General features: G+C 39.5%; 2 protein-coding genes across 3 annotated transcripts; one reads left to right on the forward strand and one right to left on the reverse strand.

Annotated features, from left to right (window-relative positions):
• Window positions 1–32572: 32572 nt before the first annotated feature.
• NPY1R (neuropeptide Y receptor Y1) lies at window positions 32573–33839 on the reverse strand (the record flags this gene model as incomplete). The annotated part of the gene is made up of 2 exons (XM_079772446.1): window positions 32573–33031; window positions 33141–33839. The coding sequence occupies 2 exons, from the start codon at window positions 33837–33839 to the stop codon at window positions 32573–32575; spliced, it is 1158 nt and encodes a 385-aa protein (XP_079628572.1).
• An 18630-nt stretch (window positions 33840–52469) lies between these two features.
• NPY5R (neuropeptide Y receptor Y5) lies at window positions 52470–59636 on the forward strand (the record flags this gene model as incomplete). Of its 2 annotated transcripts, none has more annotated exons than XM_079772684.1 (2): window positions 52470–52484; window positions 58287–59636. In XM_079772684.1, the coding sequence occupies exon 2, from the start codon at window positions 58296–58298 to the stop codon at window positions 59634–59636; it is 1341 nt and encodes a 446-aa protein (XP_079628810.1). In that variant the 5' UTR covers window positions 52470–52484; window positions 58287–58295. The 2 variants fall into 2 exon arrangements, with proteins under 2 accessions (XP_079628810.1, XP_079628809.1); XM_079772683.1 differs by lacking the exon at window positions 52470–52484 and adding an exon at window positions 54196–54225.
• Window positions 59637–66390: the final 6754 nt, after the last annotated feature.

Consider the following 66390-nt stretch of genomic DNA (forward strand, 5'->3'; position numbering starts at 1 on the left):
CTGCATGGCAGCTTTCAAGGAAATGTGGCCGTGGGCTGAGAGGCAACCTCCAAAATTACCTATTACAGGTTCTAACCAGGGTTCATTCACCAATGGGATTAAAAAGAATCAGGGAAGCCTTAGACAGTTTTGCTCAGTGGGTGGATCATCAGCCTGCAGACTGAAGGGTCCCGGGTTCAATTCCAGTCAAGGGCACGTACCTCGTACCTCGTTTGCAGGGACCAGGCGGGAGACAACCAATCGATGTGTCTCTCTCTCACTTTGGTGTTTCTCTCTGTCTCGCCCTCTCCCTTCCACTCTCTAAAAATCAATGGAAAACATCCTCGAGTGAGGACTAAAGAGAAAAAAAAAGAATCAGGGAAATAAATTGTTTGGGAGAGATATACTTGGGATGTGGTTTAAAAAAAAAAAGAGTTGTTGAATTGCTTTCCAAGCTGGAAGACACAGTATTGTGGCAATGACAAAACAGAAAACCCAGAGGTATCTTATTCTTCATCCAAGGTCAAGGAAAGGCAGGATATCTTAACTGACATCATTCCCCTCACAAGACCAATGAAATAGAACAATGAAAGTTTCAAATAACAATGTTCTTCTATTGAGTTTCACTTTACTTTTCTAAGCATGATGCACATGTGGTTACAAGATACTATGGTAGGTCTTTTCTAATTCCAATCATTCTCAACCAAGTGGCACTGTGTATAAGATGCTACCAAAATTTTACATGGTCCCAAATACTCTATTCTTAATGGCAGATTTGTAGTAATAATAGCACATATTTTATTTTTAATAAAGGTGTTGCTATATTGTTAGCTGCAATATTATCTTCTATTTAGTGATAGTAACTATAAAAAAGGAACATTTTATGCTTAACCATTAACTTTTAAATAAAAGTTCTCAGCATGCAAAAATCTGTACTAATATAGACAAACTTATTCTAAAATTTATATTGGAAGGTACAGGCCTAGCATAGCTAATTCATTCTTTTTTATTTTTATTTTTTTCCATCACCATTTATCCTCTCTATGTCTTCTTCCACTTCCACCCATCCCTCTACCCCTACTAATTCATTCTTGAAAAAGAAGAATAAAATTGGAGACATATCTCTACCTTATATCTAAGGCTTACAATATAGATATATTAATCAAGACAGTATGATATTGGTGAAGGGGTAGACATCTAGATCAATGAAATAGGATAGAAAACACATAAATGGGCTCACACAGATATGGCCAACTTATCTTTGCAAAAGCTAATTCAGTGGACATCAACTGAAACCTCACACTTTATACAAAAACTAACTCAAAATATATCATAGACATTAAATATAAAACATAAAGCTAGTCCTAACCAGTGTGGCTCAGTGGATAGAGCATTGGCCTGCGGACTGAAGGGTCCCAGGTTCGATTCCAGTTAAGGGCATGTACCTCAGTTGCAGGCACATCCCCGGTAGAGGGTGTGCAGGAGGCAGCTGATCGATGTTTCTCTCTCATTGATGTTTCTAACTATCCCTATTCCTTCCTCTCTGTAAAAAAATCAATAAAACATATTGAAAATAAATGAAACATAAAGCTATAAATTATTTAGGAAAAACATAAGAGAAAATCTTCAAATTCTAGGCAAAGAAATTCTTAGACTTGACACTAAAAGCACAATTTATAGAAGGAAAATCTGATATTTTGGACCTCATCAAAATTAAATACTTTTACTCTGCACAAGTTCTTCCTAAGAGGATGAAAAAGATAAATTATAGACTGGGAAAAATATTTGCAGACCACATATCTGACAAAGAACTAATATCTGGAATAATATATAAAGAACTCTAAACAATCAACAGTGAAAAAATAAATAATCCAATTAGAAATGGGCAAAAAACATGAACAGACATTTTACTGAAGAAAATATACAGATGGCAAATAAGCAGTTGAAAAGATGTCCAACTTCATTAGCTATTAGGGAATGCAAATTAAAACCATGATGAGATAATTACTATATTCATATCAGAATGGCTAAAATAAAAATAGTGATAACACCAACTGTTGATGAGGATGTGAAACTGCATCGTTCATACAATGCTGGTGTAAATGTAATATGGTGCAGCCAATCTGGAAGACAGTTTGGCAGTTTCTTATGAAACTAAGCATGTACACCAGTTTATTTTGTTCATTAGATTCCACATGTGAGATCATATGGTATTTGTCTTTCTTCTGACTGGCTTATTTCACTTAGCATTATAATGTCCAGGTCTATTCCTGCTGTTGCAAAAGGTAAGAGTTCCTTTTATTTTATAGCCACGTAGTATTCCATTGTGTAAATATACAGACTGACAGATGTCAGAGGGGAGGTGGGTGGGGCAGACGGGATGCAAAAAGAGAAGAGAAAAGCCAAATAACATATATGCATAGCCAAATAACACAGACAACAATGGGGTGAGGGCCAGAAGGAGGGGGTGGCCGGGTCTGGGTGCAGGGGAGTAAAGGGGGTGAAAATGGGGAGCATCTGTAATAATGTCAACAATCAAAATAAAATATAATTTTAAAAAACTAAACATGTAATTATTATGTGATCTATCATTTGCACTCTTAGGCATTTGCTCCAGAAAAATGGAAATTTATGTTCACATGAAAACCCATACACAAATGTTTACAGCAACTTTATTAATAATGACGCAAAAAAGGAAGCAACTCATATCCTAAAATGATTAAACAAACTCTACTAGTAATGCCTCATACTGGAAAATACTACTCTGTACTAAAAATGAACTATTAATACTTACAACTTCCTGGATTAATCTCTGGGAAGTTATACTAAGTAAAACAAACAAACAAATACAAAAACCTCTTCTATCAAATTTACAGAAACATGGAATAATTGTCATAATTATACTACTTCCTACTAAGGAAGTGAGATTTGGTCTGTTTGGGCAGGGATTTCAAGGCCCTGAGTAGCCATGGAGTAGTACGGAAGGAGGGGCATGCACTCCATATGAGCATGTCCTCTTGGCTTGTGGACTTCTTGTACTATGGGTGAAGCATGGCTGGAGGAATTCTCATTGTCTAGGGAAAGACCTGAAATCAACCAGCTACCAACAGCTAAGGGAATGAATGCTTGAGTCCTGTAAGAGAGATTGCCTGACTGGGGTGCCAGAGCCTGCACTGCAAGAACAGATCAATACCAACATTTCTAAATTATGCTTTCAGTGACTGAGAAAACAGGCTTCATGGCTAATATTCACACCTAGGAAAACTATGGCAAGAAACCATTACCAATTGAAATCCCCTTAGTAGAAAATAAACAATTCCTGAAAATCTATAAGAGTTAAATAAACTTCAGAATAGAAATCTGAGGTACTTTGATTTTTTGTTTAGAAACCTGCTTTTAGGATTCATTAAGCTATGTGTTAAAAAATGGTTATATTTTATGGATATATGGTTAGAGTATTTGCACATGCCCTTTAAGAAGTAATTTGTATTAGAGGTATGGAACAAAATTTATAAATCTCATAATAAGGTCAAGAGGAGGTTAGTTTTAAAAAGGCTAGTGGATATATTTAATCCACTGAATATGAATTTCTAGCCTTGGATTCAAAAGCTAAGATCAGTGAGAAGAAAAAAAATACTCTCTTCTGGATGGAAACAAATAAGTATGAATGATATATATACGTTATAGTTGTATTTAATGAGTGTTCTTTTGTAGCTGTAACTAACTTAGGTAGAGTGCCTTACTCTACAAAATGATTCAGACAAAGCAGGAAAGACCAAGACCATGGATAAGCACCAAGTATCCCCAGAAGAGAAAACTAGATACAAGTAAGCCAGCCTCCTTTACATTGTGAGATTAGAGACTCAATTGAGATTTATGAAAAAGCTATGCACTCTCTCTCTTGAAAATCTTCTTACACTAAAATACTTACATAAACATGCAGGAGGACTTCTGTATCCCTGGAGAAATTTCGATGGATTCTACCATTTCAAGAAGGCCAGGTTGGAACCTCTGGTCATCTATTATTTTATCCCCAGTGTCACCCTTCTGGTCTGTATTATCCTCTCTCAATTTCTCTTGTTGAGTTTACACTTCCTGTTGAATATGTCACTATCCAGCTTAAAATTTGAAATAATTTTTTCTTTACTACCGAACAAAGTGCAAAACCCTCAAATTCAGATCTCCCTCTGATTTGATCACAGTTTATCTTATCTTTCTATAAATTCTACTGTCCTAACCTGCTTTATATCTTGGTTATACCTAATAGAACTTTTCAATTTCCATGCATTTACTTGTACAGTTGTTTTTGCTTGTAATGTCTTCTTTTCCATCACTGCCTATCAAGTTTAAGGCTCAATATAAACATCAAATACTCTTTTTTTTTGAGGGGGTGCGGGGGGGACCTGGCCCTGAGCTGGTCTGCCTAGAGCAGGCGGGTAGTGTGTGGGGTTGTTTTTTTTAAATTTATTTTTTTAAATAAATCTTTATTGTTCAGATTATTACAGTTGTTCCTCTTTTTTCCCCCCATAGCTTCCCTCCACCCGGTTCCTACTCAACCCCCTGCCGTTACCCAACCCCCACTGTCCTCATCCATAAGTGTACGATTTTGTCCAGTCTATTCCCACACCCCCCACGCCCCCTTCTCCCCGAGAATTGTCAGTCCACTCCCTTTCTATGCCCCTGATTCTATTATATTCACCAGTTTATTCTGTTCGTCAGATTTTTTATTCACTTGTTTTTTAGATTCACTTGTTGATAGATATGTATTTGTTGTCACTTTGTTGTTCATAATTCTTATCTTTACCTTTTTCTTCTTCTTCCTCTTCTTAAAGAATACCCTACAGCATTTCATATAATACTGGTTTGGCGGTGATGAACTCCTTTAGCTTTTTCTTGTCTGTGAAGCTCTTTATCTGACCTTCAATTCTAAATGATAGCTTTGCTGGGTAGAGTAATCTAGGTTGTAGATTCTTGCTGTTCATCACTTTGAATATTTCTTGCCACTCCCTTCTGGCCTACATAGTTTCTGTTGAGAAATCAGCTGACAGTCGTATGGGTACTCCCTTGTAGGTAACTAACTGTTTTTCTCTTGCTACTTTCAAGATTCTCTCTTTGTCTTTTACCCTTGGCGTTTTAATTATGATGTGTCTTGGTGTGGTCCTCTTTGGATTCTTTTTGTTTGGGGTTCTCTGTGCTTCCTGGACTTGTAACTCTATTTCTTTCACCAGGTAGGGAAAGTTTTCTGTCACTATTTCTTCAAATAGGTTTTCAATATCTTGTTCTTTCTCTACTTCTGGCACCCCTATAATTCAGATGTTGATACGCTTGAAATTGTCCCAGAGGCTCCTTGCACTATCTTCATATTTTTGGATTCTTTTTTCTTTTTGCTTTCCCGGTTGTGTGTTTTTTCTTTCTTTGTATTTCAAATCTTTGACTTGGTTCTTGGGATCCTCTAGTCTGCTGTTGGATCTCTGTATAATATTCTTTATTTCAGTCAGTGTATGCTTAATTTCTAATTGGTCCTTTTTCATATCCTTTAGGGTCTCACTATATTTCTCAGAGGTTTCTAGAAGATTCTTGAGTAACCTTATAACTGTGGTTTTGAACTCTATATCCAGTAGTTTGCTTTCCTCCATTTCTTTCATTTGTGACCTGTTTCTTTGTCTTTGTATTTTGGCTGCTTCCCTGTGTTGATAGAGTAGTCTTGTGTGCTATGTGTCCTATAGGGCCCAGTGGCTCAGCCTCCCTGATTAGCTGAGGTGGATACACTTGGTGCACCCTTTTGTGGGCTGTGTGCACAGTCTTGTTATAGTTAAGTCTTGATTGCTGTTGGTATCACTGGGAGAAATTGACCTCCAGGCCCATTGGCTGTGCGGACCAGTTGTGTCTACAATGGGAGAACTGCTGTGCTGGAGACACCCTTATGGGGCAGGACTTGCTTCAGTGGGGCTTTGGTGCTCACTGAGTCTGCCCCCTGAGTGTGTCTCTTATGGATGTGAAGAGTTGTAATCTGGATGGTCTCACTCTGACCACTGGGTACACTGGCTCTTGGATCTCCAAGGAGGTGCAAAGTCAGCCACTGCCTGAGGCCACCCAGCAGGAGCTACAGAGAGATCTGCAGATTCCTCCTCTTTGCTTGGGGTTTGGAGGTGCCCAGATGAGGCCCAGCTGTGAAGCAATGCAAGCTGCTGTGGAGCCTTGGGCCTTTTTTTTGGAATCTCTGGGGCTCTCTGACCCAGCTACAGTTTGTTAGGTCATTTTAGATTGCAAAAGGCCAGTCCATTCATATGCAAAAGCCTCTGCACACAGCTTGGGTGGGGTTGTAAATTGGGTAGGGTGGGGTCTCAGGGAATTACCAGGGTGGAGCAAACAGCAATGGCTGCCTGTCAGCCTCCATACCTCCACACCTCCACACCTCCTACTGGACTCAATGCGCTTTTCTCTTCCCTTCTAGTTGTAGAATTTCCACTCAGCCAGCCTTCCCGTGGTTCTGGATGGTATTTGTTTTGTCTTTTAGTTGTAGTTTTGATATGGTTGTGCGCGGCAGCAAATTCAGGTGTTTACCTATGTCGCCATCTTGGTTGTAGTTCCCATCAAATACTCTTTAATGTTGCCCTCACATATTTCTACACTATATGTTCCCAGGAAAATTAGCTTGTCCTTTATATGGCATTTGGTATATATTTACTTATATTGCAATCATTTATATTCATGAATTATCGCCTTTTAAGATGGTCAATGCCTTGGGCTTTTTAATCCACATTTATTCACTTAATTAAATTTTATTTATACTAATCATGCGCTTGGTACCCAGTATAAAGTTTTTAGCAAAACATATATGATCCTTGGTATCACAGAAAATACAAATGTACAAATACAGACAATAAAGAAATAAATAATTAGAATATGTAAAATTCTATAAAAGGTATAAAAAGAGAACTTAGTAAAAGATGAACAGAAAAGGAACCTGCTGAGAATGACAATAAAAGGCCTCCCTAAGTGGGAGATACTGAACTGAGACCTGCAGGATGAGAGGAAAGATATTATAAGGAGAGCTTGGAAGAACATTTCTGATCAAATGAACAACATGAGCAAAACCCCTAAGATGGAAAAAAGAAAGCCCCTGGAATGTTCTAGAAACTAAAGGTAGTTGTAGAGATAAGCAGGGGCTAGATTATTTATGAAAAGATTGTTTCTGAGAGGACTTGTGCATCTACCTGACCTTAGCAGAAAGTAGCAAAATGTTGGCAAGAGGCCTCTTTATCTCCAAATCTGGATGAAGAAGAGTGGATGTTAGACACAGAAATTGCAGTGTCTTCATTAGCAATACACATTTTCAATTTTGAAATAAGAATGTGTCATATGATAATGGTTCTTAAAATAGAAAAGACACATATGGCGAATACTGATAAAATTAAGTATACAGATGCAAAAATCCTAAACAAAATGCTAGTAAATTGAATACAAAAACAATACATTAAAAAAAAACAACACAAATACATCACGACCAAGTAGGGTTCATTCCAGGGGCACAGGATGGCTCAACATGTGCCCATTGATCAATGTGATATACCACATTGACAAAATAAAGGCTAAAAATCCCATGATCTTATCAATAGATGCAGAAAAAGCATTTGATAAGATACTGCGGGGGCCTGATGCGGCGGGGATCTCCCTTTTCCGTGGCCAGCACGGAGAGAGATGAAACTGGTTCTTGATAGAGGCGTCCAGGGATTGAGAAATAAAGAAATAAAGAGACACAGAAGTAGATGCAAGCTGGGTGCCGGGTGGGTCGCTGACCTCTTCTGCTGGAGAGACAGACGACTCCCTGAGCCACGCAGCACATTTATTTATACTCCCATATACAAGGGGGGTTCACCGGAAAACTTAAGATTAAAGGAGCTTGGGAGGGCCCAGGTCTATTTCATTTCCTCTTTTCCGGTGCTAGACTGGTTCCACATCTCAAAGCCCTCTTCCGGAACCTAGACAAAGGTAAGCCAGGAAATGACAACACCTCTGCACTCCTGGGCCGGGGTGCAACTGACATGACTCTGTCAAATATCTTGGGCTTAGTCAACAGCAATCTAAAGAATATCCATGTGTCTTCCCAGGGGGCCCTCTACATCTCCCCCATTTTTAATTTTTTTTTTATTTTAAATCTTGCATTTACAGACCAGAAATAAACATATAAGAATGAAAAAATGTTTGATTCCCAATTTCAATGTCCAATAATTCCTCATGTGTACATGTCAGCAATGATATCTGGATGGTGGACAAATGGTGGCGATGCAGGCCCGACCATCTCTGGTTTGGTCTTGGGCATCCTGCAGTGATGCACAGCTGCTGACTGCTAGCATGGCAAGGCGTCATCAGCGTCTTCCATCCCTGGACTGTTTCTCCTCTTGTCTTCATGGCTGGAGCATTCCTGTCAATTCCTCTCCTGCAGGAATCCACAAGGTCTTGGAGTTGTTTTCTGAAAATATACAAACATATTCTCGACCAAAAGTTAGTAAAGCAATCCTTTCTATAAATTTGACTTGGGATTTTTTTCATTTTTGCCCAAAATGATTTTCCTTTGGCTTATTCTGATACCAAGTGTGTTTTTTCATAGGTGTCCTGCTCTTAGTATTATAAATGAAAATTAGTTTTCAAAGTAAAAATTTTTCTGGATATTTTTCCTTACATAATATTTTTCCACTACCCCCCCTTTTTTTTATTTAATTATTAGGAGGCTTTTGCAAAATTTTTATAATGCAGTCTTGATCACTTTAAGTTTTAATTTTTTGCACAAAAATATGACTGCTTTTAGGTTCATTACATGTTAAGTAATTTTACCATGAAATGAACTACCAATAGAAATTTTAGTTAATACTTTAGGAAACAGCCTTTTGCACAATTAAATTTTCTTGAATATTCAATTATTTCATTTAGCCAATTTAAATTAACCTGAAAATTTGACTATTTTACTGTCAAAATTTTAATACTCTTAACAACAATCTTAGTTTATCCTGTAAATGTTAATGGAAAGGTTTATTTGCATCCTTGAGAAAGCCCTGAGCACTCCTGGATTTAGGCTGGATTTAGACATAGGGCAGCTGCCATGGGCCAACTCTCTGTTGCCTGGGTCCCAATCCAAGCTGGGCCATGTCTCTCTGTTATATGGGTCTCTTTCCGATTTGAGCTGGGCCAAGTCTCTGTATGTTGCCTGGGTCCCGATCTGAGCTGGGCATGGGAAGCACGAAGCAGCCATGGGGCAGGAGACCTCCCTCAGAAGGGGCGAGTGTTCAAGCCCCTGCAATGTTGGGGGGGTGAGGTTCTGTGCCCCACCTCTGTTGACCCCCAAATTCTCTCCTGATGGCCCCTTGCGACTGTGCCTGTCTTAGGTTGTTCCTCCCTTGAGGAATCTTACCCGTCTTTGACTAACCAGCCATCCTCCGGGGCCAAGCAGGGTGATGTGAGGTTCAGTTTTGTCTCCTTGGTAGCCTATGCCCCTATGGCCTCCATGCCCAGCACCTGCCTTGGGATCCCCTCGCCCGCTGGCGGGGCCCTGGCATTGATCACATATCTTGGGGAACCCAGGTTTCTTCTCCATGGAGGGCCCAGCTCATGCCATTGTGCGAGAGACAGATCCGTGGTACCAGCCATCACGAGGCTTCAACCTCAGCATGAACTGAAAACTCAGGCAACAGCTGTGGGAGGGTCCCTCTTGGCAAAAAGGACCAATATAGAATGCTCAATTGCCTTCCCAAGGGGCCTTCCACACAGTGGAAGGGATTAAATCCTTTCATGTCCTTTTTAAATTGCTGCCAATCATTCAAAGAATTAGTTTGTAAGTTTGTTTGGTATATGCTGTTGTAAAATATCAAAAACTATAATGACATTGTAGAATAATATCATGTAAGGATGTCCTTTGCTCTAGGCCATGGCAATCCAATTTCAAACTGGCTGTCAATTATTTAGTTACTCTGTTTTGCCATTTTTGGGGCCAAAACCTTCATAACATTTAAAGTATATTTATTAATTTTTATTTGATAAGGCTTTCCATGCAATTTCAAGTATATTAGATCTTTTTCTAAAAAGATTTCCTTTAAGAAGAGAGGATAAATTTCTTGTATTACTCCGGGCCCTTGGAGCTTTCCAACAATCATCTCTGTTAAGACCTTGAAATTTTAACATGGTAAAAAAACCATCAAATATATATATATATCCGTATATGATTTAAAGATTATAATACTTTTTTATAATTATCTTAATATATCAAATTTAAACTTTTAGAGTTGGCCAGTCAAATATTTTTAGCATGTCCTAGATTAATAACACAATAACACTTTATATTTCTAAGAATAAATACAAGACATAATCAATTAAGAGCTTCAATTCTGACCTCTAGGTTTCATGCAATGCATACTCAGATCAACATTTCAGTATTATAACAATTCAATACATTTAGATCATTTAAATTTATCATTTAATTTAGTAAACTTCCAAGTTCTTTTGAATTTCCAGCCGATAGGCCTGGACCAGCCTCTAAATTTCAAAATGGTCACAATTTTCCTGCTGGGGAAGGCAAGAAGCAAACTCTCAGCCATTCATATGTAAACTTGACTATTTTCTTCCTGCTATTTACTTGCCTCTGGTGGGAAATTTCAAGAGTTAGTTTAGATGTCTTGGGAAACTGGCCTGTATTTCTTTCTCTGGTTCATCTTTGCCATTTTTAAGGCCAAAACAGTCTCGGGTTTTTATTCCGTACACAGCAAAAAGTCAAGTTCAGCTCAAAACTATGCGCACTCGTTTTTAAACTGGCCTTTTCCCTTTACATGTGCACAGAAATCCCGGATGCATTTATGAATTTGTAAAAGCTTTAAGTCATTAGCTGGAAAATAAGATAAAGATGGCGAAGATGAGGCCTCTCAAAGTGGCCTTTCCCCCACCTCCTTGTTTCTTCAGGGGAAGTTTCAGTAATGGTCTGGCATCTACTGTTTTTATTTTATTTACTTTTTCAATTTTTATATATTTTTTATTTTTTAAGGAAAGAAAAAGAGTTTTAAGATAAAAGAATTATTGGCAGTTGCTGAGAAATTCCTTTTATCCTTTTCTACCTGGTTATAAGTAGTTTACACATGGAGGCAGAGGAGGTGCAGATGGTATTCTTAGAGACTTGCACCCTTCCACTGCACCCCACATAGACATTATTAAGCTCTCCTGTGCTGAATCAAGGCCATCACCAATTAAAATAGGAATTTTTTCTGGACTTTTGCTGAGTATTGGTCACACAACTACTTTCTAACCTTTTCCCAGGTTTCATCAACAAAACTTAAGAAAGAAATCAAGAATCTGACTATGCTTAACAGCATCTTTGAGCTATGAGCATAGTTTAAAGCATTTTTAAGGATTACCCACATTTTACACCCGGCTAATTCAAATTTTACACAATCCACTCCTTACCTTAAGTCTGTGGTGCGCGCACACTTCTAGGAGCGATCCCTTGCCTCTTGCCTCTCGTTGGGCACCAATATGCGGGGGCCTGATGCGGCGGGGATCTCCCTTTTCCGTGGCCAGCACGGAGAGAGATGAAACTGGTTCTTGATAGAGGCGTCCAGGGATTGAGAAATAAAGAAATAAAGAGACACAGAAGTAGATGCAAGCTGGGTGCCGGGTGGGTCGCTGACCTCTTCTGCTGGAGAGACAGACGACTCCCTGAGCCACGCAGCACATTTATTTATACTCCCATATACAAGGGGGGTTCACCGGAAAACTTAAGATTAAAGGAGCTTGGGAGGGCCCAGGTCTATTTCATTTCCTCTTTTCCGGTGCTAGACTGGTTCCACATCTCAAAGCCCTCTTCCGGAACCTAGACAAAGGTAAGCCAGGAAATGACAACACCTCTGCACTCCTGGGCCGGGGTGCAACTGACATGACTGGTTACCCCTAAATACCCTCTCCTGCAGGGTTGATCACCTCCAACTGCCCTCCCTTGCAGGCCTGGTCCTTCTCAACTGCCCTCCCTTGCAGGCCGGGTGCCTCCCAACTGCCCTCTCCTGCTGGCCATCTTGTGGTGGCCATCTTGTGTCCACATGGGGGCAGGATCTTTGACCACATGGGGGCAGCTATATTGTGTGTTGCAGTGATGATCAATCTGCATGGTACTCTTTTATTAGATAGGATAGAGGCCTGGTACAGGGGTGGGGGCCACCCACCCCTGCTTTGCCCTGAAGGGTGTCCCTGATCAGGGTGGGGTTCCCTTGGGGCGTGGGGCAGCCTGAGAGAGGGGCCTGTGGTGGTTTGCAGGCGGGCCACGCCCCCTGGCAACGCAAGCAGAGGCCCTGGTATCTGGAATTTATTTTCCTTCTACAATTGAAACTTTGTAGCCTGGAGCAGAGCCAAGCCTGGGGCTCCCTCCGAGGCCCGCAGCCATTTGTGTTGGGGTTATAATTGAAACTTTGTTGCCTTAAGCGGGTGGGCCCAGCCAGGGTGTGTGGAAAGCTTTGCTTCCCCTGTTGCCGGCGGCAACCCTGGCCTGCTCTCTCATCTCCATTCTGCCGCCATTTGTTTGAATTTGTTTACCTTCTATAATTGAAACTTTGTAGCTTGAGTGGAGGCTTAGGCCTGGCAAGGGCAGGCGGAAAGCTTGGCTTCCTCTGTTACCTAGGAAACCTTGCTCTCTGTGGCTGTAGCCATCTTGGTTTGGGTTAATTTGCATACTCGCTCTGATTGGATGGTGGGCGTGGCTTGTGGGCGTGTCGGAGGTATGGTCAATTTGCATATTTGTCTATTATTAGATAGGATATGTACAATAAGTCACCATTTTACTATACATTTCATTCCCTTTTTGCTAAGTTATCATTTACATTTCATGTCCTTTTTGTTTTTAAAGTTTTATTTATAGATTCAACAGTACAATAGACATGTACTGTATATAAGAAAGATTAAAACGGAATCATTTGGGGGTCTGGAAAGGATTAATTTAATTTACATTATTTCTAATGGGAAAAAATGGTTCGGTTTTTTAACAAATCACTTCTTGAACAGCCTTCCAGAATGAATTAAGTTCCAAAACTGAGATTCCACTGTATAAGATCTGAAATAATAAATTACTTAGAGGAAAACAGAGGTACTAAACTTATGGACCTGGTCTTAGAGATTTTATGAATTTGACCCCAAGGAAGGGAAGTAAATGCAAAAACAAATAAATGGGACTACACCCTGGTAGGAGCATGTGCTGGAGGCAGCCAACCAATGTATATCTCACATCAATGTTTCTCTCCCCTCTCTCTCTCCCTTCCCCCACTCTGTCTAAAAATCAATAGAAAAAAATATCTTCAGGTGAGGATTAGTGGAAAAAAGAAAAAAAGGAAGGAAGAAGGAAGGAAGGAAGGAAGGAAGGAAGGAAGGAAGGAAGGAAGGAAGGAAGGAAGAAAGGAAGGAAGGGAAAGAAAGAAAGAAAGAAAGAAAGAGAGAGAGAGAGAGAGAGAGAGAGAGAGAGAGAGAGAAAGAAAGAAAGAAAGAAAGAAAGAAAGAAAGAAAGAAAGAAAGAAAGATTTACTTCTTCTTTTTCAATTGGATGCCTTTTATTTCTTCTTCTTGTCTGATCACAATGGCTAGTACTTCCAGCACTATGTTGAACAGGAGTGGTGAGAGTGGGCATCCCTGTCTTGTTCCTATTCTTAGGGGAAATGGTTTTAGTTTTTGCCCATTGAGTATGATATTGGCTGTAGGTTTGTCATATATGGCTTTTATTATGTTGAGGTATGATCCTTCTATTCCCACCTTGCTGAGAGTTTTTATCAAGAAAGGGTGCTGGATTTTGTCAAATGCTTTTTCTGCATCAATTGATATGACTATATGATTTTTATCTCTCAATTTGTTTATGTGATATATCACGTTTTTTGATTTGCGAATATTGTACCATCCTTGCATCCCCGGGATAAATCCTACTTGGTCATGGTGTATGATCTTTCTGATGTACTGCTGGATTCAATTTGCTAGAATTTTGTTGAGAATTTTGGCATCTATGTTCATGAGGGATATTGGCCTGTAATTCTCTTTCATTGTGTTATCTTTATCTGGTTTTGGTATTAGGGTGATGCTGGCTTCATAGAAGGAGCTTTGAAGTGTTCCTTCCTCTTGAATTTTCTGTAATAGTCTGAGGAGGATAGCTTTTAGTTCTTCCTTGAATGTTTGGTAAAACTCCCCTGTGAAGCCGTCTGGCCCCAGGCTTTTGTTTGCTGGAAGCTTTTTGATGACTGCTTCAATTTCTTCCATAGTTATCAGCCTATTGAGATTTTTAGAATCTTTCTGAGTAAGTTTTGGAAGGTTGTATTTTTCTAGGAATGTGTCCATTTCCTCCAGGTTGTCTAGTTTGTTATAATAGAGTTGTTCATAGTATTTTTTAACAATCCTTTTTATTTCTGTGGGGTCTGTTGTTATTTCACCTTTTTAATTTCTGATTTTGTTTATTTGGGTCCTCTCTCTTTGCTTCTTGGTGAGCCTGGCTAGAGGTTCATCAATCTTGTTTATCCTTTCGAAGAACCAGCTCTTGGTTTTGTTGATCTTTTGTATTGTTTTTTTTTTTTTTTTTTTTTTTTTGGTCTCTATGTCATTCATTTCTGCTCTGATCTTTATTATTTCCTTCCTTCTTCTCACTGTGGGCTTTTCTTGTTGCTCTCTTTCTAATTCTTTGAGTTGTTGAGTTAGATGATTTATTACCATTTTTTCTTGTTTTTTGAGGTAGGCCTGTAGAGCTATAAACTTCCCTCTCAGAACTGCTTTCATTGTGTCCCATAGGATTTGCAATGTTGTGTTTTTATTGTCATTAGTCTCCAGGATGTTTTTAATTTCTTCTTTGATATCATTTATAACCCAATCATTGTTTAGTAGCATGCTATTCAGCTTCCAAGTGTTTGAATTTTTTGGAATGTTTTTATTGTAGTTTATTTCTAATATTATGCCATTGTGGTCTGAGAAAATGCTTGATATGATTTCAATATTTTTGAATTTGGAGAGAATTTGCTTGTGACCCAATAGTGGTCTATTTTTGAAAATGTCCCATGTGCACTTGTGAAGAACATATATTCCGTGGCTTTGGGGTGAAATGCTCTGAAGATGTCAATTAGGTCCATCTGATCTAGTCTGTCATTTAGAATTGCTGTTTCTTTGCTGATTTTTTGACTAGGGGATTTATCCAGTGATGTCAGTGGTGTATCAAAGTCCCCTACTATGATTGTATTGTTGTTGATCTCTCCCTTGATATCTTCCAGGAGATTTTTTATGTATTTGGGTGCTCCTGCATTGGGTGCATATATGTTTACCAGAGTTATATCTTCTTGTTGAATTGCTCCTTTTAATATTATGTAGTGGCCTTCCTTATCTCTTATTATGGCCTTTACTTTGAGGTCTATTTTATCAGATATAAGTATTGCAACCCCAGCTTTTTTCTCATTTCCATTTGCCTGAAAAATGTTTTTCCATCCCTTCGCTCTCAGTCTGTGTGAATCCTTTGCTCTGAGGTGGGTCTCTTGTAGACAGCAAATATATGGGTCATGTTTTCTTATCCATTCAGCTACCCTGGCTAATTGAAATAAGCGAATATTCTAGAAAAATTAATTGTACTGGACAAAAAGCTGTTCCTAAAGTGATAACTAAAATTTTTATTGGTTGTTCATCTCATGGTAAAATTGCATAACATGTAATGAACCTAAAACAGTCATATTTTGGTGCAAAAAATTAAAATTTAAAAGCTATCAAGACTACGTGATAAAATTTCCAAAAGTCTCCTAATATTTAAATCAAAAATGGGGGGATAGTAGAAGAATATCATGTAAGGAAAAATATCCTGTAAGTAAATTACATCTAGAAAATTTTTACTTTAGAAAATTAACTTTCATTTGTAATGCTAACAACAAGACACCCATGAAAAACACACATGGTGTCAAAACAAGCCAAAGGAAAATAGTTTGGGCAAAAAATGAAAAAGGACCCCAAGTCAAATTTATAGAAAAGATTCCTTTATTAACTTTTGGTCGAGAATATGTTAGTATATTTTCAGAAAACAACTCCAAGACCATGTGGATTCCTGAAACAGAGAGGAATTGACAGGAGTGCTCCAGCCATGAAGACAGAAGAGAAACAGTCCAGAGATGGAAGACGCTGATGACGCCTTGCCATACAAGCAGTCAGCAGCTGTGCGTCACTGCAGGTTGCCCAGGACCAAACCGGAGAGGGTCGGACCTGCATTACCACCATTTCTCCACCATCCAGAACTGTAATGTCAGTGCTGACATGTACACATAAGGAACTGTTTGACATTGAAATTGGGACTCAAAAGAACTGTTGGCCCAGAAATAAACTCACTACAGACTGATTCATTTGCCTCTCAGCATAACCATTATTGCTTGTCTCATTTTCGGTTCTTATAAGTGTATTTCTAGTATCACATGATCTCACTCATCTAGGGGAAATAATGAACAACATAAACTGATGAACAAAAACAGATCCGGAGACAGGGAAGCATCGATCAGACTGTCAAACCTCAGAGGGAAGGTAGGGGAGGGTGGGGGTAAGGGGGAGAGATCAACCAAAGGACTTAAATGCAGGCATATAAGCCTAACCAGTGGTCACGGACATCAGGGGGGGTGGGGGCATGCGTGGGGAGGGGTTTGGGATGGGAATGGGGGGATGAGAACAAATATGTGATACCTTAATCAATAAAGAAATTAAAGAAAGAAAGAAAGAAAGAAAGAAAGAAAGAAAGAAAGAAAGAAAGAAAGAAAGGAAGGAAGGAAGGAAGGAAGGAAGGAAGGAAGGAAGGAAGGAAGGAAGGAAGGAAGAAAGGAAGAAAGGAAGAAAGAAAAGGAAAAGTTGCCTTTTTGTTTTGCCAATAAAACAAAAAGGCAACCAACCAAATAGGAGAAAATATTTGTAAACAACAGCTCCAACAAGGGGTTACTATCCAAAATATATAAAGAGCCCATACAACTCATCTCCAAACAAACAAACAATCCAAATACAAAATGGGCAGAATACCTGAACAGACACTTCTCCCAAGAAGTCATACAAATGTCCAACAGATGTATGAAAAGATGTTCAACTTCACTAGCTATTAGGGAAATACAAATCAAAAGTGCAATAAGATACTACTTCACACCTGTTAGAATGGCCATTATCAACAAGACGTGTAATAACAAGTGTTGGAGAGGTTGTAGAGAAAAAGGAACCCTCATTTATTGCTGGTGAAAATGTAAACTGGTACTGTCACTGTGGAAAACAGTGTGACAGTTCCTCAAAATATTAAGAATATTTTTACCATATCACCCAGCAATCCCTCCTCTGGGTATCTACCCAAAAAAAAAACGTGAAAACATTTACTCACAAAGATATATGTACTCCTATATTCATTGCAGCAGTATTCATGGTGGCCAAGACATGGAAACAACCCAAGTGTCCTTCAATAGAGGACTGGATAAAGAGGATGTGGTACATAAATGGTATACAATGGAATATTCTTCAGCCATAAGGGAAGATGAAATACTGCCATTTGCAGAAACATGGATGGACCTTGAGAATACCATGCTAAACAAAATAATCAGAGAGAATAAGTTAAAAACCATATTATTTCAGTCATATGTGGGATATAAAACTAAAAGCAACAAATGAACAAGTAAGAAAAACAAACAAACAAAAACTCATAGACACAGACAACAGTATGGTGGTTACCAGAGGGAAGGGTGGTAGGAGATAGTAAAGGGTAAAGGGGATCAAATTTTTGGTTACAGAAGATGATTTTACTTTGGATGGTGTACACACAATACAACATCCAGATGATGTGTAATAGAAATGTGCACTTGAAACCTATATAATCTTATTAACCAATGCTACCCCAATACATTTAATTTAAAAAAGAATATCTAGAATTTCTATAAAATCACATCAGCTAAAATCTAGCATATCTAGAATTAAAAGTATCAAACCACTTCAGAAAAACTTCAACTGCACTATCAATATCCTCATGTTATAGGTATAGAGACTGAGGCACAGATAAAGTACATCACTTGCTGCCAGGTGGGGTAGGTGATTTTTTTCTTAAAACTCGGGCAAACGAAATTTAGCTTCAAATTGTTTATAATGATTAAGATGTGCCAGGTTTGCCAGTTATAACGTGTAGCTTTAGCAAGTAAGTCATCTGATCTTACTAAGCCTGAGGTTTATCATCTATAAAGCGTGGTGTGTGGGTTATATGACTTGGTCTTTTCCAACTCCAACATTCTGTTAGAAGCACATATTAATGTCCTTAACTAACTGAACATTATGGATGTGACATAGGAATCATAATTCATTTATACTATATTTATAAAATTAAAAATGTCTAAAATCAGGTCTTTTGCCATTTCAACTAAGAACAGAATTTAGTCACAATATATAACATAAAAAAAGATTCTATCAACATTGGCAATCTTTAAATGAACCAATGCAGAGGACTGTCTTCTGTGCTTTGAGATTAATTTTCTGAATGAACATTAGGCAAAGTAAACTATGAACCAATGTGAAGGTTCAGATATCTAAATTGTATAAATAACAGCCTGAATTGATGGAAAAATATATTTGACATTTAGTGATTTGCTTTTGATGCTGATATTGGGAATGAGTCTACCTTGTATTCCTGATAGTGCTTAACTTGGGCTAAAAAAATAACAATGTAACAGCAGAAGCAAGAGACCAACTACACACTAAAGTAATCACAATTGATCATAATATGAATATTAATAGGTCATGAAATGATGTACAATAACTATGTGTTATTTTTATTAGTTAACTTCCTCAAAAGTTAGTATTTTTTTACTTTTTATTTGGAAATAATTACAGATTCATGGGATGTTGCCTTTCACCAAGTTCTCTCCAACAGTTACATCTTACATAATTACTAGAGGGACCAGGGGAGATTGGCCGGCCATGGAAGGTTGGCTGTGGGAGTACACTGACCACCAGGGAGCAGCTCCTTGCATTGAGCATCTCCCACTTGGTGGTCAGTGCTTGTCAGAATGATGGATCGTTCTGGTGTTCCAGTTGCTTAGGCTTTTATATATATAGATTATATCATATCAAAAGTAAAAATTTTACATTGGTACAATGTGTATATAGTTTTACTAGAGGCTCAGTGCACGACTTTCGTGCATTTGCGGGGGGATTGGCGAGGTTCCCTCAGCCCAGCCTGCGCCCTCTCGCAGTCCAGGACCTCTCGGGGGATGTCCTACTGCCAGCTTAGGCCCGATGGAGAGCGGACCTAGGCCAGCAGTCGGACATTCCCCAGGGGTCCTTAGCACTGCTGTGGAGGCGGGAGAGGCTTCTGGATGAGCCCAGCTTCTGGCTGAGCGGTGCTCCCCCCGTGGGAGCGCACTGACCACCAGGGGGCAGCTCCTGCATTGTGCGTCTGCCCTCTGGTGGTCAGTGCACGTCATAGCAACCAGTTATTCTGCCGTTTGGTTGATTTGCATATTAGCCTTTTATTATATAGGATGTCATAAGAGTTTGTTTTAAACCTTAGGGGGGGGGAAATGCCTTCATTGTTATGATACCTTTTCACCTATACTGTTGGCTGAAATTTTCATTTGGGGCTGAAATTTTCACAGGGTAAAGCCTGTTTTTTGAATAATGGACTTACATCATGCTCTTGTTGCCATATTTAGCACTGCTTAAAATATTTTTAGCGTTAGCTAACTTACATCCTCATTCTTCCTACAGCCAGATTTTATCCGATATTTATAGGTAAATTTGCTGCAAAGAAGAAAAGTATTTGAGACGTTCTTTAAAATATTTTTCAGCCCTGGCTGGTTTGGCTCAGTAGATAGAGCATTGGGCCTGCAAACTGAAGGGTCCCAGGTTTGATTCCTGTCAAGGGCTCATGCCCAGGTTGCAGGTTCAATCCCCAGTAGGGGGCGTGTAGGAGGCAGCTGATCAATGATTCTTATCATTGATATTTCTATCTTTCCCTCTCCTTTCCTCTCTGAAATCAATAATAAATATCTTACATAATAAAAAGGTAATATTTAAATTACCATCACTCCGCTACGGCCCATGATTGGGCCAGCAGGAGACACAGGGGGCGGGACTCGGGGTGGCTGGGGTGGTGATTGGGCCGGCAGGACGCTGAGCTCGCATTGCCAGCGGCGACGCGAGCTCAGCGTCTGCGCCATGGCTGTGCTGCAGCACAGACAGGCCTCTGGGGCAGCGAGCCGAGCCGGCGTTTTGGAGGTTTGGAGGCGGGGGGGGGGGGGGGGGGGGGGGGGAGGCGGGGCGGGGGAGGCGGTGGGGGGGGGGAGGCGGGCGGTGGGCGGGCGGCGCAGCTCCCCAGGAAGTTGGGCCGCAGGAGCACGTGGCGGCGGCCCCAGCCTTCCTGGGCAGGAGGCAAAGGCAAGACCCTGGCCTGGGCTCCAGCTGCAGGAGGACCACGCCCCCGCCCCGCCTCGCCCTAGGGGCCCAGGGGCTTCGGAGCTGCCGACCAGTGGACAGACAGCTTACACGTGCATGATTAAATCATGCACTGGGCTTCTAGTATGTGTATATATATATATATATATATATATATATATATATATATACTTAAAAAACACACAACAAAAAAATTTATCAGTCTGGCCAGCATGGCTCAGTGGTTGAGTGTCGACCTATGAACCAGGTTACGGTTCAATTCCCAGTCAGGGCACATGTCTGGGTTGCAGGCTCCATCCGCAGTGGGTGGTGTGCAGGAGGCAGCTGATCAATGATTCTCTCTCATATTGATGTTTCTATTTTTCTGTCCCTTTCCCTTACTCTCTGAAATCAATAAAAATATATTTTTAAAAAACATTTAATACTTGAGAATGTGCCTACTGAAGTCAGATCAGGTGTTTCAAATTCTATATACTGGTGACCCTTGAACAGTGCAAGGGTTATGAGTGCTCATCTCTACCAACACAGTTATCTGTTTATAACTTTTGATTCCCCCAGAACTTAACAACTAATAGCCTGCTGTTGACCAGAAGCCTTACTGATAGCATGTACAGTTGATCGGCACATATTTTGTATGTCATATGTATTATATACTGTATTCTTACAATAAAGTAAGCCAGAGAAAAGAGCTATTAAAATAATGAGGAAGAGAAAATACATTTATAGTACTGTACATATATATTGAAGTTTCTGTATATAAGTGGACCTGCACAGTTCAAACCTAAGCTGTTTTATCGTCAACTACTTTAAATTTACAACTTTCTTTTCCTCTAGCAGCTCTTTGATCTTATCTGCTTTCGCATTGTTTTGAGCACTTTTCTTTGAATAGCTTTCCTTGTGAGAAGTGTATTAATAGCTTATTCTATTCTTATTGTTGGTCTTGAACTTTGGTGGAAAAGTCAGTGCCTGCTTCCCCTCTGACACACTCAGAGGGTTACTCACCCACAGTTGCCTCCATAGTGAGTGTGGAAGGACCATGTTGTAGGAAGGACAGACTGGAGCCCTGGTCCCAGCAGTAGCATCAGCTAGATTGTGCTACTTGGACTCTGCTGAGCCTTCATTTATCCATCTCTAAAAAGTAAATTATAAACTAAAAAACTTCCAAGATACTTTCTAAGTTTAATTCAGTGGCTCTGTGATTTCTCCAATCCAGTGGGGGCACACGCATTTACTTGTTAAATCTTGGCCTAATGGTTAGACAGTGTCATAATTTCATTTCACTTGATTCCTGTGTGTGGGATGTTATCAACAGGAACATAGTCCCACGTCTTTGAAAGGACACAGCTAATACCCTGAAGACATTAGTGATAGCCTGGATGATGGGCCAGAGAATCTTTTCAGCTGTGAAAACCAGGCTTGGCCGTGACCCTGACCTATGCACGCTCTAGGCGAGGCAACTTTGCCAGGCTGCGAGACGAACCACAGCCTAAGCAGCAGCAAATTGAAATTCCACTGCCCAGTTGCCAACCATCTAGGACAATGGGTGCTATATGGTGCAATAGGAACATGGGATTTGGAGCCAGACCTTGGTTTGATTCCCAATCCTCCTCTCACTAGCTATGTTTATACAGTAGATAGATAAGTGGATCGGGACTGAAGGAGGACCAGGGCAGGTAATCTCTGGATAGAATTCTAAGAGCAAGCACAGTGGTAGTTTTGCTCTCCATCCCATTTTAAACTACCATCTGGACAGAGGTGCTCATGGGCCCAGAGGTATGGTTTCCGGCCAGGCAGGAGTCAAAGGCTGACAGTGAACCCTGTTCTTAAAAAGTGAAACCATGTAACTAATGAACAAAAATAGACCCAGAAGCATAGAAGCATCCAACAGAGTGTCAAACCTCAGAGGGAATGTAGGGGAGGGTGGGTGGGAAGAGATCAACCAATGAACTTGTATGCATATATGCATAACCCATGGACATAGACAATAGGGTGGTGAAGGCCTGGGATGGGGGGTGGGGTGGTGGGGGCAGGCTGGGAGAGGTCAGTGGTGGAAAATGGGGGACATATGTAATACTTTCAACAATATATTTTTTTAAAAGTAAAACGAAGAGAGGGTAGAATGACCTCACAGCAGGGAAGTACAAGCCATGAGCACAAATGAGCATTAGAATCGCAGATCTTTGGATTTGGAAAAAGACTTTAATTATGACTTAGTCCTCAATATTCCACTATATTCTGAACGGAGGTTGTCGACTCTCTGCTTTTATAGCCCCAATCATGGGTAATTCATTATCTCCCAGAATAAATGGTTTATTTTTTCTGCCTCCCTAATTGCCTTCCTAACTCTGTCCTTCCTAATTAAGGCCTCTACTTAATTTTCTTAAACTTTCGTGTGTAATGGTTTGAGCAGGAAGTAAATGAGATAATAGAAAAAGAACCCATTAACAGCTCTTGCTAAATCTTGGCCTAATGGTTAGACAGTGTCATAATTTCATTGGCTTTATTTACAGAAAGAATTTAACCTTGAAACCCATGAATTGCTATGGGTAAGCAATTCTTGGTAAGCATTTTCTTTGAATTTATTTTGAATTTTATCACCTTAGAGAGAACTGTTTTATAGTTCTCAAAAGTTCACATTATTGTGACTGAGTTTTGGAAAAAATCCAGAATGAGTGGGGTGTTTTATTTCAAATACATAGTTGGATGTTTTCCCCAAGCTCTTACTTGAAGTGTGAAACTGTTCCCACAGCTCTGGTAATGTTCCTTTAACTTCTCATTAAAAATAAAATACAGAAGCAAACTGTATAGAAAAAAAAATTTTAATAAAAACAGCTAATCCTAGATGCAACCACACCTACAAAGTCTGTCACTATCTTTATAGCCTTCCAAAATGATGAACGGGTTTCATTTTCTACTTGCCTCAAACTGTTGTGTTCTTTTGCATCAATCTATCTGTTTCCTTAAATAGCTAGGGATTATATTGGAATTATTAAAAATGAAGTGACTATAATTCAGAAGAATAATTTGTGTTTTCTGTAACTCCACTGCCATTATATTTTACTATCTAACACACAATCAGCAGGCACTTGCTTTCACTACTCAGTTCTTCAGTCTTTGCAATCCAGAAAGAACAAGCATTCTTCATTTCTCTGCATATGCGGACACGGAAGAGGGTTACAATGGGGCTAAGAGGTCTAACTCTTAAGGAATTATCCATGTAGAAAATTAAAGCTATTTCAAAAGGAATATTAATACATGCTAGCGAAAACAGTGAAAATGATCATAAAGCTATATAAAAAGAGAGTCTACTAGTTAAATATGATCAACTTTTCCTAATAAAAGTTACTAATTGTAAGGCATGAGAACAGGGCAGTACAGAATTTGAGAAGGGAAATCTCCAGAATCAGACAGTGTTGAATTCAAATTCTGACTTCACCATTAATACCTCCATGGCCCTGAGCAAATTATCTGCAGTTAAACATGAGCCTGTAATTATATGCTTAAACATAAGGCTAATGTTTAAGTATTTCACTTCGTTAAATTCTTGGGAGGAATAAATGTGATAACATAAAAAAATTATCTCCTATAGCACCTAACACGTTATATTAGTGCTTAATCCTGGATTCTAGAAATATTGATCATGTCTGCGATATTCCAGATTCTGTACTGGAAATATAAGAATTTGAAGTTCCTTGCTTTATTGGTTTTCAAAATCTAGTAGAGAGGAGAGAAACCTAAGCAAATGGCATCTAATGTGAAAAGTGCAGTGATGAGGGACGTGGGAATATAGCCTCGGGGGGGTGAAGGCCGAGTCGCAGATGAGACAAAGTAAGCGTTTCGATGCTTTTATAATGGAAAATCTTGCCATTGCTGCAGATCTCTAGAAATGTTTCTGATTCTTTATCTGCTGTAATAGATTGCCTGGATAAGATTTCTGGGAATGAATTCTGTGCTTCTAAAATCTGCCATAATTTCTTCCAGATGTGAAGGATGCTGCCCAGGCACTATTCTACGGATTGTCATTAAAGCAGCACATTTGATGCATTTTCAGAAGTGCCAGGAAGCTCTGTGGGGTCCCTTGAGACTTTTTGATGATGGGAGGGCATTTGTCATCTCATATGATGTAGCGGTTTAACTGTGGCCTTTGGAATCAGGCTCCTGGGACTGCCCTCTGACTCTGGTTTGCTGTGTGCAAATACTCAGGTTCTCTGAGTTTCTTCCTAAGAATGGGGAGCATAATCTTGCCTATGATATGAAATTCTATGAGGATTAAAGGAAATCATATATGTAAGGCACTTGACAGGTATTAAGTGATAAATAGGTGTTGGCTATTGCACTGTGTTGAAGAGCTAAAATCTGCTCTTATTTCAGAAAAGTCATTTTTTGTTTGAACCATGGCCCAATAAAATAAAGATTAAAAGGAAAAATCTAGAGGTGCTGAAAAGAACACCTCTATTTGTCATTTAGTTCTTTTTCTATTTCCCTGGATGATGAGGGTGAAGGATTCTCTAAGTGTCAAATTAGATAAGGGCTGGTTTTCATTTATATTATTGTTGACAGCTCTATTTTCTGTGTACTTGTTCACAATGTTTTCATTTAATGTGTAAATATGTTTTATTCCTGACATGGTAAGCTCCTGGATTTATGACCAAATCTGTTGCCATGCTGCCCATGCTTTTATTTTTTATATTTTAATAGAAATCCTTTTTTAGTTTATCCTTTTTTATTAGATTCTTCTTGCTGAAAGTTCATGTGAGAATCAGCCAGAGCTAAATAAAAACCCTTTCCTAAACACTCAAGACAACAAATAAAGAAAGGAGCGAGGTCTTGGAAGATATGTCACCCATAGAGATATCAATAATAGACTCTGGACACAGGAAGTGGTGGGAGTGTCCTTTATCCTAAAATAAACATGCTGATTAATTAAAACCTCCCTCACCATGCCTTGCCCGCAGGCTCGTCATTGTTCGTTTCACCAGCAGCAAAAATGTATTGTCATTCCCTAATTTCTAGTGATTATTGTCTGAAATGTTTTATTGTAACTGAAAAAGCAGCCTCAAAATCACCAACCACTCCCCACCACTTGACAATAAAAAAATCTCACACATAAATATCACACATTAGTAGTCATATATATATATATATATATATATATATATATATATATAAAATTTCATTACTAAGCCAAACCTATGTGATTTAGTCTTTTCAGTTATTTCCCCCAAATTCTTATGCTATTCAAGTTCAATGGTATTTGTACAAGATTTTCTGCTTCAGCAGGCTTTTTAAAAATTCCTTTTCTTTTCAATTATAGTCTACATTTAAGACCATTCTGCATTAGTTTTAGATGTAAAGCACAGTGGCCAGAAAATAAGTTCTTTACAGAGTGGTCCCTCCAATGCTTTAAGCACCTACCTGGCCCCATACACAGCTATTTCTTAGCCTTTTCAAAATTGTGAAACATTACACCCATATCAAAAAAGGCATAAGGTATCATTGAAGAACATGATGAATAATTAAGAAGAGAATACCCAGTATGAGAAATAAAATATGTTACAGTCTGAGACATCCTCTACCTCACTGTTTCCTCCAGATCCCACTCCTTTCCGTCTTGAGGTAACTATTGCTGTGACTTTTACAGTAATCACTTTCTTGTCTGTGCATCTTTAAAAATGTAGTTTAAGTTTTGTGGTTTGTTTGAAAAGCATACGAGTAGAATCATACAAAATGTATTATCATTTGTGTATTTTCATTTGTTCAATATTAGCTATGGAAGATTTGGAATAGAGTTAGAATTTATTTTGCTTTATCGCTATAAAATATTCCAACCTATGAATATACTATTATTATTTATCCATCCTACCATCTGTGGATATTTGGATTGTTTCTAGTTTGGGATAATTGAGAACAATGATGCTATAGACATTCTTTTACCCTTAATGTATTCGGATCCAAATGGGCAATAGCTTTTGTCAATTCTGTTCCTGGGGATGAAATTGTAGGATAATAAGATATGCGCATCTTCAACCTTACCAGCTAATTCCAAACTGTTTTCCAAAGTAGCTATACCCATTTACAGTCCTACCAGCAACTCACATTATTGCCATTTTAGCCAATCTTATAGGTGTATAATGGTATTTCATTATAGTTTTAATTTGCCTTTTCCTGATTACTAATGACACTGAACAACTCATATGTTGAGTGACAATTTCTATTTCCTTTTTTGTGAAATTCAAATATTTGGTCCATTTTTCGATTTAAGTTTTCTTCCTTTTTCTTAACAGTATTCTAAATAAAGTTGATACCAGTACTTGGGTTTATTTTTTCCAGCTTTATTGAGGTATAAATAAAATTGTAAGATATTTAAAGTGTACAATGTGATGATTTGATATATGTAAACATTGTAAAATGATCCCCCCATTGAATTAACATATCTATCACTTTATCTATTTCCCTTTCTTTTTTTTTGTCAGAATATTGAGGATCTCCTTTCTTAGCAAAATTTTTATATATAATTTTTAAATGTATTGATTTGAGAGAGTTTTTGTTCCACTTATTTATGTATTCATTGGTTGCTTCTTATATGTGCCAGGGATTGAACCTGCAACCTTGGTGTATCGGGACAACACTCTAACCAACTGAGCTACCCGGCCAGTGCTTCTTAACAAATTTTAATTGTATAATACAGTGTTATCAGCTATAGTCACCATGTTATACTAAGACTTCATTCATCTTAAACTGAAAATTTATGTACTCTTTAACTTCTTCCTGAATTTCCCTCACCCCACAGCTCCTGGCAATCACTTTTCTTCTCTCCATTTGTCTGAATTCATTTAAAAAAAAAATTCCACAGATAAGTGGTACCATGAAGAATTTGCCTATCTTATTTCACTTAGTATATAATGTTCTCCAGGTTCAATCTTCAACCATGTTGTCACAAATGATAGGATTTCCTCGTACTTAAGGCTGAATAATATCCCATTTATATGTCACATCTTTATCCATTTATCCATTGATGGATGCTTAGGTTGTTTCCATACCTTGATTATTGTAAATAATGCTGCAGTGAACATTGGAGTGCAGATATCTCTTTGAGATACTGATTTCATTTCCTTTGGATATGTGCCCGGAAGTGGGATTGCTGGATCATATGTGTCATGCAAAGTGCTGCGGTCCCAGAAAACCTCAGCATATCGTTCCTGGATTCCCAAAGAAATAACCAGAGGACTGGCTATGAAAGACATGCATTTATTTGGACTTACGAGCACACAGGTGGTGGCCAACCAGTGACGTTTACCACCACACCGGCTGCCACTGGTGAAGTTGAACGGCTAAGTCCCATCTGGCTTGTGGAAGGGCTGCACCTGGGGTGGCTGGCCAGTGCTATTGTTTTGCAGCCACCCAGACTTTCCCAACACCAGGTTTTACAGAATGCAGAAAACAGAGGAAAACGGGGCATGCAGATGGAGGGGACAGGCCTGTGTAAGATCAAAACATTCGCTGTTTACAATGCATGCTCCCATCTAGAAGCAGTTTCTCTTTGGCCTTCCTTCTGGCCAGGTTCCCAAGATCTCACAGTCCGATTACTGATGGCCTTCACTGTATTTCCCACAGGGTGGGAGGGGGAGCTGGAGCATGGGAAGGGGCCCATGTTCCCATTTACCATACAATATGGTAGTTCCATTTTTAATTTCTTGAGAAAAGAAATACTCCATACTATTTTCCAGATGGCGGTTCCTCAGCCAGTGGCTAGAGTAAGAGACCGTGTAGGGTAATACTCCTGGCTCCAAAAAGGAAGGTTGGTAAGAACCTACTGAGTTTTCAAACCCTACCCACTTATTGAGAAAATAATCCTAGATGACTCAGGCATTGGCTGGGAAACCAGAAAAACTAGAGATTGAATAAACCAGGAAGGCAGAGGAGACAGAGAACTGGAGAAAAGGAATACAGGTGTGCACTGATAATCCTTGGGTGGCAGAGATCTGTGTCTCAGTACTGTAACTGTGCCTAAGTTACCACAATTAGGAATTTGTGTTAGAACTCTGAGGACAGCTCTGAAAAATATCTACTTTTCACCTTTCTGAGATTGATGAGAATTGGGGCAGCCTGGACTGCATATTGAGTAAGGTTCTGAGTAGATCCAATAATGGAAAGATTGGAGGGGGAGGGTTTGTAAATTCAGGCAGTGTGGCATGTGGGGAAGGTTTTCAGTGTAGGTTAAAGAATCCTGTTAAAGAAACCAAATGGCCTGGATTTAAATCCTCGGTGTCATCTAGGAGCTCAGTGACATTGGACAATTTACATAACCTCTCTATGCCTCACTTTCCTTCTCTGTGAAATGAGGAAAACAATAGTAGTTCTTTATAGGGCAGTTGTTGTAGTGCTATACAGGTGATAGTTTTTATAAGAAATCAGGAAATGAATAGCAATAAACCATTGCCGAATTATACATTTCTATGTATGTATTCATACCCATGCAATGTGTTGCACACACTTACACACAAATCCTATATAATAAAGTGGTAATATGCAAATTGACCCTCATGCCCTCGCACAAGATGGCCGCCCCCATATGGTCAAAGATGGCTGCCACAAGATGGCCGGCATGGGAGGGTAGTTGAGGGCAATCAGGCCAGCAGGGGATGGCAGTTGGGGGAGACCAGGCCTGCAGGGGAGGGAGGGCAGTTGGGGGCAACCAGGCCAGCAGGGGAGGGCAGTTGGGGGCAATTGTGCCAGCAGGGGAGCAGTTAGGCATCGATCAGGCTGGCAGGGGAGTGGTTAGGGGCAATCAGGCAGGCAGGCAGGAGAGTGGTTGGGAGCCAGCAGTCCCAGATTGTGAGAGGGATGTCCGACTGCTGGTTTAGGCCCGACCCCACAGGCAGTCGGACATCCCCCAAAGGGTCCCAGATTGGAGAGGGTGCAGGCTGGGCTGAGAGACACCACCACCCCCCAGTGCACAAATTTTGTGCACCAGGCCTCTAGTATATTAATAAAGGTATCATTAAATGAAAGAAATCTAGGCAATCTTATTAATTTGCTCTAGAAAGCTAGAAGGCTTCAGACTCTTAAGTCTAATGTAGTGTTTGATGGACCAGAGGGATAAGTAGATGAAGAAAATTTGGAACCTATGAAAGAATTATGTCTCACTGAGCAATACATTCTCCAGTAGAATCCTAAACTGCTGAGAAAAGCAGGTCTGGCTGTGATGAAGGACTTAGCAGTGCCCATAAACTCACTGAATTGCAGTGAAGGAACAAGGCCCAAGTTATCCTTATAACCCCAGTTTAAATCTACCACTTTCTACCACTTTTGCTGTGTGTCTGGAGAAACAATTTCATTGGGAAAATATCTATGCATTTGGCTGTCAAATTTTGAAAGTATAGTATAATATGCATTTATGTATATTTCCTTGGAAGGTTGTGCAATAAAAAAGGAGATGAGACTACCCAGTTAACAATAAATAAAGCTAATATGAATAGTCAACTTCTGTTTTTAAGCAGAATCCTCCAATTCAAAATGGAATTGTGGAAACAAATAATCATAATGGCCAGTTTCTCTCAATTCTTCCACTTCACTCCATTTCCAATGGCAGCTAAAATCAGAAAGAAGGTGGGTGGTATTGTTATGCTCTAATAATGTAACTTGTAAAGACATAAAATAAATTATTTTCTAAAACTATCTTAGGTTCAGCTCATTGATTCATTTACTCACACTAGACAGACCTGCATTTGATTTCTGCTCCACTTGTTGCTCAGTGTGTAGCTCAAATTTTTCAACTTGAGCTTCAGTTTCCTCTTATGTGAAGTGGCCAAATATTAGTCACACATCCTCAGAGGTACTTAAGGACTTGACATAGTACTTAGCACATACTAAGTGTTTAAAAATTCTAGCTATGATCATTTTATTCTCAATTTATATGTTACCTTATAACTATGCTCTTGTATTAAGCCAATAACTTACATTTGTTATTGGATTTAAGAAAATCCAGTGGTTCTGTAGCTTGTATTTAACATGGGCATTTATTTCTTCATGAATTACAATGGATCTGTTATGGACCTTGAACTTTACTATTAGTTCATCGACAGGTTTGGATAAAAGAGAAGAATTTGTTATTCAGCTCATTAATTGTGTAAAGCTAAGGAATCAGCAGCCTACACAGCTGAATGAAAATCCTATAAATGGCCATTTTAGCAAATGTGCTTACAAAACGGCACCTATGTATTAAGGCTTTTCTCAAGTAGCACCTAAGTAGAGAAAGACAACATTTCCTGTTAGACTCTCAAAGCAGTAAAACATCACATAGTTTAAATTCCAGGTTTTGGTAAGAAAAAAGAATTGATATTTTCCATTATATATTCAAAGTTCGTTTTAGAATTTTTTTCTTGTACAGTTAACTAAAAGTCATTCTTAGGCATAATTTGAATTCAGGTTACATTCACTATTAAAAGTTTGCTATTGGCTTGACTTACAAGACAAATTATGCAAATTTCTAAAATCTACACTGTTGTCCTTTTTGCTTAGTTTAAGTGGGAAAATAACTAATAAAAGAGAAAACACCTCCTTGGTAAAGAAGAACTGAGGAGGATGAGTCCAAGCAAATGTCAGGATATAAAGTCAATATGCTCATAAATGAGAAGGAAGGGAATTTGGTCATTACTTATTCATGTGTTAGTTTTAGAAATAAATATTTAAAAACTTCTAAGTAACTAGCACTGTGCTAAATGCATTGGGGACATAGACTCATGTAAAACTGTCCTCTGTCTTCAAGAAGCAAAGGAAGACTGGGCCATCAAGTGTAGAAAATGTTTCATTCTCAAGCAGATATAGGATGCTATTAGAATACCATGGGAGGGACGAAGAAAACCACAAAAAGAAGAAGAAAATAAGCTGCAGAGAGAAGACACAAAAGAGACTCAGAAAAAGCAAAAGCAATTTTAATAAAGAAAATGTCTACCCTTCTAAAATAAACACATTTAATACTTTATGTGTGTACTACATCAAAGCTATGTCTTGTTCTTTAAAATATCTTTTCTCCAAATGATTCTGAGGCTCAATCATGATTATAGGATACATGAAATTAAGTGTATTAACATGACACAACTACTCAAGATTCTATATAGTGCATTATTTAAAAGACTCCACATAGTTTATATAGATCAACATGGGCTATATGAAGTGTTTTCAGCTTTCAGGTATTTATCCCTGCTAGCCAGGGTGAATATTCTTTTAGCATTGTATCTTGGTGTTCTTTTTGAAGATGGACACTGAAAAGTAAAAATGAAATGCTATATGGGGTCTGATGTATGGAAAATACACTTACTGTTTTTATACATTGTGAGCTGTAAATGCTTTTTGAATTGCAGGTATATTTATGCTAGAAAGCTTGAGAATTTGACAAATACTGAACAGTTTATGAAGAATGGAAAACCCCTTGACCATCAATTCAAATAAACATAATTCAAACTAATTACTTTGAAATCCTTTGATTGTTGGGTACCAAAATAGTTTTAAAGTTAGGGAACTGCTTTCCCACTTAACTCTTGTGGGTGGCCCAATCCCCCATTGTATTCACAGAGAAGTATACTTGTATGCCTTTTTATCATAAGTGATAATTAGAAGCAAATTAAATCCTGCTTAAAATTAAAAAAAAAAATACAAATAGCTCCTGAATGACTTTAGACAGTAGGTATGCAAGATATAGACTCTTTTTTACCTCCACATCCTGGATGCTATTTGCATGCTGTCACCTCTGTAACAGCCTGAAACAATGCCTATCATTACATCAGGATCATCCAATCTAGTGACAATGTAATCAGGATGGCTTAATGTAATGAGAATATCAGATGCAGTGCTTCTAAAGTTGTTAACAGTAATACTTTAAAGAAAGTTCATTCCAACAAATACAATATAAAAAGTTTTTGTAGTATATGCATAAATTTACAAAAAGCACTTCAAGGATGTCTGGTCAAAACTATTGTCAGAAGATTACAAAGCCCATATGGTGTTTTTTTCCAAATGTAATTGTGACAACTTCAAGAAAAGCAGTGAAAATCAAGACAGGGAGACCTTGGTCTTTCCTCAATGAGTTCAACCCCATTCCTTGGTTGAACAGGCAATAAAATATGTTGCCGGTTGTGCTTGTTTCGAAACAGATGTTAGCTGGGACCGTAGGCTACAGCAGTTTCAGATCATTATCATTGTTGTTGATTTTTTTAAATGTGACTGGGCTTGCTTGCTTCAAAGAAGTCTTGGAAACATCTGTGTGCACGGTAGACATGGCTATTGTCTCATAGTCATCATCCCGAGACCGGAAATCACAAAAGTTAAAGAAGAACTGCAAGTCCCTCTGAAAATTTTTGTTCAGGAATCCATAAAAGATGGGGTTGACACAGGTGGATATCATTGCAGTGAGGTGGCAGAGCAGGAAGAAGAGATTATGGTTGCATACAGCAATAACCTGATGGTGCCAATCAAATACAATGTTAAAGATGGTCAGAGGCAGCCAGCAGACTGCAAATGCTACTACAATGGACAACAGCATGATGTTGATTCTTTTGGTTTCATTGGACCTGCACTTGTTGTCTCTCATCTTGTCCATCATGTTGTTTCTCCTTTTTAAGCGTATATATATCTATAGAGGGAAGAAAAAACAGTGAGTTCAAACAGAACCACTTATTTAATGAAGAATTCTTTCGAAAGAAGATAAAAAAATGGAAATGGTGAGGGAGGAATTTTCTTACCTTGAAGTAGCAAATAAATATAAAACAGAGTGGGCCAAAATACTGCAGAACCAAGAGGAGAGTGGTATAAGACAACCTATGAAATTCCGAGGGAAATTTATCATAGCATACGTATTTGTCCTTGTAGCCATCAAGTGTAAAATTCTGGAGTGGTTCATCCGTCAAGACTTGATAGATCAGGAAGGGCAAAGAAGAAGCCATAGCAAGAAGCCAAATGACAGCAATGGCTATGTAAGCATGCCTGTTATTTGGTCTCCACCCTTGTGGGTTGATTATCAGCTGATGTCGTTCCACAGCAATGAGAACCAGAGAGAAAATGGACACAGTGATTGAAACACATTGCACAAAGGGATTCAACTTGCACATTGCCTCACCGAAAACCCAATGGTCCATTATTGTGTAGACAAAAGTGAAGGGGAGACACATGATGGCAACAAGCAAGTCTGAGAAGGAAAGGTTCACAATCAGGATGTTGGTAACATTTCTCATCTCCTTTTGTCTCAAGATGATTACAATCAAGGCCAAGTTTCCAGTGACCCCAAGAATAATCACAGCTCCATAAGCTAGAGCTAATGTAAATATCATGGCCAAAGGCAGATGACAATCATCAATTTCAAAAGCCAAAAACTGGGAATTATTCTTTGAAAAATTATAGTTGATTGAATGATTTTCAACCTGGAAAACTACTGTTGAATTCATTTTGATTGGTTTGGTTATTATCAATCACTTTAGACAAGTGGACAGTATGTTTCTTCAAAGCAGATCAAATGTTCAGCTTATTCTTATTCCCCATATTGGCATTCACTTATCAAAATTATGCTGAATTCTTCATCCCCTTGAACTGAACAATCTGTAAAGAGAAAATGACCAATTGCATTACTAATTTTATTGAGGGCAGGCAAAATGAATTCTAACTCATAGCACTGTTTAAAGTGAAGACACTGAAATAAATAAACAAAATGAAATTTGTATAAATATCTTCTTAAAATAGCAGCCACAGTGCAAACATTTTGAAAAAAATCTCAAAATTTTTCATCATACGGGCTTACACATTGAGTTGCAGCAAAACATAGTGAGTGGTCTGTGCATTAGTAAGGTGTATGTAAATCTCATGTTCAAACTCTTAATATAAACAGTACTATCAGCACATTCCTAAACACTGTAAGAATATGAATATATAACAAAAAACTTAATGCACAGCTTAAAACGTAAGAAAAATATATGAAACAAGCAAAGAAAAAAACAAAACTACCCAATCCTTTCTCTTACGATAGAAATGAAAGAATTCTTGCGGAGATCAAGTTGTAATAATAGCTCTACCATTCACTGAACTTCTCTTTAAGGCAGACTTTATTTAACACAAATATATTAAAAAATGATTGATACAGTGAAACATCAAGAAACCTTGTCATATGAAGGGCTGCTGAAGGAATAGAAGATGTGTCATCCAGAAAAACTTAACAGGAATGGTATAGATGTCTTCTTATATTTGAGTGAGTAGCATCTGGCCTAAGAAACTGGGCTTGGAATATTATATCTACATGTACAAGTTAGAAGTAGAACCAAAGGAAGTATATTATATTAAAAGAAAACAAATTTCACATCATTATGAGGAACAAATGTTTAATCAAATGGAATGAACTGCCTGCAAATGTAGCAAGTGTCTATACACCCAAGTTTATAACTACTACCTGTAAGAGTTTCTGGTTCTTGCATTTGTGTAGGATAGCTCTGACGCTCTTTCTAACTGTAGGATTATACGAGTTTGTTAATCTGTCAGAAGCTTTCAAAAGATTTCTAAGGTTCTATTTTTATAAATATCCTCCCTCCCCTCTAGATTGTATACAGATACAATGCAGGATCTAATTTTGGTTATCATTTTGATCCTTCACAGCATTTTTACCAACAAAACAAATTACAGACCATAGTTTTGTAAAGACTAAAAACTCCTTTTGAAAAAAAAAATCTGATTCACCCTAGATTATTAAGTAAATATATGACATGAGATTCCTCATGTTAACTAACAGGCCACTGTGCCTATGTGAAGAAAGGGAATTTTGTTTATTTCTTGCTTATGTGAAGACAATAAAGGAAATCAGGCAGATTTACTTCCCTTGAAAAGAAGATAAGACATTTAATGTTCCAACAATATGTTTGCCTTTTAAGTGGTGTCTAATGAACCTTTACTTGAAGTGTTTTGCTTTCTAGGATGTGGAGTGTTTTCTTATTTTACAACCACATCTTGAATTTATAAGACAAAAGTAATAAAAATAAAGGTTGCTAACATTATGTGAGAAGGTAATTAAAACTAGGGATAGTAGTGGAATGATTTTAACTGTGAATGTTATTAGAAATATAGTTCTTCTCTCCTCTATGCAACAACCTGTAATGACTCCTAAACTTAGGTGGTAATCACAGTTTTTCTCTCAAGAATATCAAAGGCAAGAGAGAATGACCTGTCTCTAGGTTTCTGAAAACAAACCTTGAAAAAACAAGTAATAATTTAAACATTCTTTGGAAATTTCTTACTTAAGTATTCAAGAAGTCCAGCTGGTGTGTCTCAGTGGTTGAGCATCAACCCATAAACCAGGAGGTCAGGAATCGATCCCTGGTCAGGGTAATGCCCAGGTTTTGGGCTCGATCCCCAGTAGGAGGTGTGCAGGAGGTAGCCAATCAATGATTCTCTCTCGTCATTAACGTTTAATCTCTCTCAGTCTCCCTTGCTCTCTCTCAAATAAGTAAAAACAAATAAACAATTTTAAACAATAATTAAAAAAAGAATTCAAGAAAACTTTGCATCATGCTTACTGTTACCAAGATATTTAACATTAGTTATCAGTTAATTTTGCGTTTTTCTCATTATGAAAAGTAAACATAGCTGAATAGGAAAGTGTATCCTCTTTTTTTCTATGACTTCTCATGGCTCCCTCTCCCTGAGTACCACCAGGTGAATGAGTGCCCAGGTATGAGATTTGAACTATCGAGTACATGCCTCAGCCTGAAGACCTCCACATTCTGCCTCTCTTCCTCTTTTCACTCCTTGCTCTAATAACCCCATTGTGAATGCTTTGTTCCAGGCAGGCCAGTCTCTTCACAGTCTACTAGTGCTCTTTGCTTGTTTTAACATCTATAACCTTTACCCCTGCCATTCCTCTCGCTGGTTATTCTGTCTCATTACCAATCCAAGTCTACCCATCTTTCAAAGTGCCATTTAGTTCCTCGAATCCTTAATTGGCTCCTCTCAATTATAATATAAACTTTTTTTTTTTTGGTAGGTACTCTGCATACCTCATAGAGCCTTCAAATATTAGGTTAAGGACAATTATGTGTTGACTGACAGCAGATGCATGATTGGAACAGCAGCTTCTTCTCTGAATTAGTCTTAACACCAGTAGCTGAATTCCATCCATCTTTTTACAAGCAAAATGGACGCTAATTCAATAGATTGTAAATTTTTTTCTCTTTATTGATTTTTATTTATCCATTTTATTTTACTTTTTTTACTCCTCACCTGAGGATATTTTTTCCATTGATTTCTAAAGAGCGTGGAAGGGAGAGAGGAAGGGGGATGAGAGAAACATCAATGTAAGAACCAACAATATGCTTGCCTCCCCCACATGCCCCTACTGGGGTTGGGGCACCTGCCTGTGAAGTACATGCCCTTGACAGGGAATCGAACCTGGGACCCTTCCATGCACAGGCCGATATTCTAACCACTGAGCCAAACCAGCCAAGGCTCTTGATTGATTTTTTTTGAGAGTGAGGAAGAGAGAGGGAGAGAGAGAAAAAAAAATTGATGTGACAGTGGAACATGGATCAGCTGCCTCCTATACAACCTGGCCACAAGCCTTGACCAAGAATCAAACTGGCAACCTTTTGGTGAATGATACCCAGCTAACTGAGCTACAACCAGCCAAGGCCAATAGATTTTTTATTTTATTTATTTATTTTTTTTTCAGTTAGGTCATGTATGTAGGAAAAAATGTTCCACTCTGTGTTAAAAAAAGAAACTTTCTAAAAGAAACTTCATTCCTCCAATGACTACTTAGTGGACACTTATTTTGTATCAGACATGGTTTTAGTGGAGACAGTTGTGACATTCTCATTTAGTTTCTAGTCTTGTGGGTAGAGAAAGACAAAAATAAATAGAGAGAGAGAGAGAGAGAGAGAGAGAGAGAGAGAGAGAGAGAGAGAGAGAGAGAGAAAGAAAGAAAGAAAGAAAGAAAGAAAGAAAGAAAGAAAGAAAGAAAGAAAGAAAGAGAAAGAAAGAAAGGAAGGAAGGAAGAGAGAAAAATAGTATACCAGATGATAGTAAGTGCTATGGAGAAAACTAAAGCAAGGAAGAGGAACTAGGATTGTTGGGAATTGCAATTATTCCTGGGTGGTAGGGAAGGCCTCCACTTGTCTGAGAAGATGGGAGGAGGCCATGCAGAGATCTCAGGGATTGCACCCCATATGGATAGAACATAAAATCCTTAAGGCTGTATACCTGGTGTGCTAAACAGTACTGGAAAAGGTAAACAGAGGAGGAACAGATGGTGTAGGGACCTATTCCATGGGACAGTCTTTGACTTTTTCTCTGAGAAAGATGAGGAATCACGGAAGAGTCTTCAATAAAGGCATGAAGTTACATAACTTGTTTTACAAATTTTACTCTAGCTGCTCTTTTCAACAGACTTAAGAACAGGAAAGAGAAGTAGGGAGATTCATTAAGAAGCCAGTGCATCAATCCAGGTGAGAGATAATGAAGGTGCAGACCAAGGTGTTGGCAGAAGAAAGGAAGAACAATAGACAATTTACATCCTCTGACTTTGACAAAATTCAATACGTATGGGAATTAATGCAAACATTTATTAAACTATCACAGTGTATGTGCTACAAAGATAGCCTTCTTACATGTGATTTTAGGTAAATATACTGAAACCCTACTTTAATATCTTTAAAATTATATTCGATGGACATTTCCTGTGGGGAATAGTATTGTTCCTACCAAGAAGTCAACTTAGCTATAAAGAGAATGAAACTATTTTTTTAAGTATTTGCAAGCCTCCTTTGCTAAGTGCATTGTTGGACAGTCATTCCAGTTGGATAGAACATTTCCCCAATGAATAAAATGTACTATATTTTCAGCCTACCTTAGTATAATTCCAAGAAAAAGTAATTTCAGAAAACAATACTAGGAGAGAAAGGATTTACATACATTACCTTTGCAAAAAAAAATACTTTAATATTCATTGTTTCAACATATATTTCTAAAGGAAGGTATGCAACGACAGACACTGCAAAAATCAAAGATTGTTAAACCTCATAGCTGCCATGTGCATTTACCGACAAAATAGAGACACCACATACATCACCAGCTGGCAAATTAGCCCCTTTCCAAACGGACATTTCTTTCTCCTTCCCGATTAGAACACTTTCACCCCTTCCTTGCTGTTGTTCTTGGTGCTGCTACCACCTGAAAACACAGCTTTCTGCATTTCACAGCCTGCTGCAGATAAATGTGTTCCTGGTCCCAGCATCAGCTGTTCCCCTCGTCTGTTTTGGAAAAGAAATATCAGTCTCGCACACGCAGCCTCCCAAAGTTACCGCAAGTTTGACTCCCTAAGTTACATAATTCTCTGTTCCTTCCTCTCCAAGGAGGGCTTGTTCAACAGACAGCTGCCTTAAAACAACAAGGAAGACTGATACACCACGGTCACCCGCCAAAGGGCTCTGATCTATAGTCCTGGGTGGGGAACGGAGCTGGGTAGCTTTCTGTCCTCTCTCGCTTCATGGGGAGACAGCCTGGAGTCTTGGAACGGACAGCTACGGGTCCTATCCAAGCAGAGAGAGACAGACAAACTCCGCACTCACCCTGCCTGCAGGCCACCTAGCAAGTTACCCTTTCCCCTAGGGTCCAGGCGGGCATGGCAAATCTGAGAGCTCTTAAAAAAAAAAGAAGAAAAAGAAAAAGAGGAGGGTGGGGGATGTCCAAGAGCATGCCCGGCTCTTCTCCCCGAGGTTTCTGCTGCCTAGGCGCCCACCGTTTTTATAATTGTGTAGCTAGGTTAACTGCCCCCAATTTTCCTCATTTCTAACTCCCGCCCCCCCCCCGCCCCCAACACACACATGTGCCATACATCTACTAGGGAAAAACTCTGCTTTTGATGAGGAGAGACTGGCAAAGCAGAAAAACATCCAAACTAACGAAAAACAAACGAGCAGAGTCCACACTGGGCCGGTTCTCTTTGCCCCAACATCAGTCCTTAAAACCATTCGCCTCCCGCCCGTCTACCTGGGGACCACAGCGACATTCCTAAGCCACCCCCACCTGCCTGCAGCCCGAGCTTCTAACCCAGCCAGGCTCCCAGCATCACTGTTCTCAACGCGGCTAGAGTTCGACGATTAGAACTGGGAAATGGGAGGAGAGGGCCCGGCGCAGGGGGGGTGGGGTGGGCTCCATTCCAGCCCAGTCGCAGGCACCCACAAGTGTCCCAGGGAGTAGCTGGAGCCCCCCACTCCCCCCTGCCCCCCGCCTGCCCCCCGGTGCCGAGGGAGGGAGTCTAAGCAGGACGGCCCGCCAAGCCCACCCTCCCCCGAGCATCCAAGTACCGGCTCCTCCGCGGAAACTCCCGTGCAGCCACCTGGCAGAGGCTCCAGAAAAATGCGGCAGCGGGGCCAGGTGAGGGGAAGACCACGAGGGCACCTGCCCACCCGCTCGGAGAACCCGGGGAGAGGAGAACTCGGACCCCGTCCAGAAACCCTCCGGAGCCGGGCTTGCGGAGGCGCCAAGTCCCGGTTACCTGCGTCCCTCCCGGAGGCAGGAGTCCTGCAATCGCCCGGTCTCTCGAAGCGCTCTGCACCTGCCCGCCCCGGGACCTGAACAAAAAGGCAGCCTCCTCGCCCCGCCTCGGACCCCAGAGCCAGTTTCGGGCTCTCGCGTGCTTTTTCTTCCTCTCCCATCCCTCACTCCCATCCAGGAGCGATTTCTCTCAAGTCCCCGAAAAGGTGTCAACTTGAAACTTACCCTCTGTCGGATTTGTCTTCCCCCACCCCCAGCTCATCGAAGCGGGAAGGATAGCTATGCAAGGGAGCCAGCAGGGCGGGGAGAAAAGATCCGCTGGTATTTCTCTGGCTCAAACCCTAACGATTGATGGAGATAAGCAGAGACGCCCCCTTAAAAGCCGAGCTCCACCTCATTCCCGGGTCACGTGACTCGCCCCCGGAGTGCGCCTGGAGCTCCCCCCACAAACACCTAAACCTTGGGGGTGCACCTCGGGGGGAGGGGGGGTGCGTTTCCTAGGCATTCCGGAAAGAAATGCAATTAAATCCTCACATTGCTCGGCTTGGGCGCGCGCGGTTAGACACAGACTCACGCCGCGGAGGGAAGTGAGCCCTCGTCCCCGCGGGGTCCTGGCCTCCCGAAGGCCCGGCAGTGTGGCCGGGCATCGGGACAGTCCGCGCCACGGCGCTCCTTCGTCTGCAGGTCGGTGCCATCTGGTGGCCGAAGTTATACCGCTCCGAGCACCCGCAGCAGAAGCCCGACTCCAGAAGGAAAGGAAAGGGGTGGTTCTCCGTGGGAAGAGGAAACGTGAAGTTCACAGCCAGCACAAGCCACTGTATGTTTCCTGCTTTCTCTTGTGACGTTCAAATTTTTCTTATGCCAGTGCCGAGGTTCCCCCCCCCCCCCATTTTTAAAGTAAAGAGAAGACTTTAAAAAAGCAAAAGAAGCGAATCGGATGGAGAATCTGGCCTTTTAGCCCACCTTTCTTTCCACTGAGAAAATGCACTGAATCCGATCGATTTGTTCCCACAGTCTGGCTGCCTTTTTTTTTTTTTTTAGGGGAGCATGATGACCACGTATTCCAGGGTGGTCAAAGAGTTAATGCTATTTCCTCTGTGTTCTACAACTGTACTGAACATTATGAAGAAAAGAATTGAGTGTGCACAGAGTATTGATGGTGCAAAAGCATCATGGTGCCCAATAATTCAGGCTAATTAATAATCTGCTGATCTCAGATGTTTCACACAGTTCTGTTCTACTTTGAAAAGTCAAAGTTGTGTCATTCACACACCCCAATTATTTACTAATGTAGATGAATGAAACTTTTTCCAAATCCAACTGTCAAAAACTAAAGTCTTCTGAATAAAGATACAGGACACTGTCTACCCTAGGGTATGTATAAAGGTTTTATTGCATAACAACTATGATTGCATTCTGTCTTCAAAACTAAAAGCTAAACAAAATTCCAAGACACTGTTAAGAAATGTTTCGTTTTCCTGGTTGTTAGGCTGAATAAACATTATTTACACCTCAAGATAAGCCATAACTCATTTATTTATACAGAATGATGTACATAATCTCTCCTTTTTGTTGCAGGAAAGCTTTTCCATTGGCAGTTGTCATTAGACATTTTTTATATAGTTGGGAAGAGACATGATCAAGAATTCACATGTCATAATTATCTAATAAATGTACTATAATAGATATGAGCATACATTTAAAAATGTTCCATTAATGGTTAAACAGAATAGTATGGTATAATATGTATTTTCCTTTTCTTCTTTTTATCAAGGATGAAAATTAAGGCATAATTTAGGAATTTCAGTTTTTTTAAAGAGCAATAACTCATTTATGTTTCCACTCACCTCTGTTCACTCCATTTAAGTCACATTCTGTTCTTAGAAGCAAGTTTATCCTAAGGTGTTGATCATCAAATTGGCTATTTTTAGTCTATTGCAAGAATTGCAAAAGAAATCATTTAATTCTCTATGAAGAACACGTTTTATTAAACATTTTTGCTTTATCAGAAAATATTTTGGAATTGAGACTTTAATTTGGACACATTACTTTCCTTTCTGTATTTTCCCAGAATACTAATAAAGGCATGTCTGTAAAAATGTATTTTGTCATCTTATAAACTTAATTTTTATAAAGTGTCCCCCAAAGGCAAATTTATAAAGCTGCATTCTTGAGATAGTCATATCAAATACCAATCTTTGAAAGATTATTGGTCTCAAGGACTTTTTCTATGTCAAATTTTATGGTACAAACAGAAGTTTTGAAATGCTCCCCAGCAACAGCAAAATCATTTCATTCTCTAGGAATATATCATTTAGTAAGTACTCTCTCTAAAGTGTAAAATAGTAAAATAAAGTATAGTAAAATCATCAAATATAATGTAAGATATTCTTATAATACTAGTAGCCCTGCGCACGAATCCGTGTGCCAGTAGCTCACCACCGCCCTCCAGTAGCTCCCCCTACTCCCTTCCCCCGCCCCCCCTCATAGCTTGCTGCCCTGCCCCCTCCTGTAGCTCTCTGCTGCCCACTTGTAGCCAGTAGCTCACTACTGCCCTCCTGTAGCTCTCCGCTGCCCACTTGTAGCTTGCTGCCCCACCCTCCTGCTGATCCATGATCCGGTTGTTACGCTTCACAGTGTAATGAGCATTTGCATATTACATCTTTATTATATAGGATAATCTTGGAAAGTTTGAAATAAAATAGTCTGAGTTCCTCAGAAGATACATGTCAAAGAGTAATCTGAATTCCTCAAAAGATGTGTTGAAGAGAAGATATGTATTAAATAAAGATAATTTCTTTTTCTACTCTTAAGTGGTCAATCATATACTTTCCTATTTGGGATTTAAACCAAATAAAAACCTTTGCTAGGGAGAGAGAATTTTTTTGCATTTTTTTGTGTGTTTACTTCTTAATTTCATGACAACCTGACCTATAAACCATGACTAGGATAATTAAATTAATGACCTATTCTCATGTCCTCTTGGGCAATCATCTTGTTCTGTCATTTAAACAGAGGGATTGAATCTGTGTAGATCTTAGTTTTATCTTTTACAAATGGAACATCTTTATGGGCTTAATTTTTAAATTCCATGATTCAATAATTGTCTAAAGGTGTGTCACTATACTTGGTATAATAATTTATTCACTGCAATTGCTCTATTGATCACCTGGTAAGTTCTGCTGGGAAGGTTAAGGTTCCTGAAATGCTATTAGGGCTTGAAATGGGAAAATTATAATAAATTATCATTCAGAAAAATCTCAATAGGCATGTAACTGGATACGTAATTGGGAAACTAGAATATAGATAATATTGATAAGGGAGAAATTCCACTGGGGTAGAACTTACTATGCAGCATATTGGTGAATCAGTTCACATTCCATGACTTAATTATGTGCCAGTTTTCCCTTCTTTCTGTGACTTCCCTACTGTATTTCTTTGAAAGTTTAATCCTATGCAGTGTAAGTTGCAATGTTATTTTATGGACCACTAAGAAAGAACAAAAATGCTTCCAGTAAAGCCATAACATACATTTAATTGTAAATTAATCTCAAAGGTAGAGTATTAAAATGTTAAATAAATAAGCCTCATCTTAGGATCTTTGAAATGTAGTCAGTAAAGAGTTTAACTAAATTGCTTCGTACAAATAGCCTATACAATCACTTTACTCAATTGTCTTTTTGAGAGAAGTAACTAGTAGAAAGAAATAACAATATAGTTAAAATGGTAGTATACAAGTACATAGACAAACAATTCAATTAACTTACTAGTGTAGAAGACACCGGCTGCTATTTATGGATTTATTCTTGATTTGAAATAGGAATGCACTTCAACAAAAGTTCTCATTTGGTTACATAGGCTACAAATTTAGAGCATTTGTTTTAAAACTGTCAGAACAAGATTCCAGAGGACTGGGATCTTAAAAATTATTTAGTAAATATCCAAACATTTTCCTGCAGATCTCATCTGGTCAGACACCCTTTGGACATTCAACAAAAGTATAATGCTATTTTACAAAAGTGTAGCGTTTTGTTTTTGTTGCATGCCTAATGAAAAGACGTTTGGCATTTTCACTATTGTTGTTTTTAAATTATAATTATTACTATTCCCTTCATATCTCTTTTCAAAGAGATGTGCAGTAGGATTGGCTATTAAAAAGGGAAAGTATGAATGCTACCACTGAATCTTCCATCATCTGTGCCAAGCATCTCTCACTGTTCATCTTGCCTCACTCCCACTCCCCAGCCCACTCCCACCTCTGAAATCTCAGGCTTGAGATTGGTACCAGACCCCTTCACAATGCAGCACTTCCTGAGATAGGGCAATTTCTCCCAAAGATAGCAAAAATGTTCCTTATGTGCACCTAAATAAGAACACTAATAGGCACAGAGGTAGTATGAAGTGTTCCCAGGTATCACTTTGCTTAGGTAAGTTATCCTCTCTTCATTCCTTTGTTTAAGGTCTAGCTGTTGCTTTTCTTTCCCAAGATACATATAAATCTAAGAAGAAGATAAATATCCAAGAATGGGCTCTGGCATAATCTGACTCTTCTCAACACAGGAGACTACTTAGCTACCACTTTCTGCTAGCATAGCATGTAGGTGAAGTTGCACAGATGATTACAACTACAATTTCAAACCCTGACTTGAGCCTCAAATATTACCTTGAAATTCTTGGGCTTGGGTGACTCCCAATTTTTCTCTTACAAGATATTTCAAATTGTCACCACTCTCTTCCAGCCTTCTACCCTATACCTTCAGTCTCAATGGACTCCTCCCTTCCTTCCAAAGTGAGTATAAGCCATAGGGTATTTACTCCCTAATTTTTACATCCCTCAATTGGGCAGCAGATCCTCCAGCACAGCTGTTTCAGGCCCCAGACTTTGAGTCACTTTAACCCACAGAGTTTTCTCAGCTGGCAATCCAAACATCATAGGACAGAGACAAACCATCATCATTGGGCTCTCCCTCTCAATCCATGAGCATAAAATCCATGTTGTTTTATTCTACCAGATTTTGGGAGGCTTGTTAAACAACAGTAACATAACTATAACACCTATTTATTTAATAACTAGAGGCCTGGTGCATGAATTCATGCACGGGTGGGGTCTGGCTGGCCCACCCCTATCAGGCTGATAACGTGATCAGGTTGGGCTGGCCAGGGGGAGGGGCCTCAGGCGGTTGGCAGGCCGGCCCCGCTCCCTAGTTGAACTCCCGGTCAAGGGGACAATTTGCATATTAGCCTTTTATTATATAGGATTCCATTTTCTTGGCTTAACACTAAAATAAAAACAAAACCAAAATTGTTCACTTTTTTCCATTCTAATTCCTTCACTCATGTCATAGCTTCTCTGCCTGCCTTCTCTTGCCTTGTAGCTTCTCCAAGAATAGGGTATGTTTATTGTCCTCTCATTTGCTCCTCAAATGTAGCCCACCTGAAACTGTGTCTGCCTCAGACATCAATGGCTGAAGCCAATAGACACAACTAAGACTTGTTCCACCTGTTCTTTATGTTGTATTACACTCTCTTGACCATCCTATCCTCCTGGAATCTTCTTTTCCTTTGACATCACTAACTCTACACTATAGGCTTTTCTCTTTCCTTACTGGCTGTTCCTCAGTTTTCTCCCCCAGGATCAGATATCTCCATCAACCTCTTATGTGTTTTTCTCCCTATGATCCTGTTATATAATTGGGTCAGAGATGGCACCTGTGTAGTAGCCTAAAATGGTCCCCATATTCTTTACTTCTTCACAGCAGGCTAGGGTTATTAGCCCAAATCCAGACAGCACCAAACTCAAATTCTCACACATCTAATTGCTTTAAATGTAGTCCAAACAAATATACGTTTAGCCTGCCTACTTCCATACCCAGAGGTAAGACAAACCCTGTAGCCATAAAGACACCAATCTACTGCTGCCCTTTGGAGCTCTCTGAGTCAAATCTACCCACCTTGCTGACCTAGATTCCTAGGCCTCCTCTCTATTTTCCCCCTTCTCCCCCATGAGTTCCCTTGTCCTATCCCCCTTCTGGGTGGTAACCCCACACTGTAGTCTCTGGAAGGTCTTTTGCCGGGAGAGACTTTCCCTGTCATGCAACCCCATCCAAGACCATCTAAATAAAGCTGTGTTACTGCCTTTTGTGGTCTTGCCCCTTCTTTGATTGACCTTAATTGCCCAAATTTACTGGAGATTTCATTCTTAATATTCTCCTTCCCCCCACCCCCATCCTTAATGTCTGCTAGTAATCACACCCTCTGCCATCAATTACATGCTTGTATGCTCCTAACCCTAATTCTCAATCTAAAGTACAGATCTCCTCCCGTTTCCTTGGAAATGTGTTTCTCAGCTAGTGGACTGGATCATAGTCACTGTCATGATCTGTATCCCACAAGCCCCAATCTTAGAATTGTCCCCAGCATTTCCCTCTCTCACTCTCAAATTCAATTGGGTGCAGCTTCCCATTCATTTTACTCCTTTAATATCTCTCAATTGTGTTCTTTCACACCCATCAAGCTCTACTTATTTCTCTACTAAATGATCTCTCTACCACTAACTGCTTTCACAGCAATCCAGTTATATCCTTTTCCAGGTTATAACATCTAGTTGCTCTCCAGATCCTTCCTTCCAGTGCAATTCAATGTCCCTTTTCACCAATATTTTCAGTATCATCCTCTGCCACTTCCCACACATTTCAGGCACACTGAAATGAACTATGTGCACTTCTCTGGATGTTACACTCTCACATTCAAGCCATTTTCTCACTTTCACTTGCCCACCCCCTCCATTTGCTGATTTAACTCTCACCAATTCCTTAAAATTTAGCTCAAGTATCTTCTTAACTATGAAACCCTCTTTTATATCTTGTCATTTCCTCAAAAACCCCATAAGCTGAGTTTGTCTTATTTTTATTCCTACAGCACTCTAAGAATATTTCTAACACATAATTTATCACACCATATTGCAATTTATTATTTATTTACAGAGACCTACAACTACACTGTGGTCCCTGGAAGGCAGTAGCTGCTATTTTCACCCTTTAAAACGTAAAACCTAGAATAATGTTGGGCATATCATAAAATACTGAAAAAGTGTTGTTGAAGGATTTAAGAACAAGAAATAAGGTAGGATTACATAAATTATGATCATCACAAGTCCAGACCAGTTGTTCATCTCAAACATTTAAAAAATGTCTTTGGCATTTTAGCTATGGTGGATTATTGCTATTTTTATATATACACATAATGCTGGTATACATGTATACATTTTATACACATATAGGCTTGCTACTATATTTTTCTTGATGATTCTTCTTATATTTTTGGATTTTCTTATGTGTTGATTTTGCTTTCCCTATTAGGTTTTAGCTCAAATAATGGACCCTACTGCCTTTGAAAATATAAATATCTAGTAAAGAAAATGTTTCTACCTGCTGAATAATATACTTTTAAATGTATTCTACCTGCTGAATAATATACTTTTAAATGTATTCTACCTGCTGAATAATATACTTTTAAAGCTGAATTACCTGTGAGAATAATAAGAGTAAGAACATGGAAACAGATGTACTTTTGAAGAGCATATTATTCAACCCTCTCAACTTTTAATTCTGGGCTTATGCTTTGAACAGTTCTCTAAATATTCTTTTTAAAGACTATTCAAAACAACATACCAAAACAAAAATAAATAAATAAAATTTCTCTTTCATTTCCACTTAAACAAAGTAAAGCTATAATTAGATTTACAACTAGCTTTTTAAAAAATTAACCATGAAAAATTAGCTGGGATATAAAATTTTATTTAAAAAAAAAACAATATTGGGGCTATACTTCCCAACAATACTACTATTTTAGGAGTTTTGATTCACAAAAGAAAATATACAGCCTAAATGTGGATTTACATGATAGAATGTTATTTTTCCAAGGGAACCCATGTTCTCTTTTTCTATATATTTTGGGCTTAAATTTTAAAAATAATATAACTAGCTAAAGAATGATTTGTTGATCTGTAAGATACCCACAACTTTTAAAGGAAGGGACCAAATATTATATAGTTATAGCTGTAGGTAAAAGAGTGTGCTAGTATTAATTGAAAAAAACAATATTTTTTTCTTCTTCTTTTTCCTAATATGAAGGGGAGACAAACAATTTTATGACTATTAAATTTTTCTGAAGATTGAAAAAGCTTATTTTCCACACATGTGCCTGTAATGCATGCTTGTTAATGGCATGAAGTCATGGATATTCATTGCTCAAAGGAGGCTCCAGATCTGCTAGTGAAAACATTTCATTTTTAGGCCAAGAAAGTGAAACCTAAAAACATCAGGTTCTGGATTAAAGCCACACCATTAATTTGCAATAACACCTGGCTGCAATTCAGATGTTTTGACAAGTGTCCCTTATACAAATATGTATGTGATTGTATAACTATTATATATAATCACAAATATATATTATAACATATACTGTACATAATCCTATATAATATAAGGCTAATATGCAAATAGACCGAACAGCGGAACAACTGGTTGCTATGATGCACTGACCACCAGGGGGCAGATGCTCAATGCAGGAGCTGACCCTGGTGGACAGTGAGCTCCAACAGGGGGAGCACTGCTTCGCCAGAAGCCGGGCTCACGGCTGGTGAGCACAGTGGCAGTGGCGGGAGCCTCTCCTGTCTCCATGGCAGCGCAAAGGAGCAGCGAGCCAAGTGGTAAGGAGCAGTGAGCAGGTGGGTGGTAAGGAGTGAGGGGTCCCGGACTGTGAGAGGGATGTGTGACTGCCAGCTTAGGCCCGCTCCCCCAAGCTGGCAAGCAGACATCCCCTGAGGGGTCCCTGACTGCAAGAGGGCACAGGCTGGGCTGAGAGAACCCCCCCCCCCAGTGCAAGAATTTCATGCACTGAGCCTCTAGTATATAATAAAATATGTGTGTGTGTCACATATTTGTGTATATATTTTTTACATGGAAAACTATAAAAAAGAACTGCACATTCTCTCTGGAAATCAGTCACTCCTTTATATTTAATGATGTAATCATTAGTGCATCAAAAGGAAAGATAAAGTTTTGCTTAAGCAGCACAGTGCTTGTTAGAAGAAAGCAATGAAATGTGTATAGTGTTCCCTGAGGACTTCAAAACTATCATTGAATTACCTGGGAAAATGACTCTATGCATGCAAATAATTTGGGTTTGCTTTATCTTTTTTTAAAAAAAATAGCTTTTGTTCCTTAAAAATATTGTATTTACTTCACAATTATAAGTTAGTTCATTGTTTTAAGTTTTATATAGTGATTATATGACAAAGTATTACTAATCCAAAGATATCAATGAAGCAATGAGCATCATAAAATATTTTTGATAACATGCAGAAATGGCTCTTTCTACATCTTTTAAGAATTAAGGATTTAACTTTACCATGATAGAAAAGTGGATAAGGAAATGTTACTCTTACTGAATATAAAAAGATTATCACAGGAAAAAATGCATCAAATATCATCATACTATTTTCTCTACTTTATTTACCCCTACTATCCTGTAACTAATAAGATCATATATCATTTGAGATTATAACTAAACACTTAGTAACCATCCTCCACAAATGGTAGCTGTTATTAAAATGCAGCAATAACTTCGACAAAAACAACAGACATGTTATGTTCCTCAGAGAAATGTTATCCAGGCATTGTCTGGAGAATGTTTTATTATTCAATAATTTGTCTTAGGAGTCCCCAGTGATTTTAACTTTCACCTTTATAGATAAGCTGCCTTTTGTAACTGATATAAAACCACGACTACAGGGAAACAGCCAGTTTAATTTTGTAACACACATAAAATCCAACTTAATTTCCCAAATGAGTATTTTATAATTAGAGAATAGGAAAAGCACTGGAGAGGTGGACATTACTATTTCTGTTTTCGGTAGCACTCTCCCTGCTTGAATGTTACTCCATAAAACAGGAGCAAAGGATTATGTTCTACAAAGAATGATGATGATCAGTCTTGAATCCTTCCTGGAAAATTGGAAGATAAAAAAATATATATCTTCATATCTTCCTCTTTATGTAGCATACTGTTGGAATTTTAAAATTGACAATTTTTTCTTCCCCCAAGAGGAAGCTTAATAATAATTTGTTTACTCATTGTATATTGAATGTAGTTAAAGAAGAAATTCTGACTCCTCTTTTGAGACTTGTATGTGTATGTGATGGGGAGGAAAATGGTGGGTTAATCAAACTCTTCATCTGAATGACATGTAAAAACAGCACAGAACCTTCAACCTAAAGGTTCATATCATTAAAAATACAAGAAAATTTGTGGAAAAGAAAAAATAAAAGTTATCTTTATTTTTAAAATACAAAAGCTTACAGCATAGACAAGTTTTTTGGAAAATAGTCACAATGGGTTTCCTTTGAAAGTTGTTACAAAGCCAATGTGTATTTGAAATGGTTATCTATATATATAAAAAGCCAGCGACCAGAATGCTGTAATGACTGGAACACTGTAACGACTGGAATGACTAGTCGCTTTGACGCCTATTGCGGCCAGCGAACTGGCCTGATCTGGGGGTGGGGCCAGCTGGCCAGCCTCCCCACCCCTGATTGGCTTCTCCCACCCCATCAGCCTGCAGCCCCTCCCCCTGCTGGCCCTGCCCCTGATTGTCCCCCCCTACCCCAATAGGGGAGAGGCCAGCCGGCCAACCTCCTGCAGCCCCTCCCCCAGGCAGGCTCTGCCCCCGATGGGCCCCCACCACCCCAATCGGCCCTCAGCCCCTCCCCCCAGGCTGCTCTGCCCCTGATCACCCCACCCCCCACCAATCAGGGGTGGGGCTGGCCGGCCAACCTCCCAAGGTCCCTCCCCTGGCCTCTGACCCCCAATCGCCCCACCCCTGGCCAACCTCCCACCGGCTGTCTCCTTCTCCTGACAGGCCCAGCCTGGACCCGCCCCAATTGGGGCCGGACCCCTCCGGTGCACAAATTCATGCACTGGGCCTCTAGTGTATTATAACTGTGCTAGGAAGGAATGGAAGGATGGAAAGTTATGTGACAATGTGTAGTACATTAACTGTTCAGATGTTGGAGTTAAGAAAGTCTAAGAACCAAGCTTTGTTTTCTCACTGATCACCCTTAACACTTTCATCCCTCCCCTCCCCCACTGCAGAATCCCCTGGGCCTGTTCAGGCTGCCTACTGTGTTAACATTTGGGGGGAAATATACTAGTATTCCAGAAACCAAAAGGAAAAGAATGGAACTGGATTTACTTCAAGTATTGAAAAGCTATCTGATATAACAACAACCTATACAGATCTCCTGGGTATGCTAAAATTCACCAGAAAAAGAACAGAAGAATTTTTGCCTGCTTTCTGGGTAACAAAGTTTGCTGCCCCCAGAAATTAGGTTTACAAGTCTCATTGCTCCCAAAGGATACAGGCCTCTCCAGTTTACAGTGTCCATCCACAGGGATGCACTCATCAGCAGACACACAATGCTGTGACTGTCGCTAATTGTTTTCCGTTTTAAAGCATACAATAAGAACACCCTTTCTCCTGCAGGCTGTAGTCAAAGACAGCTCTCTCTCTCTCTCTCTCTCTCTCTCTCTCTCTCTCTCTCTCACACACACACACACACACACACACACACACCTCATGACTAAAAAGGCAAACCTGCACAGTACAAATGTGGAAACACTGGGGATGGAAATTACATTGAGGAGAAACAGGAGGCCAAGTTTTACTTTTGTTTCTCTGTCTTTTCAAATTTATGGCAACACTTTTACCCCTTCGTCGTTTTTCTGTCACTGAGTATAATCTTGAAAAGCGTGGGTTCCAGTTCCCCCTCACTCGCCAGCTCCACGCTTGCCCACACCCACCCTGCTACTCCTGAGGGCCGGGGATTCCTCCTGGTCCAGTTCTGCGCGGCGCACCACCCCGACCCCTTGGTGTGCCACACTCATTCAGGTCAGCCTCCCTACCTAAACGTTTCCCTTCCTCGTTCCAAAAAGGTGCAAGATAGAGCAACGTTCTGTTTTGGTCTTATTATTTTTATTTTTCCAAACGAAAAGCAAACCTGGGGCCTTGCAGCTTTTTTCTCGGGGAGCCTAAGCTCTTAAGAGACACCACCGCCACCCAGATCAGCTCAAGACTCTTTCGAGTTCACTTCACCCGCCTGGGTCAGAACGGGCAGAAATCTTCCTGTTCAGCAAGTTAACTTGTCCTCGGCGGGGAACCAGAGGCCAGGGTGACCGGGTGCCATCCGGGGTGCCCGCAGCTTCTCCCAAACAGCAAGGTAGGGGGTGGGATGCCCCCGCCCAGGCTTGGGGAGAGGCCGGCGCCGAGCAGGCGCCCTGGAGCAGGGTCTTGGGGGGTCGCCGGAACAGTCACGTGTTCCCGAGGCACCTCTTTACCCCCCCCCCCGCCACCCCCCCCCCCCCCCCCGCGCTCCCCGCTCCCTCCTCCTCCCCGCACCTCCAGGTCTCCTCCAGCCGCCGCCGCGCCCGCGCTCAGGAGCCACCGCGGTCTGCTGAGTTCCCGGGAGGCGAGGCGCCCACAGCGGCCGGGGCACCCCGAGGTACGGCTTCGGCCTCTCCCGCAGCCCCTTCCGGGGGGGTTTCCTGCAGGGAAGGGCGAGTCCCGCGGGGCTCCGGGAGCTGCTCCCGATCCCCGGTCCTGGGGCGACGTCTGGGCTCCTCGGAAGGCGGGGTGGGGAAGCCCCAGGCGGCGGAGCAGGGACAGCGGGTATTTGGGTGGCGGAGCAGGTGCTTGCTGGGCGTGAAAGGGGAGCGGGGCGGGGAGCAGGACGGGGCAGAATTCCTTCGTGCGGGGCAGGTACTCACCCGCGTGGGAAAGGCACGAGCCATACCCGGGAGGAGCGCGCGTGGGATGCGTGCGGGAGCCGGGGCGGGGGCATCGGGGAGGACAAAGCTCTCGCCCTGGCGCGGCGAGCCGGGTGCTGCCCCGTTAGCGTCCCTGGTGGGAACGGTCTCCTCGGCCGGGGTTCAGCCTGAGCCCGGCTCGGGCGAGGTCCGCGGTGCCATCCACCCCGCACGGCTCGGGGCGTCCGGCCGCCGCGCCTCGCGAAGCTGGCCCGCCGCCACCCGGAGGCAGCTGCGCCCCCAGGTTTGCGCTCCTGTTTGCAAGGTGGCCTCCTAGGACAAATGCCACCCGTAACATCCATCCATACACCTCGAATGACAGATACAGGGCATTTTTATCCCCAAATTTACCGACCCGTAGTTTATCATTGAAAGAAACTGAACCATTCATTCATCATGTTGGAGCGAAGCCAGGAGACTTTGCCTTAGACCAGGGAAACAGCCTGAAGCACTCTTAAGCTGGGCTGTGCAGCCCGAATGCATTTTAAATGTTACATTTCTCAAGGGAAGGGAAACTCTGCTGTTGGAAACGAGGGGAGAGGGTGGCGCGTGCCTGCCTGTTTGTCAGTGGAGCAGCAAGCAGAGCTGAATTTATCCTTCCAGTTCAAGTTTTTGCCAGATCGTGGCTTTAAAAAACAAATCGTGGGAAGATTTGAGAACCCGGAATCTCGCCCTTTGTTTCAGGATCACAGCAAAATAAGCAAGAGCCGATATTTCATCCTTGTCAGAGGGGAAGTTCACATTTACTGTATTCTTTTGTGTGAATGGCACCCATTGTGAGAAGAGAGATTTGCATTTTCATTAGGCAGGAAGTTATCCTAATAAGCATTATTTAAATATACAAGCTAAGCCTCTTAATATCCTTTGAGCTCCCTGCAGTTCCTCCTATTATTCTTTCTGAGAACTATCTACTTAACATACTTAAAGTCTACTCAGAAGATTTCCTTTGTCTTGTTGACAGATATAGGTCTATTTTTTTTTAATTTAAAAATTACAGTAAGTCTTTCCAAAGACGCTGCTTTTTTTTTTTTTTTAAATTGCCACAATTTGATAAAGAATTTGTTTTTTTTCCCCACGTTTTACTCAGGTGATTCAGGTTTGATGTTCATCCTGGTAATTCAGGTGGTGGGAGATAAAATTAGATGTAAAAGAGAAGAACAGTATCTCTTTATTTACCCATTATTTAGCCACCATACTGATTTCGCACAGTCAATATCAGATTTCTTTTCAAATGATAGTTCATTTTGAAAACATTCTCTCTTTGGTTATATTTCACATTTCCTCTAGGAATCTTTCATTATGCATAAAATATGTATGTTGTATAAAACTGTACCACATTCATTCTAACACTTGTTGAAACCAGAGAATTATTCCACAGATTGGCATTTCCATTATAAGTTTGCTTATTGCGCTTTTCAGGAAAAGGGAAGCGAAGCGGTAAGTTTAAGGAAAGAAATTCTTTGTGCTTTTTTTCTTTCTTTCACTTTAAAGTGGTTATGTGGTAGGCCGTTAGACAGACATGCTTAGGAAAAGGACCAGAGGTCAGGTACAGAAAGTCCCCAGGGCGGAAAACCCCTGGTGCGTAGCAACTGGGAAAACAGGGACCTCCTCAGGGTAATCTTTCCTCCCCTAGATGACGGCTGGTCCATCTGTCCCTCTCCAGACCACTCCTCCCCTGGCTTGTTGCTAGTCATTCAGGTTAGACACCCCCGACCCCACCGAGATGGGGGGGTGAACAAGGGGGCCAGAGAATAGCCCTTAAGTACGAAGCCCCCAGGACAATGAGGCTCTTATTCACATCAATATATATCTAGGCCTCAGTTGTGTTTCAGCTCCAGGCCCAGAAAAGCAGCAAAACCAGACAAGTGACACAAGGGCTGACCTCAGAAGCCTGTGCATTGATTAATGACCGCCCCTGCCCTGGCGCCTACCAGTCAGTGGAGAGTGATCCTGAAAGGACACTCCTAGAAAGCTAATGAGTAACCTATTGAGACCCTCCCCCTGGGACCGCCCCTAAAATCTCCACCCTTAAAAGCCATTAGGACAGACCACCCAGCACTGTCCCTGCAGCGGGTAGGCCCTCACCTTTCCCCTCTCCTCTTTCCCTATACCTTTACCCTTCTCTCTCCCAAAGCTCCAGGCGCCCCTCTTTTGCCTCTGGAACTTGTTTCCTGAGCCCATTTCTTCTACTGCTCACTTCTACCTCTGTGACCTTTTAAAGGAATGTTCTCTCATAGTTTGAGTCTTGGCTCTGAATTCTTTCCTAGCCAGAACCCAAGGACGCAGGTTGCCGAACCCAGGTTAGATCCGACCCCACCCGTCTTACACCTGGTGCCATTCTTGCTGCCAACAGTTCCTCTACCTTAGATTTTCCATTTTCCTAATGTTTAAAATATCCCCTGGCTGTAATGAGGCACTTTTAAAGAAACTGCTTAGCATCCCCCCATTTTCAATATCCATCATTTAGCTGTGAGAAGTCCTTCATTGGAGCAAAGATCCACAGAATGCTCATTTAGTGCAGAGCATATGAGGTGTTCTACGTGTGTATGTTTGTGTGTAGGTGGCGTGGGGTTAGAGAAAGAGCAGGAGAAGATAGTTTACATAGATAGTCACACCAAAACAAAATGAGTTAATGAATGTTGGGAGAGATATAAACATAAGAAAAAATGATAATTTACTAATCTATCAATAGGTAAGTATTCATTATATTTGGGAACAGTGCAAGTGGCCATGCTGTAGTGAAAACAGTAGGTCACTGGCAGTCAGGAGAGTGTCATTCATTCATTCATCAATCATCTATTTAGGGCCCTTTATATCTCAGACACTTATAACTGCAATTACTCACTGTGTAAACTTTAATTGATCCCTCATCGAATATTCCTCAAATAGTACCTTATATTAGTTGTTTTTATGCCACCAGAGCCTAGGAGAGCACATGGCATATTAGTTGTTCAATAAATGCTAGTTGAATGAATAAAGAAAGGAACAACTAATCTTTCTTAGCTATTCATTAACGAAAGGGACCTTCTCTTTAAATTACATATAGATTAGTGCCTTTTAGGGAGGGAAAAAAGTGTTACCCTCAGTTTTTCCTATGTTCATTAAATTCTCAGGATGGCATTCCCTTCATCTGCTTACTAAAAAAAAAAGCTGTAATTTCATAATTTAATGAATTCAATATTTTATGTGAATATATCTAAAATAGAAAAGGTTTAGGGACAAACTGTACAATCTGATGTACTTCTTTTTCATTTAAATAAAAACATGTTGTAAATATGTTTTGCTAATTTTGTTTTATGTTGCTTATGTGATAGCCTTTATCAATCAAGATATCTAATTTAAATTTTTAAAGTGTTAAACTATCACATTTGTCCGTGTAGGTGTCTTCTCATTTCATTTTGGGACCATTTGAAAACTTGTCTAATTTCACACACACACACACACACACACACACACACACACACACTCACACACACACACAGAATCACACTCTAACCTGAATTTGCCCATATTCCTAGGATGATTCATTTCTGATATTTTAAAGCTGGGGAAATGAAACTATTCTAAAATGATTAGTAACACATTTTTACTTAGCATCCTCTATGTACGACATACTCTATTAAGCATCATTACTATCCAGGTAGCTGCAGGGAGGCCATAGTATAGTAATGTGATGAATAAGATGATTCAGTCAGCCTTACGAGCCACTTTTAAACCAGTTATACTTTCTCACTTGAGGTAATATCAATGTAAATTACTGGTTAGCATCTAAGAATAAATGAGTAAGATCCTGGGTTTTTGAATTAATTTATCTTTAAAGGGATGTAATTAGCTACCAGAGAGTAATTCAGTGAACATAGAATCGGTTGTAGATGTGAAAAACTTAGTTTCAATCTTTCTCATAGCACAATGGTGCCTATTTGAAACTTGCAAGTAAAACCAAAGTTAAAGTTATTTATAATGAATGTATATACACAATAGGATTTCCTGTTTGGAAATGTATTGGACCAAGACCTCTAAGTTGAAGATAATAGTGCTTACTGTTAATTTAACTTCTATGTATCTTTGTAGTTTTAATTATAATTATCCAACTTAGATCTGGCAATAAGTAAATAAATGTATATTGCTTTCTAAGACACATATATATCAGGGTCTCTATAATAATGTATATTCATCAGAATGAACTATTGTTGTCTTGAGTGGGAAATTTTTATTAAATAATAAGAGTGCTTACTTTTTTAAAATGGAGGAGGAGTTTCTTTTACCTTTATTGTTATATTACGGTATATGCAGTTTTGTGCTTCATCAGGAAGTACTGTCAAATCTAGTATACAACAGTAAATAAGTAATACCATTGTGATATTAATAATATAATCTTCTTATTTTCCTTTCAAATGAAAAAACTCATGAGGTGTTATGTTATTATAACTTCTACATTTGACTTTATAATGTTTTCCTTAAACAATATGAACTTATTGAATCTCTTTAAAGCTACAATCTATTTTCAATTTCTAACAGGTAAATTTTGTTTTAAAAGCACCAGCAGCACAGCTGGTCAGTGGCTGTGTTAATTCATGAGAATCTGGCATATCTCAAGGACTGAGAATTGATCATGGGATGTTTTTGCCCTCCAGCATTGTGCTCACATAGTCAGCAGTACAACTTGATAAACATTTATCGAGTGTCTACTGTATACATGTAGGTACAGAGATAGTGTTTCTGCACTTGAGAAGCTTTAATTTTAACAATTTATGAACTAGACCATATTTAGGATGCTAGGTTTTTGTTTGAATTTTGTATTTTCCCATAAATATTTATTTAACATTTGCAGTGGTGAAGTTAGTTGTGCCATGTATTATGGTAGATACCTAGGTAAGGGACAGTTTCTGCTTTTCTGTTGCTTAAAAATAAATAAGGTAGATGGTTTGCATTATAATTGCAATGCAAACCAAATTGTGACATGTAGCATCAGGCAATTATAAACGGAGCATTATGTGGGTTGGAAAGAGGAGCTCACATTCAATTGAGTAGACCAAGGAATACTCTAGGATAGGTCTCTCTTAAGTGTGATCTTCATTCAAGCAGGAAAGGAAGGAATGTTTAAGATAAATTACATGACTACACCGTGTATTAGGTACCTTGATTGGAGAAGAATATTACTGAGCTACTGCAAATTGACTATCTGAAGTTCTTATCTACATTTGCCTTTTCCTTGCCTTACATTGCTTCCTACATTAATTTAATAAAAACAAGTTTGTTATTTTGACACAAGTTAATATCCCATAGAAGTGACTATAGACTTAAACTTACTGTAATTGTTACTGGCTGATACTTGCACCGCACTTGGAACCAATTAAAGACCTCACTAAACATTCTTAAGAGGTTAATAAGATAATGGGAGCAAATTGTAAAATTTACTTTTCCTCTCAGTGGATTAATTTATAGCTGTCAGGTAATTTTTTTCAAGTTGCTAACTAATGTCTTTTTATTCCAAGCAGGACTGTACTATGGATTTAGAGCTCCAGGATTATTATAACCAGACACTTGCCACAGAGAACAATACTGCTGCCCCTCGGAATTCCGATTTCCCAGTCTGGGATGACTATAAAAGCAGTGTAGATGACTTTCAGTATTTTCTGATTGGACTCTATACACTTGTAAGTCTTCTTGGTTTCATGGGGAATCTGCTTATTTTAATGGCTCTCATGAGAAAGCGTAATCAGAACACTACAGTAAACTTCCTCATAGGGAATCTGGCCTTCTCTGATATCTTGATTGTACTGTTCTGCTCACCTTTCACACTGACCTCTGTCTTGCTGGATCAGTGGATGTTTGGCAAAGTCATGTGTCATATTATGCCTTTCCTTCAATGTGTGTCAGTTCTGGTTTCAACTTTAATTTTAATATCAATTGCCATTGTCAGGTATCATATGATAAAGCACCCTATATCTAATAATCTAACAGCAAACCATGGCTACTTCCTGGTAGCTACTGTCTGGACACTAGGTTTTGCGATTTGTTCTCCCCTTCCAGTGTTTCACAGTCTTGTGGAACTTCAGGAAACTTTTGGCTCATCGTTGCTGAGCAGCAAGTACTTATGTGTTGAATCGTGGCCATCTGACTCATACAGAATTGCTTTTACTATCTCCTTGTTGCTAGTACAATATATTCTGCCCTTAGTTTGTCTAACTATAAGTCATACCAGTGTCTGCAGGAGTATAAGCTGTGGATTGTCCAACAAAGAAAACAAATTAGAAGAAAATGAGATGATCAACTTAACTCTTCATCCATCCAAAAAGAGTGGACCCCAGGTGAAACTCTCCAGCAGCCATAAATGGAGTTATTCATTCATCAGAAAACACAGAAGAAGATACAGTAAGAAGAAGGTATGTGTGTTACCTGTTCCAGCAAGATCTCCTCAAGACAATCATTCAAGCACACTTCCAGAAAACTTCGGCTCTGTGAAAAGTCAGCTCTTTTCATCCAATAAGTCCATACCTGGAGTCCCCACCTGCTTTGAGATGAAACCTGAAGAAAACTCAGATGCTCATGACATGAGAGTAAATCGTTCTATCATGAGAATAAAAAAGAGATCTCGAAGTGTTTTCTACAGACTGACCATATTGATATTGGTGTTTGCTGTTAGTTGGATGCCACTACACCTTTTCCATGTGGTAACTGATTTTAATGATAACCTTATTTCAAATAGGCATTTCAAGTTGGTGTATTGTATTTGTCATTTGTTAGGCATGATGTCTTGTTGTCTTAATCCGATTCTATATGGATTTCTGAATAATGGAATCAAAGCTGAGTTGCTGTCCCTTATACACTGTCTTCATATGTCATAATTCTCACTGTTTTACCAAGGAAAGAACAAATGTTAGGATAATCTAAAATACATTCATGATAACTTTGTGTATATAATAAACTTTATTAATTTATGAATTTAATTTATGTATTAGTTATGAACTTGAATGTCAGTTCATAGCACACATATGAAAGGCAATTTTGTGTTACAGTACAATGAATTCATTTAGTTGTATAATGTCAGTGTCAGTCCAATCTGTGATTTCATCTTAAAAAGTAGTTATATTACCTTTCTTTTCCCTTTGCCTTATAAACAAGTGCATTGTATTTTTTTGTTTAAAATAAAAGTTGTATTTATCAACTCAGTATTTTTTGTTTCAAATTATATAAAAAAAAATTTTTTCCTGAGGAACATTTAATTAAAAATGTGAGGAATATCTATGACCTTTTGATCTTCATTTCCATTTCATTGGCTTCTTTTTTTAAAAAAAAAATTATTGATTTCAGAGAGGAAGAGAGAGAAACATCAATGATGAGAGAGAATCATTGATCAGCTGCCTCCTGCACGCCCCCTCCTGGGGATTGAGCCCGAAACCCTGGCATGTGCCCTTGACCAGAATCGAACCTGAGACCTTACAGTCTGAAGGCCGACACTCTATCCACTGAGTCAAACTGGCTAAGGCTGTTTCATTGGCTTCTTAAGATGTTTGGTTTGTGAATATACATAAAATGTTTAGTATGCCTAGCAAATCATAAATGACAGATGTATGCCCAAGTCAGGATTACAACTGCAAACATTGGGTACAGTTTTAGAACTCTTATAAGAATGTGTTTATCTCCTATTATTGATAATTGCTCAAATTGTCAATTTATCTCCATTGTCCTAGTAATACACAATTAATTTACCAAATAGAAATAGATTTTAATTTTTTCTAGACTTATACCACAGCATTAACACTTTCAAGTGAGGATTGTTTTTATATACATCTTTTATATTCTAAAATGTGAAGTATAAATGGTATCTGAACTTCCAAATATTGAATACTTTTAAAGAATACTTAGTGTCCACATGGAAAAAAAGTTAATTTTGGGGGGAGCAAGATATAGAATGATTAATATAATTTATGCTGATTCAATACTGAGGTCTCATATACTATCTTATTAAATTGAGGTCAAGCTTTTCAATTGAATTTTTTTTTGCCAGTTTTGTGGATTTATTTTCAAGTGATTCCTGAAAGTAGTTGAATATTTGCACATATGGCTCAGATTGCTGTCTTTAGTTCCTATAACCATTCCCTGCTTGGATTCCTGTTCTTAAGGGAAAACAACAAAACAAACTTAGTTTGCAAATAATAGGTAAGTCTGATAGTTCTTTAATCAATTGAAAGTCCAACATCTCCATATTGGCTTTCTTTGGCCCCTTCCTCCTCCTGCCCTAGTTGATGTCTCCACAGAGGGAAAGCTGGGAATGGCTGGTCCACTTGGTACCTTCCGCTGGTTCCTGCTGACCTCCAGTCCAGTACAGTAGTCATCCTGCCTGGTCTCCAGGTACATCAGCCTCTGCCTGTGCTGTGTTGGGTATGGTCTGTTCTCAGCAAGTCAGGGCCTGAGAGTCCAGCCCCAGAATGCCCCTCCCCTGCTAATATTCAGATATAATCTCTCACTATGGTCACTGAGTCTCGGCCACATTGTCCATTCTTTCCTAAGCCTGGGGTGTCCTATGGGGGTCTTGCCCCGGCCAAGTCTGGGGATTATTCAAGGAACTTTAAACTCATCAAGAACTCAGCAGGAACTTAGGACATTCTACTCCTCATATAGGTCACCAGGAACTGAGAGAGACAGCATGGCTTTCTTGGTCCAAATAGTATAAGCTGCCATATCTGCTGCATGTTCACCTCGTGTTGCTACAAAAGCACTCTGCTTTCCAGACCCTTTCTAGATTTTCTTTTCTTTTTTTCCCCAATATAATTTTATTGATTTTTTACAGAGAGGAAGGGAGAGGGATAGAGAGTTAGAAACATCGATGAGAGAGAAACATCCATCAGCTGCCTCTTGCACACCCCCTACTGGGAATGTGCCTGCAACCAAGGTACATGCCCTTGACCGGAATCGAACCTGGGACCCTTCAGTCCACAGGTTGACGTTCTATCCACTGAGCCAAACTGGTTAGGGCCCTTTCTAGATTTTCAAATATGAGGCCGTGTGCAAGCCTCTGCTTTTAGCTTCCCTCTAATCCATCTGGTGCTACATGAGTGTCAGCCTCAAGTTTTTATATGATGGCAGGTAGGAAAAGTGAAGGAACTTTGGTTCCCGTTTGCTTCACCACCCCTCTTCCTTTTTATTTGAAGGCTTTCTGCTTCTCCCTGCCTACTAAGAATGTCCCCTATCTTCATTTTTCTCTGCCCTATGGCTTACAGTAAAACCATTACTCAGTTCCTGGTGACCTATATGAGGAGTAGAATGTCCTAAGTTTTGAACATCAAGGTTTGCTTTTGGAAAACAAAGCTTTTGTGATTTCAAACCTTCCCCTTTCAAGGCTTAGATGTAAGACTATTGTCTCCCTCTGACCCAAAACACTGAAGTCTAAGCTGAAGAGCTACCTCTTATATAAAAGCAATGGGTATTTCCACTTTCACTGGGGCAATCAATTGCAAGGTTTAACCTTAGTGGCTAAAGGGGATGGGGAAATCACCAATAAGGGCAAATATAAATACATAGGTATTTTATACTGTTAGAGTAAGTTACATGAGCAAACGTACAATAACTCTCAAACCTCACAGATTTTATGGTTGCTGATAGATGAGTTTCTTTAAACTGGATAAACTAATTTGAGGCTCTTCAACTATTGAATGCTGAGGAAGCAATTTATCTTCCCTAACCAGAAATGACTAAATGTTCTTAGTAATTGAAAACTGAGAAGTTTGAATGGGTTGGTGGATAGAAATCATTAAGAAGGGGATTAATGGTTTTAGATGACTATTATGAGTAATAATTTCTTCCATAGAGACTTGCTTAGTGAGCTAAACAATTTATGTTCAATCAACTTTCCATTGCTCAAGAGCTGATTATCTAACTTTTTTTTCCTATTCTCTCCTGGTGTCTGATTTGATTTCTTGTTCCATAGTATTGTCACAAAGCATGGCTAGGGGAAATAAATGGAGATGAAATTATAAACAGTTAACATCATTACTTTGAACAATTATTTTAAAATATTTAATTCAGAAAGAGATGTGAAATTGTGTTTTAGTGGTTAAATCATTCCTGCTAGCTATGTTGCCCATTACTGTCCTATAAAATAAAGAGGTGATATGCAAATTAACCCTCATGCCCTCACAAGATGGCTGCCTACGATCAGGCCGGCAGGGGGGTTAGTGAGGGACGACCAAATGACTGAACAAGCAGGCTGTGTGGGGTAACCAGGCCAGCAGGGGGGCTAGTGAGGGATGACCAAACGACTGAACAGCAGGCTGCTTGGGGCGACCAGGCTGGCAGGGCAGGGGGTAATTGGGGGCAACCAGGCAGGCAGGGGGGGGCAGTTGGGGCAACCAGGCTGGCAGGGGGGCAATAAGAGGTGACCAGGCTGGTGGGGGGTGCAGTTAGGGGCAACCAGACTGGCAGGGGGGAGTGGGGGTGCAGTTGGGGACAACCAGGCTGGCAGAAGGGAAAGTTGGGGGCAATTAGGCTGGCAGGGGGGGCAGTGAGGGGCAACTAGGCCAGAAAGGGGGGCAGCTAGGGGCGATCAGGCCAGCGGGGGGGGGGGGAGCAGTTAGGGGCAACCAGGCAGGCAATTAAGAGCCAGTGGTACAGGATTGTGAGAGGGATGTCCCGGATTGGAGAGGGTGCATGTGCTGGGCTGAGGGGACCCCCCCCCATGCACGAATTTCGTGCACCAGGCCTCTAGTAGATAATAAAGCACTAAGTGAAAATAAAAATCTGGGAAATATACAAAAAGCAACTACAACAATTAAATGATGAACAACGTATATAAGGGTTATTTTATTCATATTTCTATTGAATACCTACTGTGTACCAGGAACTCTTCTAGGTACTTGGGTGATACCAATGAAAAAGATCCCTGTTCCTTTGATGTTTGCCTTCTGGGTGGCAATGAATCAGTGGCAGGTGATGGGCAAACAATAAGAACTATAAAAAGGAATTTACATAGTAATAATATAGTATATACATAGATGCATTCATTTCTTAAGGCTGCCATAGGAGGACTTGCTAGAACAATTTACTCTAGATAGTTCATCCTAAGTTCACTTGAAATGGCTTGACATCTGTGTTAGCTAATTGTCCTTATTCAACAGAAAATAAAATTCCATATTCTTCTCTACAAAGCAGGGTCCAGGGACTGAGGGTAAGCTCTCACAGAGACAGGAAGATCAGGTGAAACCTTGATATTTTCAATTCAAAAGGCAGGACTCCACAGCCCTTAAGCATTTCCTGGGATGTAAAATTGTCAAGAGACTTTTTGAGGTTTTAAAAAGTTTTATAAATCAAGTGGACAGAGCAATGCTTTTTAAAGAAAATTAATCTAGCACCCATTTATGATAAAAATGCCCAGTAAAATGGGAATAGAGGGAACATAACATAATAAATACCATATATGACAAATGCCCAGCAAACATTATACTAAATTGGGCAAAAATTAAAAGCATTTCCCTTAAGATCAGGAACAAGACAGGGATTTCCACTTTAACCATTCTTATTCAACATAGTACTGGAAGTCCTAGCCACAGAAATAAAAGATATCCAAATTGGAAAGTAAGAAGTAAAATAGTCATTATTTGCAGATGACATGATACTCTGTAGAGAGAACCCTAAAGATTTCACCAAAAAAAACAAAACCAACTACTAGATCTGATGAATGAATTCTGAAAAGTAGCAGGATACAAATTAAATATCCAGAAATTAGTTGCATTTTTATGCACAATAATGAACTATCAGAAAGGAAACTAATAAAATAATCCCATTTACAATTGCATTAAAAAATACATAGGAATAAATTTAACCAAGAATGTAAAAAACCTGTACTTCAAAAATTATAGAACACTGAAGGAAGAAACAGAAGATGATACAAATAAGTGGAAGCATATACTGTGTTCATGGATAGGAAGAATTAACATCATTAAAATGTTGATATTACCCAAAGCAATTTATAGATTTAATACAATTCCTATCAAGATACCAATAGCATGTTTCACAGAGCTAGAAAAAATGTTCCAAAAATTTATATGGAACCATAAAAGACCCTGAATAGCCACAGCAATCTTAAGAAGAACAAAGCTTGAGAATCACACTACCTGATATCAAGTTATACTACAAGGCCATAGTAATCAACCAGCATGGTACTGTCATAAAAATGGACATATAGGTCAATAGAACAGAATAGAGAACCCAGAAATAAACCCATGCCTTTATTGGCTTTCTAACCAATAAACATACTAATTTTGCTTACAAATTCTGTTTTATATGTGGGTTATTTTGGATTTTCTACAGATAGTATCATGTTATCTTCAAAATTAAAATTTTTATTTCTTCCTTTCCCATGCTCATACATTTGGTTTATTGTCCTTTACTTTTCACACTGGTTAAGTTCTCCAGTATAATATTAATAGATTTGGTGGTTGTAAGCACCCTGTCTTGTTGCCAGTTTCAGGGGAAAAGTATTCATATTTATTTATATGCAAAATCTATACTTGGTGTACAAAACATCAAATTAGATGAATAAATGAAGACTTGTCATGTTACCCCTGTAGCACTACATACTGGTGTCCAACATATCATTATGATAAAATACATTTTATGTCTTATTTACTTCATCTGAATTTACAAGGTGAAATTTGAGGGGTATTTCAAACATGATTAGCCAGGGGTTTTAGTGAATATTGGCAACAAAATACAACATCAGTGGCCAAATTTTGGTATTTTTATCTTTGTATGTCAGTGCAGCTTAGTGATTTCACAATTAGTATGACTACCTCATTAGTCTTAGAGGTTAATCTAACTTATTTTAACTATGTACTAGATATCTGTATACCTAAAAAAGGATAGTCACCATTAATGTGTGTGTGTGTTTTTTACCTGGGTCGACTCGGCAGTCAGGTTTAGTGGAAAAACCATGGACTTTGGAGAAAAATACAGGCCTGGATCAGTATCTCACCATTGTCATTCAATTGATGTGTAACCTTCACCTATGAGACCCATTTCTCTGAACTTCAGTATCTTCATCTATTAAATGGGAATAAGAGCATAATATAGGCAAATATATCAATCAGTATCACATAATAAAGTGTCTAGTAAAATACTTGGTACATTGAATTGGCCCTATATAAAAAAATAGCGAAGACAATAATAAAAATATCTGAATAATGCAATTTGATGATAAAAAAACAACACAACAACAGGCTCAGCCTGTGTCATCTCATGGATCTTTAAATCTTAGTAGCACTAATTTTAAGCTTTGTAAATACACAGAATACATTCACACCTCCAGGAAGTTGCTTAACACATCTGAAAATAAGTTCCCACATCAATAAAGTAGAAAATGACACTAACTTTATAGAATTCAAATGAAAACAAAAGGAGGTTATTTATCTAAGAGACTTAGCACAGTTTCTGTATGGAGAAGCCTACACTGAATGTCTTATCCATCTATTGTCCTATTTCTGCTGTTAGAGATTGTAAAAAGTGAGCCAGGGTATGGAAAGCTCCTAATAGAATGCCTGAGCCAGCAAGTGTAGAAACTGAACTCTATTGCCATTACCACCGTTATTACCTCCACCACCACCA

The sequence above is a fragment of the Cnephaeus nilssonii genome (genome assembly GCF_951640355.1).
Source record: "Cnephaeus nilssonii genome assembly, chromosome: 5".
Classification (NCBI taxonomy): Eukaryota; Metazoa; Chordata; class Mammalia; order Chiroptera; family Vespertilionidae; genus Cnephaeus; species Cnephaeus nilssonii.